The sequence below is a fragment of the Nicotiana attenuata genome, chromosome 12 (assembly GCF_001879085.1).
Source record: "Nicotiana attenuata strain UT chromosome 12, NIATTr2, whole genome shotgun sequence".
In the NCBI taxonomy this organism is placed as follows: domain Eukaryota; kingdom Viridiplantae; phylum Streptophyta; class Magnoliopsida; order Solanales; family Solanaceae; genus Nicotiana; species Nicotiana attenuata.
The window spans coordinates 52,693,398-52,765,486 of record NC_032000.1 but is presented as its reverse complement, the minus strand read 5'-3'; the positions used below and the strand labels follow the sequence as shown (position 1 = coordinate 52,765,486).

The following is a 72,089-nucleotide window of genomic DNA, read 5'->3' as shown; positions in this document are numbered from 1 at the left end:
CAAAGAATCAATACATGCAATGTTTTGTGACTCAACATCTTATTACGACCATGTTCATGAGAACTCTTCAATATGGATGTACATATACAACAAGTAGAAATATTGTGTTGTTCATAATGATGTACTAAGGAGTGACTTACTTGGTGACTTTAGCTTGATAGGGAAATAACTTTATCGATTCCCCTCGACTCCACATCCCTAACGCACGTTGGTAACATACTGATATACTACATGATCTTGTGGTGCAGTGACATCAATAGGGACAAGACACTCCCCTCTTAGCGATAGGTTCTACCAATCCCTCCACAGCTCAATACATTTTCCTAACAAGTCCTTGGGCAATCCCCTCGGACTCAATGGTGGGATTACTCCCCCCTCATGGCTTCAAATTCGCGGATTATGGTATCATAATTACTCATTTTGAGAGTAAGGCTTGGAGAGAAAACTAACTCCCTAACTTGAGCTCTATCGCACGATTGGAGTATCAAGGAAGGGTGAAATTCCTAAATGTCCGAATAGCCTCCAACTTAGAGATATGGTCGACTACACACCGATAAGAAAGACTCTACTAGACACGGCTCCGAGACATCCTAGGACACATTAAAACATTGGACTCTGATACCAAGTTTGTCACGCCCCAAAAACTGAGGAGCACGACCGGCGCTCAACCGGGTAAACCCGACTGAGCAAGCCTGTTAGGTTTCATTCTACCCAAACTAATTCATGAATAAATAGGAGATGGACTCCAATAATCATACTTAGTAAGTATTTCATTAACAACTTCCATTTCATTTCCATTAGCACCTTAAAACATAATTATCAAAATATTACAAGTTTTATAAATCTTTGCCAGACATCAATATTTCTACTTTAATTCCAATACCCGACACTACCCACAAGCTGTCTACGGAGCCTCTAAACACAACTGAAGAGTAATGTAATATGGAAATGCCGGTAACAAGGCCCCGGCTATACCTCAAATACAAAGTACATGATGAACAGATGAAACAGGACCCCGAAACGAAGTGGGCTCACCAAGTCAGCTGAAAGGATGATGTGGCGCTAGCTGCGACCAACACTGCCTGCTATAGAAACACCTACATCCATTTAAAGACATAGCGCCCCCTACAAAAGGGACGTTAGTGCCATCGAATAGCACTAGTATGTATAACTAAACANTTCAATATGGATGTAGACATACAATGAGTAAAAATTTTTTGTTGTTCATAATGATGTACTAGGGAGTGACTTACTTGGTGGCTTTAGGTTGATAGTGCAATAACTCAATCGATGCCCCTCGACTCCACATCCCTAACGTACGTAGGCAACATACCGATATACTACATGATCTGATGGTGCAGAGACATTAATAGGAACAAGGGTACTCTCCTTAGAAACAAGTTCTACCAATCCCTCCATGGCTCGATACATTCTCCTAACAAACGCATGGGCCATCTCCCTCATATTCAATGGCGGGGTAATTCCCTCCTTACTGCTTACTAAATCATGAATTACCCATCTTGAGATTAAGACATAGAATGGAAATTAGCTCCCTATCTTGAGCTCTACTGCACGATCTGGAGTATCAAAGAAGGGTGAAATTCCTAAATGTCCGAATAGCCTCCAACTTATAGATGTGGTCGACTACACACCGATAAGAAGGACTCTACTAGACACGGCTCCGAGACATCCTAGGACACTTTAAAACCTAAGCTCTGATACCAAGTTTGTCACGCCCCAAAATCCGAGGAGCGCGACCAGCGCTCAACCAAGTAAACCCAACTGAGCAAGCCTGTTGGTTTCATTCTACCCAAATTAATTCATGAATAAATAGGAGATGGACTCCATTAACCAAATTCTATAAACATGTCATTAATGATTTCCATTTCATTTTCATTAGCAACTTCATTCACAATTTTTAAGATATTACAAGTTTTATACATCATTGCCAAACATCAATAATTCTATTTTAATTCCAATACCCGACACTACCCACAAGCTGTCTACGGAGCCTCTAAACACAACTGAAGAGTAATGTAATATGGAAATGCCGGTAACAAGGCCCCGGCTATACCTCAAATACAAAGTACATGATGAACAGATGAAACAGGACCCCGAAACGAAGTGGGCTCACCAAGTCAGCTGAAAGGATGATGTGGCGCTAGCTGCGACCAACACTGCCTGCTATAGAAACACCTACATCCATTTAAAGACATAGCGCCCCCTACAAAAGGGACGTTAGTGCCATCGAATAGCACTAGTATGTATAACTAAACACCATCTAGTTAGAAAGGACTTTCATACAAAAATATGGAAATCACAAGTATAACTCAAAAGCTTTAAACGATCAACATTATCAATAATAAAGAATAATACAATTTTCACATCATGTTTCCATAGCCTTTAGTTTGGGGCATTTCACAATATTCATCATTTGTTCACAATACCACCGCTATCTTGAGCGGAGTCCGATCTCGACCCGATCGGCTAGGTTGCCTCATTTGAGACATATACTTCAATCACAATCTCATTTTCCCTTTTTCCGAAATTCATTCACAATACCACCGCTATCTTGGGCGGAGTCCGATCTCGGCCCGATCGGCTACGCCGCTTCACCGAGGCATTGTTCCCTTCTCATTAATCAATTTGTTTCACATATATCATTTCATAGGAACTTGGGCCACAACTTATCACATCATTCTTGGCACTAGGCCGCATTTTACATCGTTACCAATTTCAATATTAGCTTTGCCATTTAGGACAGTAGGTGCACATAAGAGCAATTTAATTTGTAAGAATAGATAAGACTTCACGTAGAGGGCACAACAATGCAACTTCAATCTAAATTTAAGGTCTAAGCATTTCAATACACAATTCATATCTTTTGCTCCTTTCAAGTTGTTAAGATAGCACGTTGATCATGTTGAGACACATCATTCACGCATATAAGGTTACAACACCAATTCATGTATAATAACAAGCAATGCAACAATTCAACTTTAAGCTTACCATATTCACACAAACACCGATGAAGCTCAATTTCTAAAAGACGGGGTTTTATCCATACATACCTTGTTTAAGCTTTCCTTAAGTTACTACGACGTTCCGGAAATTCTAGCAATCCCAATCTCTTAGATGAAGAACATGTGATTGGGTTCTTTGATTCTTGAAGACTTGAGCAAGAGGTGGGTGATTATGAAGCTAGGCTCCTTCTCTCTCTCTTTCTCTCTCTATATGCTCTCAACTCTCTCTAAAATCAGTAGAAAATGACCCCAAATGAAGCCCAAAAGACTATATATTAAAATGGGGTCGGGTTATATAAATAGGAAGAATAAGCCTCCGAAATCGGGTCTGCGATCGCAGAATGGACCGCAAATCAAGAATGTGGGCCGCAGAATGCATCGCAAAATAGGTGCCCAGAACTGGGCAACACTGGCCCAATCTGCGACAGGTCTGCGATCGCAAAGTCAAAAATGCGACATATTTGCGATTGCAGATTCGACACAGGATCGCATTTTTCCAGCCTTTGGTAATTTGATCATAACTTTGTGTAGGAATGTCCAAAAGACGAACGGTTTGAAGCGTTGGAAAATAGACTCGAAGAACATTCATATGATAGGTTGTTCATCACATAAAACCTTATATATATTTATATATGCTAGTTCAAAGTGTGGACTTGTGCAAACTCATTTGGAATCTTAGCCTATTATGAAATTTTCCAATTTGACTTAGGCTTAGGCCTTTCCTTGGGCCCCAAATTACTTACCATAAGACTCTTACACTTATTTACCAAGTCCAATTGATTCCCACCATGTTAATAGCACATAAAGTATTATAATTAGCCTACGTGGCACCACGAAATCCTAAATTACTTAGCGAAATTTTTCGGGGCCTTACATCATGCGTCCGGGGAAGATGGTATTTGGAGGTGTTGACACCGTGGTGGACCGTTGACTGCTTGGACTAGGACCTGGACCTTCACTATATGTACCTTTTTGCTTTTTTACTTCTGTGTAGAGACCCTTCGTGGGCTTTTGTAAACGTATGCCATGACCCCTCGGGGCTTTTGTACATGAATTTTTATGAATATGAATATATCTCTTTGATTTCTGCCTTTGACTTTTGCCTAGTAACTGTATGTTTTCATACTCCTCGAGGACCTTTGAATGCCTCCTTTTACTTCTTGACTGCTGATATTTGACTTGGGTGCGAGCGTCCTTTCCGCCCCTCTACTGATCGACATGGCTCCCTTTTGAGGCCATCGTTGTACCTCGGGGCAATCCTGGATTGGTCGGATAGGACCGGGCTGCCGGGGTCCTTCGAATTGCATGGAGATAATGTGTCGAATTTCGGGGCCTTCGAGGATGTTATCTTGGGTGAAGGCCAGCTTCGGGTCCGGGGGGTCCCCTTTGATTTTCGATGCAGACAGCTTCCTTTAGATACGTACGGGATAGATTTTTTTGCTGAGGGGTTGCCTACACTCAGGCACCTCTTCGAACCTTTGCGGAGCTTTCGCGATTGGAGCTTCTTGCGTTTATTTTTTCTTTTTCAGAAAGGGAATCACGAAATCTGAAAATACCTCGCGTTGAGTGACTGCGTGGAAAGCTTCGCAAGTTCCGATTTCTCTTTGGTGGGGATCCTCGAGGCGGGATGCTATCTCGAGCTTGGAGATAATGCGGACGGTTCCTCGAGTCTTGGGTTCTTATCAAAGGACACTTTCGGGGTCAGGTATCATCCTCTTGAACTATATCGATGTCTTAGGCTCTCCGGGGCTTACTCCGGGTAGGCAAAACGTTGTCGTTTCTTAGTATATAAGTGGGGAAGCTTCGGCTTCTTCGTAGGACTTCACTATTTTGAGGTAGCCGTACTCCCACTTTGGCATAGGGTTCCTCATTTCCTCAAGTGCAAAAAGTGTTGGTGCGCGCCCTTGCTTTGCTCTGTTAGTTTTACCATAGTCATGGCAACCACTTCCGGGACGACATGGCAGAGAGCGGAGAGTGCCGTTCCCGGCGTTCGGGAGACGAGGGATTTCTTTCTAAAGACGGTATCTTTGATAAGGGGGGAGCATTTGGAGATGGTGAGAAAATACTGCGGATGGAGTGAAGGGATAGCGCTGCAGGTGCTTCTTCGGGAGAGAATATTACGGATTCCACTAATGGATTCTTGAGTGTATACCTTTATCCTTTCGCGTTTGGCGCCCTTGACAGGGCCGTACTTTATTTTTCCTTGAAGTATCGGGTTACTTTGGCGTAGATACATCCGTCATTTTGGCGGGTGGTGCTGATGATGAAGTTCTTTGCGGAGAAAGCCGATCTTGAATTCACGCTCGATCACCTCATCCGGTTGCCCTTTCATCACCAGGGCCTGCTAACCCTGAAGTGTCGTTCATCCCCTCCCGTTATTGTCAATGATGAAGAGGAGGGGGATCGAGAATGGGCTGGTTGGTTCGTCCGGGTCCGGACGATCGACATTATCCCCGTGGAGATTTTGCCATTTCCCGAAGGGTGGAATTACGCACGTGAGTGGAGCGTCTGGTGCTTTTTTAGGTTGTACCTATAGCGGAAGTTAGTTAAATAATAGCGCTTTTACCTTGTTTTAGCAACTTCATGGACGCCAGGCGAGGTCTCTGATATGCCCGGCTGGGTCCGGAGGCTGGTGACCCACTCGTCCTGCAACGAGCGTCGGTGGCGAGCTGTGCTTCGCGTTCGGTGTGGAGCAAAATACCAGGGTATGTGCGCATGTTGCCTTGCCTTTGGCCTTTACATACTTGAGGTAATATTTTCCCCTTTTTACTTGCATTGGATTTGCTGCTTGCAGGCATCGGGCAGTTCCTTGGGATGAGACAGTGCTCTTCCGAAGAGGGGAAGGAGTCGTTGACCCCTCTTCTCGCCCCTTGAGGCGATGGAGCTCCTAGTGGTGCTGCTCAGGCCAGTGTCTCCAGGGAGAAAGCATTGTCTGAGTCCGCTGCCCCTGGAGTAGTTGATTCTAGGTCGGTGATGCTTTCGAGCGAATACGCTTTACCCGAGGCTAGTTCTTCCGGGGGCGAAGAGACAGGATCAACAGGAGTATACTCCGACTTCGAGGAAGTCCGCCGGCTTCACTTCGTGGTGAGTTTAGGCACAGTTTCTCTGTATTCCGCATCTTTCATTCGTCCTTGAGTTTTCCTTGTGCAGGCCTGTGACAGGCTGATGTCTGAGCTGATCTGTCAAGGGGCCAAGCTTCAGAAAGTTCAGGGTGAGGGAGAATCTCTTAGAGTGCTTAGCAAGGAGAAGGAGGGCGAGTTGCTGTATTGGCAATGTGAAGCGTACCGGAGCTCGAATTATGAGAGTTATTTCATGGAACAGGTAACATTATGCATCTCAAGCTTTGCTTTCTTCGGCCTCTTTAGGTTAACGCCCTTCTTTGTTATATTAGATGCAGAGAAAGGCGGAGGTTATGGAGTGCCTTAAGGGCGATATCGATCGCACCAGAGCTGCTTGTGGAGAGCTAAGGGCTCAGGTGCATGTTTTAGAGGAGGCAAATGCCTTGGCCAAGGTTCCTGCCTTCGAAGTCCAACTCTGCTTGGCTCGAGACAATGCCAAAATCAAAGCAGATATGATCGAGAAATTCGAGTCCCGAACTTTCGAAGACTAGGACCGAGATAATTGACGCCCGGGCTAAGGCGATGCTAAGTCGAACCAACGCTAATCAGGAGATGGCGATCCGTATGAAGGATGCCGCGGACGCTCAGGCCGAGCTGAAGCGAGCTCTCGACCGGGAGAAAAGGATTGAGGAATATGTCCATTGTAGATCCCGAAGAGAAGTACTCGAGGAGGTTGGCGTGAGGGGCTTCATTCTCTCTGATGAATTGGATCGAGCAAGGGCGGATGAGCGTGACGCGTGGTCATTTCTTGCTGACGGGACGGGGAATGAGCCCGGCGAGCTGTAGCCCTTCGGAATGGATCGTAGATTGTGCCGTTTTGTTGCTTTGTTTTGGATATACGTAGAACATGTCTGTTTATGGACAGCGTGTGATATAAGAAGAGACTTTGAAGCTTTACTTCTTCCGCATCTCTTTCTGTTATTGCCTTCGATCAGGCAGGCCAGTTTTGATGTCTGGTGGAATCCTCGTAGGTCTGGGACCAAGTGGGCTAGCCTGGGGCTCCTAGGTGCAATTCTTGACGCGAGCAAGCGTTGCGGTCCATGCGCTTTGTCCGGCCGTTTAGGTCCAGTCTCCGAGTCGTTTTGCGAGTCGAGATGTAATTGACTTTTAAGCTCTTCCCTATCCGCACGGGCGGGTGATGGTGGCCTTCATTGCCTCGAGTCGAGGTGACCTTATAAGCGGGTGACCCGGAGGCTCACTTGGCTGGCGATCGTGGTATTTATGTCGTGCCCTTAGGCATGCTGCAGTTTTGTGCTTATTGTGGGTCCAGTCTCAGAGTCGTTTTGCGATTCGGGCTGTAATTGAGCTTTAAGAGCCTTCGATTCCCCGAACGGAGGTAGTGCTTTGAACGCTGTTTTGGTCGTTGAGACCTTTCCATATATGGCCCGGGGGCTTGCTTAGTTAACTATTTTTGGATCCTATCTACGAATCGGGTCACGACTCGAGCTCACTTTAATCCTCAAATTGTCAATTTTGGCTGGCGACAATGGCTCTTACGCTTGTTTGGTCGTAGAGACCTTTTGATATGTGGTCCGTAGGCTTGTTTAATTAACTATTTTGGATCCGGTCTCCGAATCGAATTACGATTCGAGCTCACTTTAATCCTCAAGTTGTCAATGTTTGCTGGCGACAATGGCTCTTACGCTTTTTTTTGCCCGTGGGCTTTTTATAGGCTTGCTTTCCGCTCGTTAAGATCTTTTGAAAGATTTTTGCCTGACCCGTTGTCGGTTCTGGAAGAACCTCGATTTCAAGTAGTTATCGGCGATATTTCAAGCACCTCAGAAGGTTCATAGCCCGTTGTTTGCCTGTTTGAGGGAATCTTATTTAAACCGGTTCTTTCCAAAGTATTTTCGAAGTAGTGGCCTGCGATTTTTGTTTAGCGACGGTCGGGCGTCCTCGAGTTGCGTTATTTTGGCTGTATCAGCCGTTGACCGTAGTCATGTGCGTTTGGCTGTAGCCATTTTTTGATCTCGAGTGATAGTTTAGGCGTCTACACTGAGGGTATGCCCTTTCGGGATTCTTACAAATGTGACGTATAGCCTAAACTTTAGGATTTTCATGCATGTTGAGGTCTTACAGTTTGTCATGCCTGTTGAGGTCTTACAGTTTGTCATGCCTATTGAGGTCTTACAATTTTTAGGTGATGTAGAATGGACCAGGTTATGCCGAGTATGCCCGCTAAGGGTCTTACAGTTTCGGATTTTCCAGCGTATGGCGATTATCGTCAGTCTTCGAGTCATCAAGTTGTTTAAGCGTGAAGACCGCTTCTTGTTAACTCGGAGCTGCGTTGTGGAGGCTTTACGAGCCCAGAGTTCCGACCCTGGGGTCGTGCGAGTGCCCAATTATAGGCGTTAAGTCTCCGAGTATTTCGGAATGCATTCGGTGGAGGGGGGCCCCTGCTGGGGATACACTTGAGATTGCTTTGTTCGGAGAATAAAATGCCGAGAAGATATCCTTTTATTACTTGGTATAGATGTACATTGTTTCGTCATTGTGAACTCGACCCGCGCGTGCACGGCTTTTCTGACCGTTTGGCCCAGCATATGATTCCCGATAGGGGTTTAGTCCGCCGTATCTTGGTCCTTCCGAGGGGGGATGCTCTTAGAGGCAAACCATCGTTCGTTGTTGGGCCATCGAAATAAAGCCTACGATATCATCGGACCTTCTTCTGGTACGCTGTTCTGCCGATAATCTTGCTGACAAGGTTCCTTTTGGGGCGGAAGCTCGGTTGAAGGGAGAAAATGCGGAGGTCGCCTATATGAGGCCTAGGAATCTCCGGGTAGAGTCTTGAGAACCTCCGAATATCCTATCTAGCTGTCTGCGTTCAGGTTAGTAAAAAGAAAACGAAGGATCAAGGAAGTTTTTTCTTACCGCGAGGTGTGTAGGCGATGTTCCGAGACCCGGTGTGTCCCTGTCGGCTTATTCTAGTTCTGCCCTTTGCGAGGAATCTCATTCCTTCGGCGAGATGGGACCGTCGGCGCCTTCGAGTAGTGCGCCGGTGGTTGCCTGAATAAGACGTCTATACTTTGCGCTTCATTTGATGGTGTAAGGCCCGACGTCCCGGCTCGAACTCAGGTGGGCTATATTGAGAGAACGGTCTTTTCGGCGATTTGTCATTTGGAATTCACAAACGATTTGGGATGTGGGGGCGATTCGGTCCGTTAATGCAGACCGCCCTGTTGACTTTTGGTCTGATACCGTCGTTGGAGGTGACCGAACTTCCTGAATCTATGAACATATGTTTTATTTAAGATTAAGCGGATGAGGGAGAGGTTTACCAATGTGCTGGCGCGACGCTGGGGTGGAGTCGTGGTGCCCTTTTCCCTGGATGCAAGAGTACCCTTGGAAATATTTCCATGGATCTGTCTTTGTCCCCGTGGCGGGTATTTTTACTTCCCATGTTGTGAGTTCTCGGAGGGCGTCGCCGCTCTTTCATTGTCGCGGTGATACGTCGTGGCTTGTTTGCTTTATCCTTCCCGGTTGTCTTCTTTCCTCGGGGCCAGATTTGGGCCTGACCGCTCGATAGTACTTGGCGGCAATTTTGACTGAGCAACACGGCTGCCATATTTTTGAGACGGGAGTCATTCGTGTCCCTGTTGCCGCTTGTGTTCTGCGGATCCCACGTCGGGTTGTGGTTCTTTCGAAGGGGCCTTGGTCGAGTAGGCCTGAGTCGCTCAGCGTTCCTGGTTTCGCTTATGGTGACTACAATATTTGGCATAACAATGTTGAGCCCGTACTTTGCTGGACGAAGTTTGTTTGCTGGCTGTGCCTCATTGGATCTGGTTCCACCGGAGGTTCCCAGAGGATGTCGCCCTCGAACTACTCCCCTACCGTTGCGAGGTAGGTTGGATCTTGAGGCGTTCCTCCCATTAGCGGCACATAGATGGTATCTCCATCTGTTTGGCATTAGTTTCTTCGTGGAAGGCCTACTTGGGTGTGTTGGGTCTGCAGAGGTTTCTGCATGGTCGCTCATGGCCCCGGTTAGTGGCCGGTGCTGGGTACGGACGCATGGCCAAGTCTCGGCCGGGTATTTGGCTAAGCGTTGTTTGAAACGATCTGGAGTCGGCGGCTATGCTTTGTTTGAACCCCGAGCAAAGGCTAGGGTTATCTGTTCATCCGAAACTGGATGCGGTCTCATTCGTCCTACCAGGGAGTGAGATGCAACTTCTTGTGGTGTTTCATCCTCTCTTTGTTCGGCCTCCGACTTGTCGGTCTCCGCCGCTGCTACTTCGATGGCATCGGCGTATGTTTCTACAGCGGGGTCATCTTGAAAGTCGTTGTCCTTCTTCGTGCATGCGTGAGCGGTGGTGCGCTCGTCGGGGGAAGCTGTCTCCGGTGCTACTACGCTGGGGGTTCTCAGATGGCTTTGCAACTGAGCAATGGCCAGTTGTTGTGCCTGCAACATTTCAAAAATAATGTGAAGACTAACGTCATGTTCTTCCCGGGCCGGGGTATTTTGAACTTCCTGTCGGTCGTTGTGTCGCACGCTTCTGTCGATGTGAGAAGTTTCACTGACTTGCTGTGCGTCCTGTGAGTCCGCGTCTGCTAATACCAGTCCGGGCGCGTTATCGAGATTCTGTAGTGGTGCTCCGGCGGCCGGGATAGTTACACCATTTTCCCCGTGATCTTCGAGGAGGTCGTTCTCAACTCTGTTTACTGAGCCAAACATTTTTTTCCTGAAACCAAAGGATCTTGGACAAGAAAAAGTGTGAAAGATGATATGCGTTTGTGTAATGAAACTAGCAAGAAAATAATCACTATTATTTTTAGCCCCACGGTGGGTGCCATATTGTTTACTGTGAAAATGGTAACGATAATTAAATTTGTAAAATGGGACTCTAAAAATACGTGATCTATTCTCGAGCTAGTTTTTAGAGCAGATGATGCTAGTATTATGAATTTTAACGATGGAGCGCAAACTAAAACGAGGTAAGGGTCGAACCGAAGGGCCTGTTGCCCGGATGTAGGCTTGGCCGATGGGAACTTCGGGGTTGACTTCGAGGTCGAGCTCGAGCTATCGGGGGTAATCGAGGATGATATAACGGTTAGAGATATAATCAAATAAAGATCTTTATAGCCGAAATTAAGTTATACTATGAAGAACACACATAAAGATGAAGAACACATAATAAGGGCGAAGGAAAAGATATCGAGGTATCCTCGGATCAGTGAGAGCCAATAAGTTTTTAGAAAGAAAAGAGAGAGAGAGAGAGAGAGAGAGAGAGAGAGAGAGAGAGAGAGAGAGAGAGAGAGAGAGAGAGAGAGAGAGATTATTGCACTTGTGGAGGAATGGAGCAACATCAGTCCCTTACAAGGTAGGGCGAGTCCCTTTTATATAGGAGGGTAACTCAGTTACGAATACATGTATATTTAATTTACGAAATATGGAGATGTGATGTCTTGATGCAACGCCTCAGCATAGGCTATGGATAGGCCGGCCCTGTCAGACTCAACCGTGTGTCTTGGGGGTTTCCCCTCTTTGTCCTGATCTCGGCCTCGAATCGGGCCTCGACAAGCCCCGAAGGAGAGGGCTAAGTTGTGGCTTCATGTCCTCGGGGTCTCGAGGTACCTCTCCGAGATGGCTTAATGGCAGGAAATCAGGCCCTCTGATTTCACCGCGTACAAACAATAATATCTTACTTGCTTAATCGCCTACATATTGTTCTGTGTAGGATTCGACCCAACTCATAATTGGGTATATTATACTGTATGTGACCCTGTCCGCTTACTATTTAAGGAGTGGATTTGGACAACATCAGCTGCTATATTTGCTTACCCGATGAGTCGTCTTCTTCTTCTTCCATTAAGTTAGAGTTGTTTCACTCGAACTCCTTTGTAGAGTTCATGTCCAGCTTCTAAATTCTCGAATTCTTCATTGAATTCTTGTAATTTAGGTTTAAAAAAATTGAGAACAAATGAAGAAAAAGGAAATTTAAAGACAAAAACTACATAATTCTTCATTAGTAATCCTTGTCAAATGAGTGTTACAGCTCATATAATGGAAAGACAGAGAAGGACAAAAATGTAAATACAGAAACTAGTAACCATAGAATGGCCTCCTTTGTTTTTTTTAAGATTAAGACGTCTAAATCTGAATACATATCTAAATATCAAGATGTGTATTAAGATTAAGATATCTGAATATGAATACATATCTGAATATATTAAGATGTGTATTAAGATCTGTTACTAAATAATTAAGACTATTTGATTTTTAACATCTGAATATATAAATATTATTTTTATTTGAAAATTAACAAACATAAAATTCAAATGAAATACTAACTAATCTAATATTCTATCAATAAAATATATAGTTTTTAAAAATATAATAGTTGGTGGTGGTGATGGCTAACGGGTGAATGCCTACTAGAGGCGGTGGTTGGTGGTAGTTTTGGTTGATGATGGTGGTTCATCTTAGTAGCTAGTGTGATTAGTAGTGGTGACGATTGTTGATACCCAATTTTTTCCTGTATATTTTTTATATGCAAAATACTTTCAAAATAGTATATATATATATATATATANACGGGAAGGTTAGAGTTTGTGTCGACTACCGGGATCTCAACTGGGCCAGTCCAAAAGACGACTTCCCCTTGCCGAACATGCACATCCTGATTGACAATTGCGCCAAGCACGAGTTGCAATCATTTGTAGATAGTTTTGCTGGGTATCATCAGATCTGGATGGATGAAGAAGATGCCGAGAAAACGGATTTCATTACGCCATGGGGAATGTACTGCTACAAGATGATGCCATTCGGGTGAAAGAATGCAGGGGCAACCTACATGAGGGCCATGACCACCATTTTCCATGATATGATACACAAGGAGATTGAAGTATATGTAGATGATGTCATCATCAAGTCCAAGAAAGTCGTTTATCACATGGAAGATTTGAGGAAGTTCTCCAATAGACTGAGAAAGTACAACTTGAAGCTGAATCCCGCGAAATGTGCATTTGGGGATCCTGCCGGAAAACTACTTGGGTTCATTGTGAGTCGCCGAGGGATAGAGCTGGATCCATCAAAAGTCAAAGCTATTCAAGAATTGCCACCGCCAAATAACAAGAAAGAAGTAATGAGTATTTGAACTTCGTCTGACCTGATTCCCGTTTAAGAGGGGATACGTAGGCAGCCTTATGGGTTCGATCACAATTCAATAAAATTTTCATTTCCCCCCGCAATTGGAAACTGGGGCAGAATTTTGAGGAGGACCCTTAAAATTCCGAAGTAACTTCAGCCGATCATCGCAAGCAGCCGTCAGAAGTATCAACCCATTAAACTGGGGCAGAATTTTGAGGAGGACCCTCAAAATTCCAAAGCAAGAGAGGTTGCAATGTCCTGAACCACGTCACAGTCGTCGGTTCATCTAAAAACTATTTCTTGAATATATACATATGTCATATCTTTAACAAACTCATGCATATTTATTATCGAAATCTCTTAGTTCAGCAACGCTACCCCTATGATACATACCGTGTCATCAGATCAAAGCCGAACATGGCAAGCAAAGCCAGCGGGGACACGAACTAACCTTTCCCCTTTACAAAACTCACAATTTTTCTTTGGATGCAGGCACCCAAGTCACCAAATCATATATTATACGCTCACATTGTTCAGGAACACAACCCTCAGAATCGTCGCACCTATTCGCATTCGCCATCCACACACAATATCCCCAACATTCACAATATCATAATCAGCTATCAGCTAAGAATTTCTATTACTATTCATCTTTCATCTCTTGCACAAGGCTACCATTCTGCCTTCCGAGGTTAAGCTCTAACTCCATCTGCATTGCATTGCATAAGGCTACCATTCTGCCTTCCGAGACTAAGCTCTGTCTCCATCTGCATTTCCTGCATTGCATAAGGCTACCATTTTGTCCGAGACTATGCTCTGTCTCCATCTGCATTTCCTGCACTGCATAAGGCTACCATTCTGCCTTCCGAGGTTAAGCTCTACCTCCATCTGCATCTCCTGCATTGCATAAGGCTACCATTCTGCCTTCCGAGACTAAGCTCTGTCTCCATCTGCATCGGCTGAAAAATTGCCATTTCATTTAAATCCTGCATCGGCTGAAAGATCGCCATTTTACTTACATTTTGCTTGGCTGAAAGATCGCCATTGTACTTACATTTTGCATGGCTAAAATATCGCCACCTTTATTTACATCTGCATCGGCTGAAAAATCACCATTTCATATAAATCCTGCATCGGCTGAAAGATCGCCATTTTACTTACATTTTGCATGGTTGAAAGATCGCCATTGTACTTACATTTTGCATGGCTAAAATATCGCCACCTTTATTTACATCTGCATCGGCTGAAAAATTGCCACTTCATTTAAATCCTGCATCGGCTGAAAATTCGCCACTTCATTTAAATCCTGCATCGGCTGAAAGATCGCCATTTTTACTTACATTTTCTACATGACTGGAATATCGCCACTTTATTTACTCTTTCATGGGCTGAAAGATCGCCACCTATTGCATCTCATGGGCTGAAAGATCGCCAAATCATCCAAAGGCGTCATTGTTCGGAGGCACCATTCGCATAGCCCGAGAACGCCATGCCATGGCCTGAAGACCCCTTTTATCTCTTGCATATCATTATTCAAAGGCATCATAGTTCGGAGGCATCATTCTCATAGCCCGAGAGCATCATTTCATGGCCTGCGAATCCTTTATCATACGTTTCATGGCCCAGGACGTCATCCTAACCGTCCGAAGACAACATTCATGGTCCAACGGGAAATTGCATCATGTTTAAATTTATGCACAATATATGCTTGTATTGTTTATTTGCAGGTAAACTGGCAAGTAACGGCCATCTCCGCAGGAGCGATCTCGCTCCGGTTCCCGCAGCCCTATTAGACTTTAACCATCCTAAATATTGCGTCCATTCTTGAAAAATCTCCATCGGCATACTCCGCCAATGGATCTTGAACTACATATGGCCCGATTCCTGTAAGACCTGGGATATGTAGGCAGCTCAGGAACCAGAGCACGGTCAATCTCTTCAAACCACTTCACTCGGTCAAAATTGGCCATCATGTCTTTACCCGACAACTCTTTCATCCTTCCCGGGTAAAAAGGGGCAGCTGTTGATACCCAATTTTTCCCTGTATATTTTTGTATGCAAAATAATTTCAAAATAGTATATATATGCATATATATGTGTGTCTAAATATTTTAGTATTTTTCCTAATTTTTAAATCCGTTTATTGCCCTATTTTAATATTACAAACTAATAACTATTCCCAAAATTATCATTTTTTGTGATTCACTTATTTATCCTCATATTTACACCAATATATAGCTAAGGTAATTTTTTTACACATTTTTATAAATTGATTTGGTATTTTTAAGCTAAATTTGCACTAATTGCAATTTTAGCCTATTTTAAGATTTGAATGACGTTTATAATTATAAAATTTACTCCAGTATTTTTAATTTAATGATTATATATTATTAGTTAATTTAGTACCTTCAATTTGTTTCAAAAATCATTTTACTATTTATTATAAATTAAATAGAGAAAAGTGGCTATTTAACTAATAGCCTTATTTGCATTTCAATTATAGCCAAAATCAACCACCCCAATAACCCAATTCCAATTTCAAATGGACCAGCCCAAGTCCTAATATATAACCCGACCCCTAACCCGTTAATAAAACCCGCCCGGTTTTCTTTTGATCCAGGCCGTCGATCATTTTGATCAACGGCCACGATTCCCCCTTACCATTTTAATTCACCTAAACCCCAACCCTATTTCATTTCCCTCCAGAGACGCTGCCTTGAAACCCCTTCGTCTCTCAAACCCTCTCGAACCTTCCTCAACCCTAATCGTCTCCTATCGTCTTCAATCTCAAAACCCACCAGAAACCATGGCTTCTCCGGCCATGGTAACCTTATACTCACCNGCATGAAAGGGCATACCATTGATGAATGCCGCTCCCTGAAGGATAAGATCCAGGCTTTGATTGACAACAAGATCATCGTGGTAAAGAAGCCTGCTCCGAATGTCCGCAATAACCCTATACCAGACCACAAGGGTGGAGGTGTTCACATGATTGAAATAGAGGATGATTGGGATCCCAAAGGATCAATCGGCTTGATCGCAGAAGGCGACGATCCAAAGAAACCAACAGTCACCCTTAATCCGATTGTAGTCCAGATTCACCCTTCTGGAGATGCCGAGGTGAACATGTCCATACCACTTGAGTTTGAAACACCATCCTCTGCGAAGACGCCAACACCAATCGAGGTCGAGTTTGGGTCCCCAAAGGCGCCTGTACCATTTGAAGTTGCTGTATTACCTTCCAAAGCAAAGGTGCCCATTCTGGTAGCAATGATAGCCGTAACACCATTCCACACAAAAGCCATACCATGGGACTACACAGCCGAGGCAAGAAGGAAAGGAAAAGCCAAGTTCGGGGAAGCAGTTGCGGCACAAGGTATGACAAGAACCGGCAGGGTTTATACCCTAGAACACTTGACTGAGTCGAGTAAGTAGACCTCTGGTAGACAAACCATCACTAAAACTGGGCTCGATGACCTCTGGAGAAAGATACAAGTAAAGGAATACTCAGTCATTGATCAGCTGAACAAAACATCGACACAGATTTCTATCCTTGCTTTGCTACAGAGTTCCGATGCACATAAGAATGCCTTGTTAAGAGTGCTAAGTGAAGCATATGTACCAAGCAACATCACCGGTGGAGAGATGGCTAACATGGTGGGTCAGGTATTGGAAAGTCACAAGATCACTTTTCACGAAGATGAGCTGCCACCAGAAGGGTTGAGTCACAACAAGGCATTGCACATCACCGTGCAGTGCGACGATTATTTTATCAACAGAATCTTGGTCGATGGGGGGTCCGGCCTCAACATTTGTCCGTTGGTAACTCTCAGGACATTGGGAAAAGGGTTGCATGAAATCAAGGATGGGGCCATCAACGTTAAAGCTTTCGACGGTTCTCAAAGGTCTACTATTGTGGAGATTAGCTTATGTTTGCAAATGGGGCCTACTTGGTTTGATGTTGATTTTCAAGTAATAGACGTGCCAGCGTCCTACAACCTGCTATTGGGACGGCCGCGGATTCATGCCGCTGGGGCCGTGGCATCAACACTATATCAGGCAGTGAAGTTTGAGTGGAATCACCAGGAGGTGATCATTCACGGCGACGGTAGCAATCCCATATACAGTCGCCAGACCATCCCAGCGATCGTAGGAAAAAGAAAGATAGGTGGAGAAACTTACCACCACATCGAACGAGTCAAGGCCGTCGATAAGGATAAGTGGTGGGATAACAAAATTGAAAGCATATTGAACTGGAGCGGGTATGAACCTGGCAAGGGACTTGGCAAGAATCTCCAAGGAATCGCTAAGCCCATCAAGCTCAAGAAACACGGCACCACCTTCGGATTGGGGTATGAATATACCTGGAAAGAATTCAATGAATGGTCGCCACCCTGGCGCGGTCCCTACTATCCATTGGAGCAGCCGATACCCCGTTTGGAGCAGACCTTCCAACCGGCCGAGGTCATCTATGGGTCAGAAGCAGAAGAAGCCCTAGCAGCATTGAGGAATTTGTTCCTAGAAGGCGATGATATGGATTGTTGTGTCGTTCTCAAGGAGGAGGGGGAGGAAGGCCCTTCCATACAGGCTGTAAGCAGGGGAGCATGCCTCAACAATTGGACCATCAGAACTACCAGAGCCCGGCGTGCCTCGGGGTAGCAAGGCTGAACAAGCACCATGCACTATTTTATTTTACTAGTTTACTTTCTTTTCGCATTTTATTTTCTGCAAAAAGAGCTCCAATGTTCAAAACACTCATGGAATTTATCAAAGCATTTCAATTGTATTAAATCTTACTCTTATTATTTTCTCTCATTACTTTACTTATACAGCATTACTATTACTTATCTTGATGAACCAATGACTGTGACATGCAACGAGACAATGCAACAAACGAACATAGATTCAGAAGAAGATGACATACCGGAAGAGATCGTTAAGGAAGTCAAGAATTTTGAAAATAGACCTAAGTCCAACTTGGAAGAGACTGAGATTGTTAACTTGGGAGATGCAGAAAACATCAAAGAAACACGGATCAGCGTTCATTTGTCACCATCAGAGAAGGAAGAATATACAGAGTTTCTAAAAGAGTATGAGGACATATTCGCCTGGTCGTACGACGACATGACTGGTCTGAGTACATCTATTATGGCGCACAAACTACCAACCAATACAGCCTGTCCGCCAGTAAAATAGAAGCTCAGAAAGTTCAAGCCAGAATGAGTTTGCCGATGCATTGGCTACCCTGTCATCCGTGATACAGCATCCGGATACAAACTTCATTGATCCCATTCCAGTAAAGATCCATGATCAACCAGCTTATTGTGCCCATGTTGAAGAAGAGGCAGACGGAAAGCCTTGGTTTCATGATATCAAGGAATATTTGACAAAAGGAGAATACCCGGAGGTTGCAAACACTACTCAGAAACGAACGCTTCGAAGGTTGTCCAACAACTTCTTTCACAGCGGAGGAATCCTATATAGGAGGACTCCAGATTTGGGATTACTAAGGTGTGTCGACGCGAAGGAAACATCTAAACTGCTAGAGGAAATTCATGCCGGGACCTGTGGTCCGCATATGAACGGCTTTGTCTTAGCCAAGAAGATGCTCCGTACTGGCTACTTTTGGATGACCATGGAGACTGACTGCATCCAGTACGTCCGAAAATGCCACCGCTGCCAGATACATGCAGATATGATAAAGGTACCTCCAAATGAGCTTAATGCAACTAGCTCACCATGGCCCTTCGCCGCTTGGGGAATGGATGTTATTAGTCCAATCGAGCCGGCCGCTTCCAACAGGCACAGATTCATCCTCGTGGAAATTGACTATTTTACCAAATGGGTTGAAGCAGCATCTTACAAAGCAGTGACTAAGAAAGTCGTGGCGGATTTTGTCTGCGACCGCATTGTTTGCCGATTTGGGATTCCAGAGTCGATCATCACTGATAATGGTTCCAACTTCAACAGTGACTTAATGAAAGCTATGTGTGAGACCTTCAAGATCACACATAAGAATTCCACGGCCTACAGGCCCCAAATGAACGGAGCTGTAGAAGCCGCCAATAAGAATATCAAGAAGATACTAAGGAAAATGATAGAGAAGCATAAGCAATGGCACGAAAAGCTATCATTCGCTCTATTGGGGTATCACACCACAGTCCGCACATCAACTGGGGCAACCCCCTACATGCTGGTTTATGGTACAGAAGCCGTCATTCCCGCCGAAGTAGAAATTCCTTCCTTAAGAATCATACAGGAAGCCGAGCTCGACGATGCAGAGTGGGTAAAAAGTCGTTACAAGCAGTTGGCTCTTATAGATGGAAAGAGAATGAATGCAGTTTGCCATGGTCAGCTTTATCAGAACAGAATGTCCAGAGCTTTCAACAAGAGAGTCAAACCAGGACGATTCACACCGGGGCAGCTGGTGTTAAAGAAGATTTTTCCACATCAAGATGAAGCCAAAAGGGAAATTCTCTCCCAATTGGCAGGGTCCATACATGTTTCATCGGGTTCTGACAGGAGGAGCCCTTATACTTGCAGAAATGGATGGAGAAGTCTGGCCAAAACCAATCAACTCAGACGCAGTCAAGCGATACTATGTGTAACCATTTATGACTTCCTTATGTAATTTGAACAACGTCTGACCTCTGATTCCCGTTTAAGAGTGGATACGTAGACAGCCTTATGGGTTCGGTCACAATTCAATAAAAATTTTATTTCCCCCCGCAATTGGAAACTGGGGCAGAATTTTGAGGAGGACCCTCAAAATTCCGAAGTAACTTCAGCCAATCATCGCAAGCAGCCGTCAGAAGTATCAACCCATTAAACTGGGGCAGAATTTTGAGGAGGACCCTCAAAATTCCAAAGCAAGAGAGGTTGCAATGTCCTGAACCACGTCACAGTCGTCGGTTCATCTAAAAACTATTTCTTAAATATATACATATGTCATATCTTTAACAAACTCATGCATATTTATTATCGAAATCGCTCAGTTCAGCAACGCTACCCCTATGATACATACCATGTCATCAGATCAAAGCCGAACATGGCAAGCAAAGTCAGCGGGGACACGAACTAACCTTTCCCCTTTACAAAACTCACGATTTTTCTTTGGATGCAGGCACCCAAGTTACCAAATCATATATTATACGCTAACACTGTTCAGGAACACAACCCTCAGAACCGTCGCACCTATTCGCATTCGCCATCCACACACAATATCCCCAGCATTCGCAATATCATAATCAGCTACCAGCTATCAGCTAAGAATTTTTATTACTATTCATCTTTCATCTCTTGCATAAGGCTACCATTCTGCCTTCCAAGGTTAAGCTCTACCTCCATCAGCATTTCCTGCATTGCATAAGGCTATCATTCTGCCTTCCGAGGTTAAGCTCTACCTCCATCTGCATTTCCTGCATTGCATAAGGCTACCATTCTGCCTTCCGAGGTTAAGCTCTACCTCCATCTACATTTCCTGCATTGCATAAGGCTACCATTTTGCGTTCGAGACTAAGCTCTGTCTCCATCTGCATTTCCTGCACTGCATAAGGCTACCATTCTGCCTTCCGAGACTAAGCTCTGTCTCCATCTGCATTTCCTGCACTCCATAAGGCTACCATTCTGCCTTCCGAGACTAAGCTCTGTCTCCATCTGCATTGCATAAGGCTACCATTCTGCCTTCCGAGACTAAGCTCTGTCTCCATCTGCATCGGCTGAAAAATCACCACTTCATTTAAATCATGCATCGGCTGAAAGATCGCCATTTTACTTACATTTTGCATGGCTGAAATATCGCCACCTTTATTTACATCTGCATCGGCTGAAAAATCGCCACTTCATTTAAATCCTGCATCGGCTGAAATATCGCCATTTTTTACTTACATCCTGCATGGCTGAAAGATCGCCATTTTTACTTACATTTTGTGCATGGCTGAAATATCGCCATTTTTTACTTACATCCTGCATCGGCTGAAAAATTGCCACTTCATTTAAATCCTGCATCGGCTGAAAGATCGCCATTTTACTTACATTTTGCATGGCTGAAATATTGCCACCTTTATTTACATTTGCATCGACTGAAAAATCGCCACTTCATTTAAATCCTGCATCGGCTGAAAGATCGCCATTTTTACTTACATTTTTGCATGGCTGAAAGATCGCCATTTTTACTTACATTTTTTGCATGGCTGAAATATCGCCATTTTTTACTTACATCCTGCATCGGCTGAAAAATCACCACTTACATCCTGCATCGGCTGAAATATGTATATATATATAAGCATGTCCAAGTATTTTATTATTTTTCTACTTTAAAAAAAAAAAGATTTTAAACCGATTTATTGCCCTATTTTAGCAATACAAAAGCCAATAAGTGTTCTTCAAATTATCATTTTGGTGGTTAATCTATTTTATTCTTATATTTACGCCAATATATAGCTAGGTAATTTTTTACACATTTTTATAGATTGATTTGGTATTTTTAAGCTAAATTTGCACTAATTGTAATTTTAGCCTATTTTAAGATTTGAATGGCGTTTATAATTATAAAATTTACTCCATTATTTTTAATTTAATGATTATATATTATTAATTAATTTAGTGCCTTCAATTTGTTTCAAAAATCATTTTACTATTTTTATAAATTAAAAAGGGAAAAGTGGCTATTTAACTGATAGCCTTATTTGCATTTCAATTATAGCCAAAATCAACAACCCCAATAACCCAATTCCCAAAAGGAAACGAGTTGTCCCCCCAAATGTCATAAACCCGATTTCGCGAGAAAAATGGGGCATCGACAACGATTATGATTGATGGTGGTGGTAGTGGGTGGTGATAGTTAATAATGGCAGGTGGTGATAGTAATTATGATTGAGGAAGGTGGTGGGTGGGTGGTGGTAGGTTATAATGATGGGTGGTGCAGTGTGGTTGTTGATGGTGATGGGGTGGTTAGTTATGGTAGTTAAGGTGGATGGGTGTTGATTGTGGGTGAGAATGAAGATGGTTGGAGTGGTAGGGATGGTGGGTGGTGATGGTCGATAATTGTGGAGAATATGATTGAGGATGATGGTGGTGGTGGTGGCAGTTGATAGTAGGCAGTGGTGGCAGTTAATTATGAATATGTGATAGCATCTTAATAAAATTTCATTTCCCTCCATTTCTCATTCACCCTCTTTTAAACCATATTAATGCTTACCCAACAATCCCCCACATGAATGGGGAATGGCTATATCACAAAAATATGCGAAAAACTATATGATTTGCAAGCAAGGATTAATTGAATCTGGATAAGTAGGTTTTCCTTTAAACTTTCCTTAGTGAACTTATGTTGGATATGCTCGGTCAATCGGTAGATTTGATATCTTTGAACCGTCGAACTTTGGTGTATGCCTAGACAACCATCAGTCACACAACCAACCCTTAACCGTCTTTGGTTCTCATCGTTGTGTTCGTTTCAGCCATGAACACCGCCTGGTTTCATAAGTGCGTAGAGAACTGGCCTTACAAAATTCTCCTTAAAGCGGCTAACACTTCACACTTACATGGGTGATTCCTAAACGTGCCATCCCGTATACACTATTTGATATACCCCGTATCAAATTTAGAAATCATTAAAAATCCTTAATACTGTATACTTAGTACTGAACATTGTCTCATCACGAGAATGGACCAAAATTTTAGTTGACAATGTTGAACCGTCATTAATAACTTTGTTTGATCTCTTTGAACCTAGATCTTGGGATCTCCAGTCTTCTAGGTAGAGTTACCGCCACAATCACTTGTTCTTGGCCGTAGTCCCATTCCCCTTGATTATTTCTCAACTACCTCTATAGTTAGGCCTTTTGTAAGTGGATCCGACACATTATCACTTGACTTTACGTAGTCAATCGTGATAATTCCTCTAGAGAGTAATTGCCTAACAATTTTATGTCTTCGTCGTATATGACGAGATTTACCGTTATACATAACGCTCCTAGCCCTTCCAAATGTTGCTTGACTATCACAATGTATGCATATTGGTGCCAACGGTTTGGGACAAAATGGAATATCTTCCAAGAAATTCCGGAGCCATTCAGCTTCTTCACCTGCTTTATCTAAGGCTATGAATTCAGCCTCCGAATTTTTCAAGTACAGTCTTAATATAATGAGATTATGACAATGCCAGACCTTGAGGAGTCTTATGGATCTTAATCCTCAAAATTAATCAGCAACTCCTAAGTCCTTCATAACAAACTTGCTAGTTAGCATACGCTTAGTAGCATTTATGTTGACAATGTCATTACTCATTATCAGCAATCGTCCATATATAAGCAAACAATGACTATGTGATTTGGAACATTTTTAATGTACACACATTTATCACATTCATTTATCTTAAAACCATTTGACAACATTGTTTGGTCAAATTTCGCATGCCATCGTTTGGGTGCTTAGTTTAGTCCGTAAAGGGACTTAACAAGTCTACATACCTTCTTTTCTTTACCTAGAACCACAAACCCTTCAGGTTGCTCCATGTAGATTTCTTCCTCCAAATCTCCATTCAAGAAGGTCGTCTTAACATCCATTTGATGAATTTCAAGACCATACACTGTAGCTAAAAGCTACCAATATCCGTATGGACATAATTCTTGTAACTGGAGAGTATGTATGAAAGTAGTCAAGACATTCTCGTTGTATATACCCTTTGACTACAAGTCTTGCCTTAAATTTACCAATAGTGCCATCATCTTTTATTTTTCTCTTAAAAATCCATTTCGAACCCAAAGGTTTATTTCCAGGAGGAAGATCAACAAATTCCCATGTATGGTTGTTCAATATGGATTCTATTTCACTATTGACTGCCTCTTTCCAAAATAATGATTCCGAAGAAGACATAGCTTCTTTAAATGTTCGAGGCTCATTTTCCAATAAGAAAGTCACAAAATCTGGTCCAAATAAAGTACACGTTCTTTTACGTTTACTACGTCTTGGATCCTCCTGATTAAATGTACTTTCTTTTGTTTCTTCCCGAGGTCGTTTAGATCCTTCACCAATCGATTCACATTCCTTTTTATACGGATATATATTTTCAAAGAACTCAATATTATCTAATTCTATAACCGTATTATTATGAATGTCGGGATTTTTTGATTTATGAACCAGAAATCGATATGCTTTACTATTGGTCGCATATCCTATGAAAACACAATCAACGGTTTTGGTCCTATTTTTACCCTTTTGGATTTAGGAACTTGTACTTTTGCCAAAAACCCCCACACTTTAAAATAATTCAAGTTGGGCTTCCTTCCTTTCCATTTTACATTTGGAATGGATTGTGTTTTGCTATGGGGTACTCGATTTAGTACCAAAGCAACCCCCGCAAAACATCCCAAAGCAACCCGCTCCTCACCACCACTGCAATACTTTTCACACTCCCAACAATACTCCACTACTCATCCCGAAATCTTTGAACTCCACAAATGACCACTGCCACACCTAGCACAACACCCCCATCTATGTGGAGACTGTGCCGCACTCCACCCAGCCCATCTCAGATATTGACTTCATGTCACAAATATCTGTGTGAATTAAGTCTAAAGGAGTTGAATTCCTTTCAACTGACTTATAAGGATGTTTAACATACTTAGATTCCACACATATTTGACATTATGATTTGTCGCATTCAAACTTAGGCAATACTTCCAAGTTAATAATTTTCCACAAGGTTTTATAATTGACATGACCAAACATATATGCCATAATTCATTTGACTCAAGTAAGTAAGACGAAGCTGAAATTTTATTATTATTCTCAACAACCGTTACATTCAGCTTGAAAAGTCCCTCAGTGAGGTAACCTTTTCCTACAAATATTTCATTCTTACTTATTACAACCTTATCGGATACAAAAATTCACTTAAAACCATTCTTAACAAGAAGTCCAGCAGAGACTAAATTCTTCCTAACTCGGGAACATGAAGGGCTTTGTTCAAAGTCACCACCTTGCCAGAGTCATTTTCAGAAAGATCTTCCAACATCCTTCAATCTTGGTCGTTGCAGCATTTCCCATAGAAAGCGTCTCTTTGGGTCCAACAGGAGCATATGTAGTAAAAGCTTCCCTAACAGCACAAATATGGCGAGTGGATCCAGAATCAGTCCACCACTTCTTAGGATTTCCCACCATGTTGCATTCAGAAAGCATAGCACACAAGTCATCAACATCTTCATGCTTTTCAACCATGTTTGCTTGACCCTTCTTCTTGTCTTTCTTCGGAGCACGGCACTCTGTATATTTGTGTCCAGCTTTCCCACAGTTGTGGCAATTTCCGTTGAACCGCTTCTTGCTTGGGTTGCTTTTCGATCCAGAAGCTTGCTTCCTCTTTCTCTTATTTTGAGAAGTATCCTCAATTATGTTTGCTCCCATTATTGTTGATTTTCCACGGCCTCTCTTTTCAGCACATTTGTTGTTCTCTTCGATTCTCAACCGAGCAATGAGATCTTCAAGAGACATCTCCTTGCATTTGTGTTTTAAGTAGTTTTTGAAGTCCTTCCACAAAGGAGGCAACTTCTCAATTATTGCTGCTACTTGGAATGCTTCATTGATGACAAGACCTTCAATGAAAATTCTGTTAGTAAAATACTAAAATTACTACTTTTGAACATCAGTATTAATTCGATTTATACCTTCAGCAAGGAGATCGTGAATAATCACTTGCAATTCCTAGACTTGGGTAATAACAGACTTGATATCTACCGTTTTGTAGTCTAAAACTTAGCGGCAACGAATTTCTTCAACCCGGCATCTTCAGTTTTGTATTTCTTTTCAAGTGCAGACCACAATTCTTTTGACGTCTCCACGCCACTATAGACGTTATACAGATCGTCCTCCAGTCCGCTTAGAACATAATTGTTGCACATAAAATCAGAATGTTTTCCCTCAATCACATTCATTCTCTGGAGTTTCATCGGGCAGAATAGGAACATCTTCCTTAATGAACTTCTGCAGACTTAAAGTAGTCAGGTAGAAGAACATCTTCTGCTGCCACCGCTTGAAATCAAACCCGGAATTTTTTTTGAATTTTTCTACCGGTGCCAATACCGGTGTTTGGCTTGTCGACGCATTGGTAGTCACAATCGAAAAAGCTTGGTTTCCGTTATCATTAGTCATTTCTGTAAAATAATGACACAAGCAAACGTTAAAATCACATAGATTTTAATCTCCAACGGAGTAGAAAACCACAAAGGTTTTAATCTCCAGAACAGTGAATATAACACAAATACAAAAAATAATTAAATTCCTTAAGCTTGTTAGTAAACTGTATTTGTAAACTAATTCTGGAAAAGATAGAATAATATATAAACCAAACAAAAGTTAATCCGAGCTCACTGAATTCACAATGTTTCCTTAAGGAATTTAATCCCCTCCTAGTACCCAAGGTTATGGATTATTTCCTCCCAGGATAGAACGAATTACACACTGGTGTAGTGGTACTTCAAACCCCAGTGTTTCAACGAACACAAAGTTCGGTAGCAAATCACACTTACTGTTGTTTTCTTTGAAGTTAAAAGTATGCAGAAGAAAGGAGGAGAACTCAGAAAATCGTACGAAAATTTTAAGAGAATGGACTTGTATTTATAGGCAATGTTGGGCTGAAAACTGAAGAGGTGCAAAACGGCCATAGCATAAATGCCATAACATAAATGGCTAATTCATGCAATAATAAACCGGGAATTAAACAGGGAGGTTAATATTCAGTAACACAATCGAAAAACTGAAAACGAATAACGGAAAAATATTTAATATTCTGTTGGGTTTAATATTAATATTAGTAGTAATATTCTGTTATTAAACCGGATATTAAATAACATTTCTGTTAATATTTACTATTAACAAATAAATTAGGTCCAAAAAATTAATCAATCAATTGACCAAATCCGAAGCCGAGCCAAGCGAGCGACAACGACGGCGCAAGGCTTGCCTTCTTCTCAACTCTTTAAGAGCTAGATGAAGAGTAATTGCTTATATACCCATCAAAAACCTCTTACTCTTCCAATAAGGGACAATGTCCCTTTGTCGGAGGGGGGGGGGGGGAACTTAAAATTTCACTAAAAATTTCATTTCCCTCCATTTCNTTTTATTTTCCTCCATTTTCCATTCACCCTCTTTTAAGCCATATTAATGCTTAAATACCCCAACAGGAATTTCCAGCGTATTATGCTGAACCTGTATATTATTCTACAATTCCAGTATATTATGTTGAAACTCCAGCATATTATGCTGGAAATTTACATGTAAAAAATTCAAACTCCGGTATATTATGCTGGAATGTTTTCCGAATTTTGAATAGTATTTTCGTTCAAATTTATATTTACATGAAAATTGACTAAATTCGATTATTTTGAAATTATGGCTATATTTTCAGTTTCACCCTGAAAAAGGTTTGTGCATTTTGATCATGGTATAGGACCAAACACTCTTTTACTTCACATGTAATTTAGTACATCTTGTTTTCAGAAAAAGACTTGAAACAACAACTCGTAAGTGATTCCTTTCGAAAATCAACTTTCCACTTGTGCATCAAATCTTTTCGTTTGAACTTGAAACTTAAATACATATTGTTATGAATGAGTATTCAGGATATTGCACACCAGACATCATAAATGTTTATGTAAAATGAGAGTCGGAGAAGTGGAGAACTGCCTTTTAATGATGAAAGAAAAATTTAAGTCTAATCAACCGGAGACAATATTTATTGTTTGACCAAAAAAGTATAAGACCTTTTTGTTAAATTAATTAAATAAGAAGATAGAGGGTAAATTTTAATTAAAGATAATTAATTCTAGATTTGAGATGAATAACATGAATAGGAAAATATAATTAAGTATAAATGTTGGCGGTGATTATGGCCATATTTAATAATATGAAAAAAGATGCTTTAAGCAACAACAAATGGCAATAAAATGTAAATAAAGAAAAAGACTCACCCAATCTTGAGTGACCCGGGTCCTCTTTCATTTGATAAAGATGAATGATTGACAAATACAAGAATCTAAGGACCCTTTTCGTATCTGATGGAGGGTATGTGATAACAGATAATCTAATCTCTTTAGAGAGATTGGTTATACATTTTCTAGAAAGAGAGTCTGCCCCCTTTTGAGAAGTCCTCTTTTCCTATTTATAAGGGATATCCCTAGAAAATCCTAAAAAAGTACAATTAGAGGGAATATCCAGTAGAATATTCCCTTTGAATTTCCAAAGCAAAACTAGCTGTTACATCTATCCGCACTGCTCGGCCTTATTGATCACTACTCGACCTCGGCCTCGGCCTTATAGATCGCTGCTCGGCCTCGGCCTTATAGATCGATTCTTGACCTCGGCCTTATAGATCGTTGCTCGGCCGCGACCTTATAGATCGCTGCTCGTCATCGGCCTTATAGATCACTGCTCGACCTTGGCCTTATAGATCGATGCTCGGCCTCGACCTTATTGATCAGTGCTCGACCTCGGCCTTATTGATCACTTCGATTCGCAGGTTACTCATGACAAGTGTCTCCGCATGCCGAATTTCTCCGATTTAATTTTGACCCATACATTTATGACTCGGAATATAGATATATATGTTAATAACTTTTAAATTTTAATAAATATTACATTCTGAATCATAACTTCAAAATATCCAAAGTTGCAGCCAAACGTTTGGGTAGAACGAAGAGGTGCGACTCAAAAGTTGCAGCCTTTAAGGTGACCTTTCTCAAAAATGGCCATTACATAAACGACTATTCTCGTAAAATAAAATAGAAAATAAAACGAGCGAAAAAATTAAATTACCGTTGTAGAAACGGTTGATTTGGATTCAAAATATTAATATAATTTTAATATTTAATAAATAAATTTGGTCCAAAAAATTAATCAATCAAATCATCATTTGACTAAATACGAAGCTGATGCCAGGGACGGCCACAATGTTAGGTTTGAACTTACTCTCAACTCTTTAAGAGTCAGAAGAAGTGTATTTGTGTATATATCCAACAAATATTTTATCTTCCTCTAATATGGGACAATATTTGAGAATATTAAATTTTTTATTTCCTTCATTTTCCATTCACACTATTTTAAGCTAAAAAACCAACATAACTTTTAACTGATCAATATGTTTTGCCGTCAATGATATATCCGGAGTTGAGTAAATTCCTGAATAAGACGGCGCGAAAAACAGAAGAGAAAAAGGAACTATTTACGGTATGGATTTAAGTTATATACAACAATAATAGTCATTATTAATGAATTTATCCTATGATAGCAGGTTAAGTGTCATTTTTATTAGATTATCAAATAATATTTCAGTATATAAAATTTAAACTCAATATTGTGGTTGGAAAAGAAAGATAGCAGGTGGTGAAAAGGTCTATGCATTTTGATCATGGTAGAGTACTAAATACTCTTTTACTTCACATGTAATTCAGTAGATCTTGTTTTCAGGAAAAGACTTGAAACAACAATTCGTGAGTTAGATTCAAATCAACCTTCCATTGTACTTCAAATCTTTTCGTGTAAACTTGAAACTTTAATATATTGTTATGAATGAGAGCAATCAGGATCGATTTGCACACCAGAGATCATAAAGTTTATGTGAAATGAGAGTAGGAGAAGTGGAGAACTTCCTGTTAAAAAAATTTATGCAACAGAGCAAATATATACATTATATTTATTATTCGTACACATACTTTTCAAAAAATTACCATTTGTAGCTATATTTGAATTTTGTAGCAAATTCAGCTATAGTACTGAAATAAAAAATCAATTGTTTTGAATTGAAATTGTAGCTCAAATGGTTAGAACATCCGCTTAGTAAGCAAAGGTTCTGAGTTTGACTCTCAACAAGAGCACATTATATTTCGTATTTTTGTATTTTATATTGGTTGTATTTGTTGCGCGAATGAATACGGGTTGTATCCTGTACATACACCTCCGTATTTCACCATATTTGTTGTGCAAAAGAATATGATTGATACGGGTTATATTCGTTGTGCGAAAGAATACGGTTGACACTCGATGTATTCGTTGCGCGTCTGAATATAAATGATACAAGCTGGTAACAATTTAGACTCTAAACTGCAGTGCTTTATAAAAATTCCTTTGAAACGAAAATTTAAGCCTAATCAACTTAATTATGCTAGTTGTTAGTAGAGTAAAGCTCACTAATCTCATTGATTACTCTTTATGGTAAATGGTGCTAATTAATTAGTATAAATCTGTATACTTTAAAATTTATGAACCATATATTTATGATTTGAAGAATGGCGGAGTGTAACCATTATTTATCTCTAAGATGTCAGAACTGCACATGCTTAATGGTTCTATATAAAGATGGTTAGATACAAATCTCAGTTGCTGTTCTTTTTTTCTTTTTGCTGAAAAAGATCTCAGTTGTTGATAAATTTGTTTATCTACCTCACTAATTGCAAATTACAATAGTAGGAATTAGTATATTTCAAATGCTGAACTAGTTTGTTTACCCTGGAATCCGGATAACAATTGAATTTATATGGGGTTTTAAGGATCCGTGAACTAAAAGATACAAAAGGTTTGGATTGAGGAAAATAAAAGATAAAGACTCAACAATTGCTGCTAAAGTAAATAATCGCAGAATATAATATTGCTTAGAACAATTGTGCTTGATAGCGTACAAGAATTGAGAGAGATGGTACCGTAGTGTAATGGTTTCCGATGCCCTCTTTATGGGGTCTTCTCCCCTTTTATACATTCTGATTAAGGGTAAAAATAAGGTAGGTAAATTAATTACATCGTGGATCCCTGTAATTACGCCTTAATGGCCTGAAGTGGTTGAGAAAATCACGTTAGGGCGAGATATCCGGCGACGCTTGGTTATCCGTTACGAGTCCGGCTTCCGACCTTGTGTGTTTCTCCATCCGGTGGTGACTCATATCGAGCTCTGCAACGGTCTCGAAATGACTCGACCTCGGTTGTTGACGTGGCCGTCGTTCTACCTTGCATCCAGGTCGGGTTCGATGGCCCCGACTTGCCCCGGACCGGACCCAACCCGGTCGGGCTCAAGCAAAAAGGGTATCACCCAATACATAGTTATTTGTAATTAGTATTTTGATTAGAAAGTTTAAGTTTGACGAAATATTATTGGAACATCAAGTAAAATATTGAAATATTGGTTTGACCGTGTATCTCAAGTAAAATGTGCTGGCTCAATTAATATAAATTGGCATCGTGAACATTAATTAGTCTTTTCCCAATTAATATCCAACATCTACACAAGAACGATTTTGATAAAATAGTTTAGATTATATTAACTACTCTAGGTGACGGGTTCAATTTCGTCGTGCAATCCGGACGTTGATCTTTTAATAATCTAAGAATAGTTTGTCCATGTTTGGAAGTTACATATGAATACCTATAGTAAGTGAAGATGTACATTTTCGCTATTCAAATATTATTCACTCTCTAATACTCTCAATTAATTAATATGAAATACTATGGTTTATTATTTTGAGTTAGTCTCAATCTTCATATTTTTGTAGATGAATAAAACTTTAATCACTCATTTGTTAAAGAATTTTGAGTGTCAACAGTGCTAATTAAGAAATTTGATATATAATTTTCGATAGGAACTATTAGGCGGGCAAAGGCTAACGCTTTAGGCGTGTTTCAGGTGGACAGTCAGGCGCCTGAGGTGTAAGTGTTAAAGAACTAAATCCCACAAGTGAGCCTCAGAGCGTTTTGATAGTGCCCCATTAGGTCATGTCGTGTTAGATTGGGTGCATAAAAAAAAGTCTATCTTCGCATAATTAATACAGTGTTTTGGTGGGCTATATTAAGCAATAATGGTATTTAAAGACAAAAAATAATTTTTTAAAGCAACTTTATAGTATATAAAAAATCTCCTCGTTATTAATCACTGCCCAATCCTTTTGATATAATCTACACAAAAAGTTCTTATTATAATCCTAGTTATATAGTATGTGTAAGTACCAAATTATCCCTTACTAACATCTGAAGATTAGTCAAGCTGATGAGAGAATCAATTCGAGATTGTCTTAGGCCAAAATACAGGGCAAACAGTACGGCGTCATTTATCACATGCATTGTTCATGACCTAAACAATCGCATAAAGTATCGACAGAGACATTTCCACCCACTCTGAATTTTCAATTACTTTACGCGGGTGCGAGCTACCACAGCATACGCTCAATGGTTCTATATATATATATATATATATATATATTAATCAGCTCAAGTGATGCCAAAAATTCTGAAGAAGAAAAGGAAGACGACGAAGATTTAATCAGAGAAATTAAGGGAAATGGGAGAGAACAGAGAGCCATTGTTGCAGAAGCGAGAAGAAGAAGAAAAATATGAGTATTTTGAGGATTGTCCTGGTTGTAAAGTTGATCTGCTTAAACGCTTCGATTCCAGCATTCCTGTTAAGGCCGTCTTCTACATCTCCATCGTCACTTTATGCGCTGGTCAACTCTCTCTCTCTCTCTAGAATTTATGATTTTTTTTTTCTTTTTAAATTTGAAGGAATTTTTTATGTTTGTCTGGTCATTTTCTTGCTAAAAATTGATGACTTGAAAATTCTTATCATGAAAAGCGCTTAGTAAGGAGACATTTGTTGAGAATTTGGGGGAATTGGATTTCAAGGGTTGAAACGTCAATTTCCTTTTCTCTTAATTTATGAATTATGAAAATGACCACCATAGTCAAAGACGACTGTTTCAGCCTTTTAAAGTCATAGTGCGATACGAACAGTCTCCAATAATTTATACTATCACACCAGAGATTAAACTTGTGAGCTAGAGTAAAATTTGAACCTGATTTGCCGTTGCACTAAATCTTTCCTTATATTAAGATTTACGCAGTATAATATTTTTTGCTTCTGTTAATATTTGATTTTCGTTGTTATATCGAAAGTTACTCTTTACACGTTTGATGTAAGGCGATAACACGAAAGAGGGAATCAAAGCTTTTAAATAATAAGGACATAAATTACTAAATTCACAGAACAATTAGTCAGAACATAAATTATTGGAGCTTCCGTGCTGTGAATTGTGATTAAAGAAAAATATTAAAATTCTACGACGTACTTATCAATATGCACTATTCATCAGTCATTGTTTTTATATTTAAAGTAACGTGTACCCAACTACAGTACATATTGCTTTCTTAAGATTTTGGTGTCCCACGTTTCTCTTAAAAAAGTCTTTATCCCCGTTTTGTCGTTACTTTTTAAAACTTAACCTGCTTTTGGATTCGTCAGACGTCCACATGGGCACATCGTTTTCTCCAATTTTTGGCCTTTGTTGCTCTTTTATCTTTCTTTATTATATTTAACACTATCATTCTTTCATGTGCTTGGGGGATGGATTCTAAACGCTATCATCAAAGGCACTGGTCTAAAGATAGTTACACGCACTGACTAACAAAATATTTTATGCTAGCTGCGCGCTTAAAAGATATTTACAGCCTTACAGGCAAAGGTTTTATGATAGATATTAGTAGGTAATCTTGTGAAAATAGTAACTAACCTGCTACGAGATGTTAATGTTAATACTCATCATTACATGCAAAGGGATTTCCTTTGATCCGCAGAGTGATCCGACTCGTAATTCACTTCTGACCCATGTTCAATAGCCCGATCGATAATGTAAACTTTTTACACTGTCACGTTTGCTTTTGTTAAACTAGCTACATACTCTATTTAGTTCAGCAGAGGTTCCCTGAAGAGAATTAAAAAGGTCCATCCTGGAAAACGTAAGCTGAGAACCATCAATGACAAAAAGCTGTATCTACTTTTAGTAGTTGTAAATTGAAACTTCTTTTTATAATGAATGTGTATAAATGAACTGACCAATTTCCGAAATGAAAGACGGTCCTTAACCNNCCCCCAAAACATAAACTGAGTTTAGCACAAAACCAATTGATTAGATATTAGGGTCAGAAATATGCAATACAGCGTGCCTGGCTATAATATAAGCTTGAAATGAAAAGGTTAGGTGATTTCTTCCAATATATTTAAGTGTTGGTGGATAGAGTTACCTGGTACCTCTGCTAGCGATGAAAGTAACAGTGATCAGACGAAATAATTGAGGTGCGCGCAAGCTAGCTTCGAATATCATTATTATACAGGTGGTAGAATGTTACATAAAGAAGTATATCATCTTGTTTATAAGACGTACAAAGATGAAATATAATAACTCATGGAATAACATGCATATTTGTACATCCCTTAGTGCATAATCTGTTAAAATTTGTTGATCATCTTCGTCCTCAATTGGTAGAGATTTTGGACTAAGATGAAATGTTTTGGAGCTTCTGAAGGGATACATGTACCAATTTTAAACATGTTCTGCTTATACTAGTGACATTTTATTATCCTAGCATTAGCTTTGTCTCGCATAAACATATTGTCAGTTGAAAGAAATTGTGAAGCTTAAATTTTTCCCAGGCTACTTCTATTCTTTAGGAGTTTTTCACTAACCTACTTTGTTTCTAATACCTTTTGCAGCTTTGCCAATATCATCTCTGTTCCCTTTCCTCTATTTTATGGTAAATACTAAGTTGAAGACTTGCTCTTACATTTCTTGGTTCTTTTTATATGATACGCCATATAATATTTGTTTTCATTCATGTACTAAAAGTAGTTTGGTCAATCATTTCCCATGTTGGGTTGTGTCATCAACCTTAAGGTTTATAAATCATCAACCATAAAGTTTGTCTCTTTTTGTGTCAAATAGCCAAATTCATGTGCGTAACTGATGCAGAAGTTTGTGTTGGAGAGATAAATGTGTGATTTCCCATAAAACCCTCCAACTTCTTTGAGCCACTGCAATATTGTTTGTTCAATTTTTGTGACAGTGCCTATAATTTAAACTTGCACTATGGATAAATCTTTACATATGATATCTCATTTCAGTATTTACCGAGATTCAGTTGTCACTCATGCCCTTCAACTCTGGTGATGGCCTCTAGTGAAACCATTTATATCTTAATTGAGACTCTCTCTCTTCTTATCCATAAGAAAGCTCCGTTCTTCTTGGTTACTTTTCTATTTTCCACCTACTTGGCATCTAGATTATGGTTATGCCAATATCAACATTTGATTCCTGTAGGTCAGAGATTTTCACATTGCGGATAGGGAGGAAGATATCAGTTACTACGCTGGATTTGTAGGTTAGCTTCATTTCCTCGGTGCTTCTGACTACATGAGTTTTCAGAATTCATATCTTATATTTCTAGATTTCTTGAAGGTTCTTCATTCATGTTGGGAAGAGCTTTGACATCTATTCTTTGGGGAGTGATTGCTGATCGTTATGGTCGAAAGCCAGTTGTCATTATCGGGACAATTACAGTGTTAGTAGTGCTGTTTTACTACTGTCATGGTGTATAAGGTTTTCTTCAGTAAATATTAGCTCAATTCAATTTATTTTCATTTCACTCAAATTTTCTTTAATAAATCAACTGCAGGGTTATCTTCAATGCACTCTTTGGCCTTAGTACGAACTTTTGGATGGCTATTATTTTGAGGTTTCTCATGGGTAGCATGTGTGGAATAATTGGCACTATGAGGGTAGGCCTTCATTTCTACTTGATAAAAAAAGTTTGTATAAGTTATAAGCGCTATATTTTTTCTGGGATTGACATCTTGGTTTGCATGTTTAAAATACAAGTCTCTTTTAACTTACAGGAGAATTTGATGAAAATACAGATATTCTTTTCTATCTTATTTAATCCTGGAGAGGGGTTCATGTTCTTCTCAGTTGATAGTCCTCTTTGGTAAAATATAATGTCGTAATCTAGTTGATTTCCTAGTATCCATCTCTTCCTCTTTGTGCCACAAAACTACTTAAGATGGTTTCTTATACAAGTCAGGATGTTTTGTAGAGTTTATTACTATGCATTATCACAATATAAAAAATTAAAAATGTACTATAGGTTTAACTACAGACTATTGGTTTAGTTACCTATCTTTTCATGAAGTTAATAATTTATTGATGAATCCCCAGCAGAGAAGATGTATATAAAAAGTCGAGAATCTCATATAAGAACATGATTCTCTATAAAGAGCAGTGAGTGTTTTCTTGTAATTTGTTTTTTCTCTTGTTCTCTGCTGTTCGTATAATTAAAGATTCGTGCATGTATATCAGGAGTTTTTCGGTTAGCTAGTTGTTTAATTTATAGTATTCTTCACTTTCAAATTTCCAGGCATATGCTTCTGAAATTTGCCGAAAAGAATACCATGCTTTGGGGATATCTGCTGTGAGTTGCTTCTCTCCCTATCTTGTATCCATTTTTTCTTGAGGACAGTTTTCATTGTGTAATCTCGAAAGCCTAGACAACAATGATTATCCATCTATTTTAGGTAAGCACATCATGGGGCATTGGCTTGGTTATTGGTCCTGCTATTGGAGGTTATCTTGCACAGGTACACATAGTTCCCCTACTATAATTCTTTGTCTAATTTACTCTAGTGACGACTGAAAAACCATATTCCTTAGAGAAGTTTCTATTACTTCCATTTGAATTTTGTCACAATAATAAGGTTTTGGTCAGTAAAAACAATCATTTACATCTCTCATTGGAAACTACTTTTAAACTCGGTCTTCCATGAAACCGGATATCAGTCTGTGGTTTTCCAAAGAAAAATTGCTAAGCTAATATATCTGTATGTGGCTTTAACTTAACAGTTGGTTAAGTGCCACGAATCAGCTGAATTATGTCCAAACTGTAGATCAGGAAAATAATAAGCTGGCTTCATTCTATCTCATGTCCAGAACTGGAAACTGAAGTTCATAGAAGCTTTAAGTTTCTGCTTTTCCGTCCTTGTAGAATAATCTTTATTATTTTGCAAATATAATTTGCGACTTACACTTTGTATTCTAGCCTGCAGAAAAGTACCCTGGCGTATTCTCGAAAGAATCCTTATTCGGGAGGTATGCGATGCCTTGCCTGTTCTGTACCTTTGTTACTCTCAACTGACCATATATCTAAAGTTTTGTGTTTGGTGCAATCTGTTTTCTCCAATTTCTTTCCTCTCTTGGTGAATTAGAAATTGATGTGTGGTTTCTACCATTGCAGATTCCCATATTTGTTACCTTGTCTTATGATATCACTATTTGCATTAGTTGCGACAGTAGTCTCCTTTTGGCTTCCGGTATGACTTATGTTCTGGATACTTTATCATCTGATTTTAAGTGCCACCTATATCTGTTTCATATTCTTTTTTAAAGTTATTTTGTGACAGTAAGTATATGCTGATGCTTGATATAATCTATTTCAATCAACAGAATGAACTAAAGTTTCTAACATAGCTAGCTAACTTGACCTAAAACATTGGAGGAAAATAATATACCTGGACTATTTTCTGCGATTGACAACTTATAACACATTACAGGAGACACTGCACAAGCATAACAAAACAAACGAACATCAAAGTCATCTCCATGATGTTGCAGAAGGAACTACAAATGGTTTATATTTGTCTGACAGCATGAAGCACTCTGAACGCAGAATCCCAAATTCCCAGAAAAGCCTTCTTAAGAATTGGCCCTTAGTGTCAGCTATTATTGTCTATTGTGTTTTCCAGCTTCATGATATTGCCTATTTAGAGGTATTTTTGCCTTTCCTTCTGAATTTATGTTGATTAGAATTTGATATGTCAACCTTATTATCACATTCCAAATCATGTTCTAATGTGAAAGAAGAAGTTCTCATGTACAAAGAATCTTGATCTACGACTACATTTAATTAAAATGTAAAAGGTTGCAAGTATTATATACTTGTGCTTAAAGTTCTCACCTATGAAAACCTTTAAAAACATATGTGACATGGATCTTTTATTGGTGTTGACGTATCCATGTCAAATGAGTGATATGAGTGTAAGTACTTTGTGGAAAATCTTAGAAACATACCAAAAATTGGAAAAAATCGCACAGTACTATGTTTTGATATGTACCAGTAAATGAGTCCACTGTTCAGATATGCACCTGTAAATGTGTCCACATAACATAGTTAAAATCTTTGGAGTTACATTTGACTAATTTCTCTCAACATCTGGAATTAGCGGACAGACACATAAGATTAGTTACGAATTCAAAATTGTGCATCTGATCATCTTCAATATTTCTTGCTCATCTTCTTGTTTTTCTGCAATTGAAGTCATATGGATACTGTAATAGTTTGGTTTATCTAGCATTCTAGGGAGCTTAATAATTTATGGTCGATAGACTTAATCAATGAATTGGTTTTATATGCTTCTTGACGGTCAACTACAAATTTGTGAGTTCATCAGAAGATAAAGTGTTTGTGATTGAAGCAGTCTAAGGTCATTCAATGCCTCACGTTCTACAATTAATGAAGTATAACTTTATAAAGATTGTCAATTTGAACTTAGCTGTCATGCCTTGGTCTTAACATGGTATCCCGCTCATCAAATTTGATTATTTCCATATAAATTTGTGTGTGGGCATAACTTATAATCGTTCTATTTTTTCAGATTTTTTCATTGTGGGCTGTCAGTCCAAGGACCCTTGGGGGTTTAAGCTTTACAACTACTGATGTTGGACAAGTTCTTGCCATCACAGGTATATAGACAGTTTGAATCTCTGCAGAAAAAGAATTATGTGCCATATGTGGTTAGTCAGGTTATTCGGATGATTAAGCATTTTCTCCTTCAAGAAATCTCGAAGATGTCAATTGAACCATTATATTAGCCTTAAGGTGCTAGAATCAATTACTAAATCCCATGCTTATTTTCTCGAAATTCTTTTAAATCTAATAGTAATATGGTTTCCATCGCAAGAATTCACTTCTTGGATTTTGGATATTGGATAGTGTGGAGTGCATTTAATAAAGAGCATTAATCTCTTTCATGATCTACCAGGTGTTGGTTTGTTACTCTTCCAGCTATTTGCTTACCCATTGGTGGAAAGGATTGTGGGGCCTGTCATGATTTCTCGCGTTGGCGCAGTATGCCCCTAATAGAACTGTGATCTCCCTTTTATTTCCTCTTCTGTTTACTTCATTTATTTGTCTTGGTTTTGAATTGAACTTATTCATCTTTCAGGTATTAAGCATACCATTGCTGGCAAGCTATCCGTGTATAGCTTTGTTATCTGGTTTCTGCCTATCCATAGCTCTTAACTGCGCATCTATGTTAAAAAATGTGCTCTCGGTAAGCCTTTTCCTCAAATCATTGTGTTCTTCAGTTTCTAATATTATTATTGATTGAAAATTTAATAATGCGACCTACGAAAAATTTAGGCATAATGTTACTTTTATTAGTTTCTTTTAGGATTTAACATGTTTTTGTTCGACAGTTAGTCCCCATCAAGCACTACGAATATTCACCATTACCAATAATGCAGGATATATAGGAAAGAGAGAGAAGCTATTACTTTATTTTTGCCTTGTTAGACTCTTAGTTGGATTTGTGATAGAGAATTTTAAAATTGAGAATCAAAGGTGTTATGGTAATTCTGTAGCAAGTCTCAAGCAGAGATGATTAAAATGTGACTTTTCAAGCCAAAATCCTGCTTCATAGAGGTTAATGGATAACTGTCTGTCTCTTCAGTGGTTGATATAAAAGAACTTTTGCCTATTTCTCTTGATGACTAAGGTTCCCTGTAGGCCTGTACAAAGTTCTTCCCATTTGGTCAACAATATCCTTTAAGAAAAAACCGCCATCAACGAAGATTTAGTTCTATACACCAACCGAGCAGCTCTGTTTAAGAAGCCAACCCTCAAGTGAACCATACTCGGGGAAATTCTGAAACCACAAGTGTATTAACATCAGTTGTTTACAGCCGAGACGCTTAAGATCTGTCAAATGGAATTTAGCTAATCAATGGACCTTGGAATGCTGTAGGTTTTCACTGACTCCTGATGTACATGACTGAAAATAGGGTTATTTAACTAACTAATGGGAGCTAAGTGGAATGTGTTAGGTTGCTGTATACCAACTCTCGACGTCCATGACGAAATGTGAGGGTTATTTAGTTTAACTGAAATACCGATGTTATTCTCTCTGTTAGAGCGATCTAATGGCTTTGACTGTACATCTGAACAGCTAAAAAGTTGAAATAATCTCATTATGTCCTCATTTTACTTTTTTTTCATGAGTGAACCTCATGATTTTTACAAAATATTTTATTTTCTTGGAAACATAAATTTTTTGTATTGACCTAGATATTTTTTTTTGTTATAGTTCCTTTCTGAGAGGAGTGAGAGGCTAGCCATAATGTCAGTTTGTGTTTGTTCAACTACCTTTGGATTACTTTTGCAAATCCACGGGGTTCATAGATTTTTGCATGGACTATTTTGGTCTAAGTGGTTACTTTCATGCATAATCAGGTATCGATCACCACTGGATTGCTAATTATGCAGAACAGGGCTGTGGTAGGTTCATTTTCTCATATCTACCTTCTTGCTCATTGTGTGAAGTTTGTTGAGTGTGACAAAAGTTGTTAATCTCAGGCCCAGGAGCAAAGAGGAGCTGCAAATGGCATTTCTATGTGTTCAATGTCTTTTTTCAAGACAATCGGCCCAGCAGCTGGGGGTTCGTTGTAAGTTTCCAACTTTTTTCTACAATCTCTTCTCTTTACCTTCATCGATATTTGATCCTTCAGTCATACGTTTGCAGTTTTAGCTCTAATTTCAGTTTGCTAAATAAGCCAATTCAAATTAGAAAGTTGCAATGTGTGCTTGAGTAGATTTTCATATCTAATATTCTCTGATGTTCTATGTTATGATGTTATCAGCAGTTGTGAATGCTTACGTGCTATACTTAAATGCACTTCTGTTTCTGGTTGTTTGCTCGACTTAGACCTTGTATAAATTGTTTTTGTTTTGCACTTATGATCTGCTGTCCACTAATCTAGATGTCTATTCAAGATCATTTCTCATTATCACATCATGTTCTACAATATATGCAGATTGTCCTGGGCACAACGGCGTCAAGATGCTGATATTTTGCCAGGTAAGAAGACAAGTTAAATTGGATTTAAGCTTGTAATGTGAAACCGTAATTCAAGAGTTTGCTATTCAAGTGCCAAAAGAAATTCATGATATAAATCAATCTGAACAAGCATCTATGTAACATATAAATAGATGGAATATGGCTTAATGATCAAAAAAGTAACACAGGACTTTCAAGATAAAGCAGTGATTAGCTGATTACATGAGATGAGTTGCCAATGGTAAAGATTCTGATGGATGGTAGTGGTTCCAGTTACTTATAGATGTCTATTGTGAGTAAATGCTAAAGAGGAAATTAGCATCATATTGTTTTTATTTCTTAGAATTTCTAAATATTTGGCTACAAATAAGAGTTCTATGCTACATACATCACAAACTCCTAGATTGAATATGTTTGGTTCGTCCATTATATAAGTTCATATCTAACCGAAATCAATAGCCCCGAAAAGTGTCGAAAAAGTTATATAATATACCTTGATATCAAAGCCATTAGTCTCCTAATCTTTGTTTTTAACTAACCAAATGTTGGAAATGTGATGTTATAATGCAGGTGACCAGCTGGTTTTCTTCGTCCTCAATGTGATTGAGTTGTTGGGCTTGCTTTTGACCTTCAGACCATTTCTACAAGAGCCTGAAGACAACATTTCTAAGTCCAAAAATGACAGCGCAGATCAATCAGAAAATGGCATACAAGAGACGCTCTCACTAACAGAGTTGCCTTGAGTTACCAAAATAAGCAACTATATCACAAGTCAAATATACGGACAAAATCTTCTTTTGCTTAGAATAATTTACAATCAATTTCTATTATATTATTTTGATTGTTTCTTCACCAAAAGATGTCTGAAATCACGCTACTGCTAAATACAGTTAACCATGCACTTAACCAAGATAAATCAACTGAAATTGAAAGGTAAACGATAAAGCTAACTGTATATTTGGATCATTATTCATTAATAGAATGACATTCTTTTTAAAAGAAAAATTGCAAATTAGTTAAATCTCTCTTCGTTCCTCTCTCCCTTGCTTCCTCTCACTCTCTGGGGATGAGTAAATGGTCAATAGTTCTCTACAAATGTAGTCCCCTCACTCTCTGTGAATGAGTAAATGGCCGACCTCTATAAATGACATTTGTAACTTGATCTCTATATTGTTGTTGAATAATTTCCTCTGTCTTAAATTATCTGTCATGTTTCTCTTTTATACGGTCCTTAAGAAACATTAATTAGAAGGGATTTTTGACTATTTTATCTTTATTCATATTTAAGATACTATTTTTAGTGTACGTGCGTTGCACATAAACTTTACGTCTAATAATATGAATTATTGTGTAATACTGATGTCAATATATGAATATAAAATAATATGACTACGTTAGTATTTAGATATTTTCTCAAACGTAAATCATCTTTTAAACCAAAGTATTAACCAACATAATCTTCTATCCTAAAAAAATAAATTGGATGGTAAAAAGAATAAGACTTAAGCGGAAAATAATTATTCCAAAATCCTACAAAAACATCAAAAACAAAAGTAACAACAAACTAAACCAAGAAAAAACTGCCAAATATTACATAATATTCTATAAAACAAAAAAATATAAAAGATTAAGAGACTCACATGCTAAGGCGTAATTCATATCTCGTTTGGCGAGGAACAAAATAAATAGTAAGCTACCTCGATATACTTTGTTGTGTTAGTTTTACAAGATCCAAAAGCTTCTAAGATATAGAATTGACAACCTAAAACTTGGATAAAGAAAACACAAAGGTTAGACAATACCAAGTTAAGAACATAAAAGAAGATGATAAATAAAAGCAAAAGCACTAATAAGCAATAAAAGAGTTTGAATCACAATCAACTATTAAGACTTAATGAAAATATCAAGCTTGTCATATGGCAAACTAAAAAGAACATAAAAGAGAATTCAAAGCAAGACTCTTTTCAAGTTAAAGCAACAATCAACAATGGAAGACAAACAAGGTAAAAGGCACAAAAAAATCACTCTTAAAACAATAATGAAATCTTTAACCGAGAGTGACTAAACCTTGGTGTCATTTAAAATTGGTAACGTTTATAATGCCCTTTAATAGGGATATTCCTGCGTATTCTTTTAATTTTTTTTTCCTTTTGAGCCCAATAATTCGATGTTACTTTTAATTTTGCCAAATACTATGAGTATTATACTTTTGTGTCATATATAACTTATGTTTACCTATTTTTAGTAGCTTTAAAGTAGTGCTAATCTACGGAAAAAATGTAGTACAAATATAAGTACTTAATTTCTAAGTTTTAATAATAAAAAAATTATAATTTACTACAACTTTAATATTAATGTGATTTAAATAAGGAAACCTATATAAAATAAAATTTAATTGCTTTTAGAATCCTAAATATGAAGGTTCTCTACATAATTCAACTATGGAAAATTTTAATAATCAGAATTATAGTTGATTTCAATGTTCCAGATATTAGGAAAATAATTAAATGATCATTATTACATATTAGGAAAATATTTAAATTACTATTTTATCCAATGTGAACTCTAATTTTAAAGGGTAAAAAAGGCGAACGACATTGCGCTAAGGGCCTTCATGCTTTTAATATAGTTTAGATAGATATAGATATAGATAATCTCTCTTCATTGAATATTTTTTTTTTATGTACCATCTCCATCTTCAAGAACAATTACTGCTAAGAGTAAATTGAGAAGAAAATAATTAATTTTGCCTTGAACTTCTAAAATGATATAATTTGAGACAACTATTTTTAAAAATTACGACAAATAATTTGAGACAAATAGGAAAAAGTAAAAGTGGAAAAACCTGCTATAATATTCGTATGTGATGTGCCATAGTGATGAGGTGGAGGCCGAACGCAAAACTGAGTTTAAAGACTATCATGAATAAAAGAGAAGCTTGTCTCTTGAAAACTAGTTAGAACAAAACTAAACTACTACTGCAATATCCATAAGAAGTGAGACAAACTACCAGCTTCAAAAAGTCTGGTCAACTCTAATTGAGTGTCATTTCAGCACAAGAGTCAAAAGAAGTAGATTTTTCAGCTAGTCTTTGTCTTCTAACAGAAATATTCTAGCTTCACTCCAATTCAAGTTATCCCTATACAAGTATAAGGATCTAGTTCAAGCACACGAACAAAGACAAGGACACATTAGCCTCTCCCTTTATTTTGAAACAACTGCATCTCGATGTTCCCTACTCAAATCTTACAAGAAAATCATTTCGATTGACAAAAAAGTAAAGATTTAGTTCAACAATACGAACAAAGACAAGTATGTGTTTGCCTCTCCCTTTACATTGACACGAACAAAGACAAAACATTTTTGCGGACTCCCTTTCATTGAAATAACTGTATCCAGGTGTTCAGTATTCATATCTTAAAAGAAGCAGTAAGTCATCGTCTTTCAACTGAAATGTCTGATTCTCCAATGCTCTTAAGGATTTTTCTTGCTTCTCCGTCATCATTATCATCCTCAGTTAGGCATTTTCTTTTCATCACATAAGTGTTGCCTCAGTACAGGACCTACCAGAAACAGAGAGCACATGTGCATTAAAATATAAAGAAATCAAGTTAGGGAGTTTGAGGATGGTTTGGGATAAAATATCATCACTAGATAAGATATGGCATGCAACAGGCAACACAAGCATTTTATCGACTTAATAAGCCATTGACATTCAAATTCTAAGTTCTTATACCCAAGAAATTATGGATCACAGTAAGAAGTGAAGAATTTACATCCTTTTTTGTATACACTATTTAATTTTCAAAGCTAATCACTTTGCCACTGTAACCTCTAAGCAACACCAACCTTTCCCAAGATAAATACCAGGTGTTTTCAACTTAGCACACTCCACCATCCAGTCTCAAAAGAACAATAACATACGTGATGATAAAAGAGAAGGTTTAATCTTGAAAACCAGAACAAAAATAAAATACTATACCATCACAATATCAGCCAAAAGTGAAACAACCACCAGCTTCAAAAGGTTTGGTCAACAACTCTAGTTGAGTGTCATTTCAGAACATAACCTAGAAGGAACACCACAACATTCTCTCTGAATTTCTTAGTAAAGTAAAACATATGTTAGTATACCAAACTTCTAATAAACTGGAAGCATAACACCACAAGATTCTCTATCCAGTTCTTGCTAGAAACAGTAGAACATATGTTAACATTCCTAATAGTAGCTATGAATACAGAAGATCGAAACGAGCCCAATAGCTCAAAAATTAGCTGTAAGGTTCATTGTGCAGCTTCCGCATCAACGCTGGAGTGAGAAGGTACCCCATCACCTGCCAAAAGGAAATAATCAAGATAAGACGGAAAGGTAAAGCACATTGGCTTATAAACAACTTAAATGCATCATTTTTCTCATTATCACTTGCCTATATAGAATATTCTAGCGATTCCAACCTCACAAGGTGAAAACCTTGAACAGGAAAATATACGCATTATTTTGGCACAAGATACAAGTTGCAACGACGATGTAATAAGATAATTTATATGCAGCTCAAATAGTGGAAACTTGCTGAAGAAGCTACATAAGCACAGGTGCATCTACAAGTCCACATGCACCTAGACCTAAATTAAAAAATCTCAAACCCATAGAGCAAAAGCTCACCAAGTGTTAAAACTAAAAGTTGTGTAATAGATCAAAAAGGTCAAAATGCCTTGGCCTTCACTATACTAACCCACAACAAACCAACAACAACAACAGACCTAGTGTAATCCCACATAGTGGGGTCTGGGGAGGGTAGTGTAGACCTTACCCCTATCTCATGGAGATAGAGATGTTGTTTCCAATAGACAGACCCAAAACAAACCACCTAACAAAAATCAAACAGAGAGTATGGTCGATGGTTACTATCTCATGATTTCGAACCAAACACATCTGGGACATGTGCATCAAAACTAGGACGTTTGTATTTATGTTGGTAAGTCTTCAAGGACGTCTTCTGCTAGCCCTCCCAATACTTTTGGATCCAGTTATAATCAAGGGTTTCAAACCCTCCATCAAGCAGGAGACAATAGCCAAAGGCATCAGCAAACTCTTAGTAAAACTAGCAATTGTATGGAAGCAAAGACGTAATATCTTTGCCTCTCTGGTAAGAACATTTGGATATTTGGAACTCCGCAACATATCCTAGCCAAGCCAACAAGTTGATAGCTACTTCACAAGTGGATACTGAACAGTGGTAAATCCTAAGGCGATGCATTTGTCAACCTCTGAACAATGTCCCATTATAAGTCAGTGACACTAATGAATGGGAGGAGAGCTGGCAGTGGAAACTAGAGAGAAGAAAATTTTATAAACACTAATGGATGGGAAGAGTAGATTTTGAAATTTGCCCATCATGATTTTGTTAGGGATAATTAAGTTTAATGACTCAGATCATCCTTATATTATGAGGGAGAAGTGGGATGGACGATGACTTAAGTTGAGAGCTCTACCATAAACGGGCTGAAATTACCTGAACCATATTCCAGTTACAAAGAAACAGTAGAAGGGTTGGAACTTGACGCTAGTATGTTATATGGTTTATGTTTAAAGGAAAAGGTAAAGTTTTGAACTTTGAAGTAATATGATATTCTTCTCTCTGCCCATGTGTCAGATATATGCAAACTGAACAACAAATACAAATCAATCGCTCAATGAATTAACTGCTCTTAGCTGTGTAATACAATAAGAAGTCCTCTTTGTCAGGAAACGACTTGTTTGAAAATATGAAACTTAAAAGAAAGAACTTCAATGTAAGATTAGCAAAAAATCAGAAACCATAAGTTTGTATACACCCTGATAGAAGATGCAGAGTCTACAAAGTTAACCTTTCTTAAGCCTGCAAAATTCCACACTTGGGGTTCCACCAATTTCGTCCCACACCAATGCTTGAAAGATCTTTGTTGTATCATCAGTATCCCTGGCTTGAAAGGTGAAATAAAACCACATCCCACCAGCAAATGATGCGTTTACCGTCACAATTTCCATGAACTCATACTTTTTAGCCTACAAAAGAAGACAGCCAGAAAAAAATCAATTACAATCAATATTAGCGTTCATACATAATCACATTAAACCAGAAAAAGAATAAGATAAGAACTTACGCTCTGTGAATTGAAATCTTCAATTGCCAAGCTGCACAGATTAGTGTGTTTCTGTTTTTTCTTGGGATCGGTCAGGTAACTCTTTAGTGGCACAATTGAGGAGTTAAACGAAGCACCGGGATAAACAGAGATATCGAAACCCTATTGAAGAAAAATTAAACGTAATGTCAATGAATATTAACAAAGTAAAGCATGCAATAATAATAGTAGCTAACCTCGCTCTCATCCAATTCTCTGTAATACTGATCCCAGACCTTGGGGTCCAACTTGGTACCGTCAATAAGCTCAAAATCAGAATCATCGGAGTCGTAGGCGTAGTGACTTTCCTTGGAATCATATGAATCATCAACTTCTTCTTCATCCAAACCCTCCTCTTCCTCTACCAATTCTCGTTTCCTCCCACGACAAGACAATTCACATCGCCTCTGCTTCTCGTCCATCGCAGTAAGCTCCCTGAACTGATTTTAGCCCTAATCCCTTTTTCTTCCAATTTAGGAATGTCTGTTCGTCTATGTGAATATTTAGCATTTTTTTTTTATGTCGCGTCGTTTGGCGGAAAAAAAAAATCAGAAATTGCTAGATTAGCCATAATTTCAAAAGTAATCAAAATTTAATCATTTTTCATAAAATATGGAAAAAAAAAATTCCTTTAAAAATCCGAAAAAAAATCTATATAATATGCTAGAGTTCGAGCATAATGTGCTGGAGTTGCAGCATAATGTGATGAAATTTCATAATGTGCTGGAAGTTTATACACAGGGATTCCATGATCCAACTTATTATGCTGGAACTTTCCGTGTGCTTGAATTCCAACATAATGTGCTAGAAGTTTCTATTCAGGAACTCCATAATTTAGTATTATGTTGGAACTTTTTGCGTTTCAGTAAAATAATGACTATTTTTCAATGACTTTGCAAACATTTGAGTATTTTTCAATTACTAGTCCGAAAACTAGCTAGCATGTGCTTTCACTTGTTTGGCTGACCAAAAAGCCTTCTTGTAATCTGATTAGGAGAAAAGATCCTAACTTGTTTGTGTTTAAACTCATTGTCATCCCTATTGTCTGACATGTTGCACTAATAGTCCTCTTTTTTCTTTTGGCCAAATTAGTGCACCTTTAGTCCCTCCTCTAACATCTAGTATTATTTTTGTAACTGCGTAGAGCTAAATTTTCCTTCTCTCCCCTTTTTCTTGTTCTTTAGCTCTTATCTTTCATACCAATTGAAGTCGCAGACACTTTCAAATCAATATTCGCTTTAGTAGTTATAACTAGTTTAGTTTAGTTTAGTTTCAATTCTAGTGACCTAAAGTGTCATTTAGTTTATTTGTTATTTTTATCATTTTTGTTGGTGTGCGAATTGGGAGTGAGTGAAGCATCTTTGATGGTTCTTATATCCCTTGGTTATAGTAAAAATACTAACATGTGCTCCATTAAGGGGAAAGGGTCAAATATAATCCTCTATTTTCGAATATTGTCTATATTTAACCTCTGTTATACTATCCGGCCAAATTTACTCCTACCGTTATACTATCCAGCTAAATTTATCCCTACCATCAGTAAACTTCTAAAAATTACCTCTTGATCTGTTAGGTAATCTAGAATCTCCCAATTTCCTTTTATTTAAATTACTTGTTGTTCTTCCTGCTCCACTATTTTCAGAAGTTACTATGGATATGAATACTAAAGATACTAGACTATATAAATTATTCATGAATATTTTTAGTTATCATTGCATCCACTTCTCTTCTTGTGATAATGTGTTTGAAATTATTTTAAAATTTTATTTATTTTTCAATCACATACACACTATAGAATTCAAGAGGCCTATTTATTATGTATTATATGCAGTTGTTCATCATGTATATAAATGTATATCTGAATATATTTTGTTATTGTCTGGTTAGTATAGAGTTCAATTGACTAACTTACTAGTGCACAATGCGTAGGCATTTGATTAAAGCAAAGTTGAATTCGATGATGTAAAGTCTCCAAGGAACTTCAACTTCTATCACTAATACTTGCAAATTCTCAATACCTTTGGTGCAATGAAGTCATTAAAGTTAGGGTGTTGTAAATACTTTTAGAATTTAGACAAGCTACTTAATTTAGATTCTTCAATTTACTATACTTTGTTTACTAACCATTATATTATTTTAATATTTCTGTCTCTTATTTTGTTTTCAATTAAGAAAGCAGATAAATGCCAACTATTTCGAAAATAGTGTATCAAGAATAAGAATAAGTGACTTAGTTAAAATCATTTGGGAGATTATGGGTCACCCGACGGACTGAGAGGTAATTTTTAAAAGTTTGCTGATGGTAGAGATAAATTTAACCGGATAGTATAACATTAGGGGTAAATTTGTGGCCAATTACGATGGTAATTTTTTCGTTTTATACTTTTGTTTGATAAATATTGGAGTAGTTTAAATAATCCTTTTTCATTAGGCAAATCGTTGTAAGAAAAGAACCTACATTGTTTCGTTTCATGTAAGTAGGGGTGTTCATAAAAACCCAAAAAATCGAACCAAACCGACCAAAAAAATCGATACTTTTTGGTTTGGTTTGGTTTTGAATTTTAAAAACCAATCAAATTTGATTTGGTTTTGGTTTTAATCAGAAAAAAACCGAAAAATAACCGAACCAACCGACTATAAGAGTAGCTATTTCAAATTTATTATTACACCTATATATATGTATACTTTTATACAAAGTTTCAAAAATTTAATGGAATGTTAATAGTTTGCACTTTTAGTATAGTGTTTTACCTTTACATTCTAGTTTGATTGGTAGTTTTCTTTTATTAAGTGTAAGAATCTATTTCGTGTCAAAAATAATATATTTTTAATTGAGTCCTTAAATTATTCATCACTATTTCTTGGTAAATAATAGATTTCTCAAAGGGCAATTGATTTGATAGTGTTACGTTGAAAATATGATCTCCGGAATATGTGTTTGGTAGTGTATGTCTTATATTTAAGAAAAAACCGACAATAACCGAAAACCGAAAACCCGACATAAACCGAATCAAGAAAAAACCAACTTAATTGGTTTGTTTTGGTTCTAATATTTGAAAAACCGACCTACTTGGTTTGATCTTTTTAGGGAAAAATCGATCCAAAACGAACCATGAACACCCCTACATGTAAGTAAGCATACTTAAATCTTGGCAACTTTATGATCACATCTAAATTGTGGTTACTGAAATCTGTTTTGCATTTCAATACATTGTGCTAAACACTATATGCGCAATATGTATAACTTTATAGGCAAATCTGCATTGAAGATAATACCAGTTAGAAGCAGAAAATGACAAATTTAAAGCACTGAAAATCAAACCAAAAATAAAAAGAACCTAACAAGACATAGTATGGTTACGATATGATGCGTTTTTTTCTTGTTCCAAAAATGAGACTGAAAGATCGAATCAAAATAACATAATACCAAACCAAATTATAAACCTAATGCACATTCTCATTTTTTATGTAGCTTTCAAATAAGTAAATTTTATATATTTAAAAATAGAAGCATCATTCTTGAGCTCCAACATTTTAGTATAAGGTTTGTGACATCTACTTTTTATCCTTTTTCACATAATTTTTCTAATTAAATAAAAATGAAAACCCAAATGCTTATAGGCATATACTTCTCTAACAAATGTAAAATAATCTAAAGTTTCAAATCTTTTCTCAGCTTTGTGCAAATTAAAATTAAAAGGCTGGATGTCGAATGGAGGAAGCATTAGTTAATTGTACTTCTAGAAGTTCTGTGATCGACAAAGAATAATTGTTGGAGCAATATGAAGAATTTATAGACATGACGTGAGATGAACAAAATACTCATGAAATAATGTCGTTCTACTATGAATAAGTTTCAATTTCTCTATGAACATAAATCGCATTTTATACATTTAATTCCGAACTTGTTGATTTAATCCTAAATTATCGTGGTCAAGTGCTAACTTAAAGTGAAATTATGTATAAATTTACTACTATGATTCAATGAAAACCATGTTTGCAAAAATGTCTTGTGTATTATTTGAATTTGTGTAGACACCGGATGCGCATAAATTACCCTATGTGGATAAGTAAATGACCAATAGTTCACGAATTACAATCGTAGCTTGTTATCTCAATATTGTTGCTAAATATTAGGAGATATTGGGCCGAGGAGCAGATCAGGAATATTACAAAAAAGGCCTAATTAATAGGAAGACCATATCAAGGAAGTCAAAGGAGTCAAAGCTATTTAATGAGAAAATAATCTAGAGGGTAGCTAGGCTTAAACCCGACCCAAATGCTTTAAAATTAAAAGAACTGGCAGCTGAACCCTCATTCTCGAAGGAACAAAACACGGCAAAATCTTGCCCTATGGCTTTGGCAAACCAGAGCTCAGACAATTCCCCTTCAGACGCAGTTGATGAAGGGATCCCACGAGAGAGAGTCCACATGCCACTTTGCATGCACTCGCCAACACTGGATTTGGTTCCAGCAACTAGCTCAGACACTGACTTTTCTTCTCAGGCAGTATGTGAAGCCCTTCCACCGACATGGTATGTAAGGCTGTATTCTGGGCCGGGCCCGGGCCTAAATGGGCCGGGCTAAACAGGCCTGGGCTTAGCGGTCCCGGGCTTCACAGTCCCGAGCTTCATGGGCTCAACGGGTGGAACCAGCCCATGACGGGCCTAAGCCCACATGGTCCTGGGCTAAATGGGCTGGGCTCGCGGACCCATACGGGCCTAACGGGCTTTTTTTATTTTCAGGCTATTTTTTTTTAACTTTTTTGTTTAAGGCAATTTCTTGTAAACCATATATGTATATACTAATATAAATTGCTCTTATACATGGCTATATAAATATATGTGGTATATATAATATAGAAACCTAATTATTAAAGTGCTTGAAGAAAAAGTAAAATAACAAAACAATAGTAAAACTAAATTATCATGCATAATAAATTAATAACAAAGTAAACATTAAACATAAATACGTCTAATAATTTTAAAATAACACAAATTGTCGAAAAATCTTAAAGACGAATTTCCGGATAAATACGCTCAAGACAATACTTTATATGCCTCCTTAAAATGTCTGCGGTACACCCTGAACGAAAATTTAAAACTCTTCCACAGTTCTTGCACTTTAATATTTGGCCTTCTTCATTTTCTTCAAGCACTTCAAAGTGGTGCGAAACAAATAAGCGCACTCTTTCCGAAAGGTATGATTTAACTTGAAATTTGAGATTGAGACTTGAAAATTGGAGATTGAGTGATTGAGAGAAATTTAGATTGAGAAATGAGTATTGAGTATTGAAATGAAGAAGAGGGAGGGGGGTATTTATAGTTTTAGAGAAGGTTAGTTTTGTAAATTGAAAAAAATAAAAAAATAGACTATTTGTGCAATATGACCGTTGGCAATGGTCATTGGGGGTGGGGCCCTCCTTTTGAAAAATCTTGTAATGTTTTGTAGTATATATAGTATGTTAGTATATATATCTATATATATATATATAGTATATAGTATACTATACTATATATAGTATGTTATGTATATATATTTCCAAATATAATTTCTTGTAATGTTTTGTAGTATATATAGTATGTTAGTATATATATATATATATATATATATATATATATATATATATATATATATATATATATATATATATATANNNNATATATAGTATATATATATATATATATAGTATATATTATATATATTTCTTTATATAATTTCTTGTAGTATATATAGTGTATTATGTATATATATTATAGCTTATAAAGAATTGCAAGTTAAAGACAAAAAAATATTGCAAAGAGATATTCAAGGGAATGTCTTATAATTTTTATTACCAAAAATGACATATTTTTCTTAGTCTTCTTCCCGCCAATGGAATGAGCACAACAAGATGCTAATACCACCATTAAAAGGAAAAAAACTAAAGAAGATGTGCCAAAGTACAAGTTACACCATAATCTACATTGTATCTCTAACAAATCTCATAAATCCTTCAAGGTTCGGAGGAGGTTCCGTTGGTGGTGGCGGAAAAGAAGCTTGTTCATCACCGCTTCCGGGCGAAGCAGCATCCTCCGCAAGTTCCGCTATCATTTCTTCATAAGCTTCGTCTATCTGCGGTTGTGATTCTGCAAGTCCAAAGTTTCTTCTTTCCGAGCGGATCCAATCTCTGAATAGTACTGATTTTTCCAAGCTCTCCCTCATAGACGCTCTATGATCACCTATTTGAAGTCTTGCTTGACTGAAAGCGCTCTCTGATGCAACTGTTGAAGCTTGAATAGATAAAATATCCCGAGCCATCCTTGCAAGAACCGGAAAATGTTTTTCCCTTGTCTTCCACCATTCCAAAAGATCAAAGGTGCCGTCTGGATTCTCCTATTCAAGGCCCTGCGACAAATAAACTTGAAGCTCATTTAGATGTGAAGTCTCATCAAAATTATCACCTTGAGAACCCCTAAACTCCGTCCAAGATTTAAGTGCTTTTAGGCCCGCAGCTCTTTTAGATGATTGTGAACTAGACGAAGTAGGGGTTGGAACATTTGGCCTAGCATGATCTGAGGCTTGTTGATAAGCATTATAAATTGTTTGAGCATTTATTTTAATTGAGGCTTTTGCCTCTGCAAGTGTAGAAAATTCCTCAACTGAAAGATCTAAAGCCTTATAAATATTTGAGTACCAAAAGTGAGGACCTCCTAATTTCATTGTAGGATTTAACAATGCAGCAACACCATAAATGGGGGATAGGGAAAAAATATTTTTTAAACTTTTCTTTCATTGCATTTATAGCAAGTTTATAAATTTCCCCACCCTCCGAAAATTCAACAAACAAATCACATAGTGCTGCAATATAAACTAAATAGTTTGAAATAGTAGGATAATATTGCCCAGAAAATGCATTTGTAGCAATTTGAAAATGTTCTAAAAAATCTATAAGAATTTTAACATTCGTCCAATCTTGATTTGTAAGGATTTCATCATCATCCTCACCACCAACACGAGCATTAAACGTTGCATTAATTGGGTTTCTATATTCATATGCAACTACTAAACTTTCGTACATATAATTCCATCTAGTTGGACAAGGTTTAGGAACCTTTCTTTCTCTAAGGCCAAATTCATCACATTTTTTAAAATACTCTCTAAGTCTACTTCTACGGTTTGAATAAAAAAGCCAATTAAGAGCCATTCTAACCTTTTCAATTTCTAAATTTAAAATTCTCATACCATCACCGACGATTAAATGGTAAATATGACAAATACATCTCACATGGAAACAATTACTAAATGCAGGATTTAGTGTTGTTGTAAGTATGCCTATAGCACTAGTGTTACTAGAAGCATTATCCATAGAAATTGCCATTATTTTATCTCTAATGCAAAAATATCTACAAATATCTGCAACAGTGTTAGCAATAAACTTACCTGTGTGACGTGAATTAATTATTCTATAAGCAATAATGCGTTTTTGCATTATCCACTCCTCATCTATCCAATGACTTGTAACAGTTAGATAATCACAGTCATTATTACTTCTACCAATATCAGTAGTAATAGAAATCCGATTAGTTATATGAGTAAATAAATACCGCAAATATTGTTCATATTCATGTTTATATTTATAAATATCGCTCTTAACTGTTGCGCGAGGCCAACCTTTATAAGTAGGATTAAAAACTTTTCTAATATAATGCACAAAATTAGGGTTAGAAGGAAAAGTATAGGGTAAGCACATAACGGTAACCATCTTTGCTAATTCTTCACGATCTTTATTAGGATCGTAATATAAAATACCACCGGTCACAGTGTTAATTCCTGGTTGAACTAGATTTGAACCTGTACTAGGGTTAACCGCAGTATCTACACTTGTCCCCTCTTGCTGCGCTTTCATTTGTAAATATTTAACTTTATCTCTAGGGTGTGTTTGTATGTGCCTAGCCAAACTACCCGTACCGCTACGGTCTCTAGTACATTTATGCGCCAGCATTTCCCACAAGTTTTACACTTAGCCTTATTTTGTTCTCTTACTTGAGTAAAAAAATTCCAAACTATTGATGTTTCTAGGTGTTTAGAATGTTGTCTATTAAAAGTATAGGTTTTTACAGGTGGGTCGGGCAGGGCATCAGTTGGGTTATTAACAGGACTAGTAGGTGTATCATCTAAATCCGGTTGGGTTTCATCTACATCCTCATTTTCCTCATCATTTTCTAAGATAATTTGATTAGGATAAAGAGCATTCATAACTTCTTCATTTAATTGTTCACTTGGTGCAACATTATGGCAAAATTCACTATCAGAAAATTGAAAACAAGGGTTATCACTATCAAAAATAATAGGAGCAGCAGGACAGGTAACAGGTCTGGGTCGGGGAGCCGGGGGAAGGGTAGTAGGTTGACGACTATTTTCACCAATTTTAGCTTTTCCCTTACCACCAAATATTTTTTTCAAAGAAAATGTCATATTAATTACAATTATGCAAACTAAAACACACAAAAATATATTCTTAAGAGTTGGAACGAGTTTACCGAATTGCTGAACAACTTCTTGAAAATTGAAAATCGTTGAAGACTTGAAGACTTGAATACTTCAATTAAACAACTTCACATTTTTTCACGAAATTGCAATAATAAAATAAGCAATTATAGAAGAGAAATTAGATATAGATTGAGAGAGATCGATGAATTGGTGAGTAAAAATGAAAGAATGAGGGGGTATTTATAGTTGAGAATTGGATAAAAGTATAATTATATAAAGTTTGGGGTTAAAATAAAGTTTGGGGGCCAAATGGCTATTTTTTAAAGTGGCCAACGGATAAATTTTGAAGGCCAACGGCTAGATTTTAAAAATCTGACCGTTGGTCTTTTTTTTTAAATTTTTTTTTTAAAAAAATAGCCGTTGGAGCCCGTTAGGCCCGGTTGAACCGGCCCAGGCCCGCCTGCCGGTCCCGGGCTCGTGGGCTCCTTGAATTGGACCGGCCCGCCACAGGCCTTGTGCACCATTTGGGACCGGCCCACCGAGACCGGCCCACCAGGCCCGTTTAGCCCATTTGGACCGCGGTCCCAGTCCGGTCCCGGGCCCAGCCCGACCCACAGTGCAGCATTAATGGTATGTGGGAGGTCCCAACGCACAGTTAATTGATACTCCATCCCTAATAGTGACCTCAAAATGGACTAAACTCACTATGGTCAAGAGATGCAAGGCCTTTGGGGTCAATGTGATGGGCTAATTGGGTGGAGTTAAAAGCAAGTGGTACCAGGGGAGGGATTGTGGTGATTTGGGACAAAAGAAAGTCTGTCAAATAAGATGCACTCCGTAGGTCCTGTTCCATCTCTTGTATGTTAGAAAGCACCACAAAAGTGTTCAGATGGTGCTTCACAGGAATCTATGGACCACGCAACAATCCAGAGAGAGAAGTAATGTAGAGTCAGATTGTAGGAATAAGGGGACTTTGGGAAGATCACTGGGTAGTGGGAGGTGACTTAAATGTTGTTATGTTTGAGAGTGAGAGGCTGAATTGTACTAGAAGATCAAAGGCATATTATTCAGGACCTAAATGTTATTGATTTACCTTTACAAGGGGCTTAATATACCTGGTCTAAAGGAGACAATTGTTTGCAGGCTTCGAGAATTGATAGGTTCCTTATCTCCAATGATTGGAATGACTTTTAATGTTGTGAGACAGATTGCCTTGCCTAAGGTGATTTCAGAACATAGACCAATTATTTTGGAGAGTTGCGACTGGATTCAATTCCTTCCTTCAAGTTTGAAAACATGTGGCTTCAATTAGAAGGATTTCTTGGCAAACAGAAGAGATGGTGGCAGAATTACACATTCAATGGTAGTGCTGATTTTATCCTTATGCAAAAGGTAAAAAGCCTAAAGAAGGATATCACTACCTGGAACAGGGAAGAGTTTGGGAAGGTGAAAACCAGGAAAAACAGGGCACTAGAGGAACTCATGGCACTAGAACAGGCTGCAGAAGACAGGCAGTTGACTTTTTCATCTGAGGCTAACCAAATGGTGAGTATAAAAATAGAATTGCAACTGTTAGCCACAGCAGAAGAGATTTCATGGAGGCAGAAATCCAGGCGTCTTTGGCTTAAGGAAGGGGACAGAAACACCAAGTATTTCCAGAAGATTGCCAACTCTCATAGAAGAAGCAATTGCATAGACAAACTCATGGTCGGGGATGAGATCATAGAAAGTAAGGAGCAGATAACGCTTGTACACTGAGCAGGAAAGTTGGAGGCCATCTGCTAATTTTGAAGAAATTGGAACCATTACAGAAGAAGTAAAGGAGGGGCTGGAGGCATCTTTCAATGAGAGGGAGGCAGAAACTCACAACCATCTTTTTCTTCAATGTCTTGTTGCAGCAGATTTATGGAGTATGTTTATATCAATCTTTAGACTTAGTTGGGTCATGCCACATAATATCATGGATGCTTTTGAGTCTTGGAGTTACTGGAAAGTTGATAGCACCATCAGGAAAGTATGGAAGATGATACCTGCAGCTATTTTTTGGAGCATTTGGAATGAGAGAAACAACAGGTGTTTTAATGGAGTATCAACTTCTCCCCACAAACTCAAGGCTAGATGCCTCGTGTATTTGTATAGCTGGGCTTATCTATCCCCTATAGACTCCCCGGATAGTTTTTTAAATTTTGTTAGCTCCCTAGTACTTGTATAAACATTTGTAAGGAGCTAACAATTGCTACACTCTTTTGTAACTTCTGCATCTTCTTGATGCCATCAATAAAACCAATTACTTCATCCAAAAAAAAAAAAAAAATTGATGAAGTATTGAAAGTGCCCAAGAAGATTATCACTTGCCTATATAGAATATTATCTAGCAATTCAAAAACACAAGGAACGAGATACAAGTTGCAAAGACGACCAAGTTAGATATTTTATATGTAACTCAGATTGTAAGAACATGCTGAAGACACTTAAGCAAAAGTGCATCGACAACCCACACGAACCTAGACCTAAATGTAGGAAACCTCAGGTTCATATTGCGAAAACTCGCCAAAGCGTTAAAGCTAAAAATTGTGCAAAAGATCAAAAAGGTCAGAATGTCTTTGGGCCTTCCCAATAGTGATCCACACAAATAAACCTTCGAGCAAAATCAAATGGAGAATATGGTCAATGGTTACAATTACATTTTCAAACCAAACACATCAAGAAACAGTTAGTATCCAAACTAGGCCAACTTATACTTATGCTGGAAACAATGGTAAGTATCTGGCAGGAATAATAGCCAAAAGGCATCAGCAAGCTCTTAGTAAAATTCATAATAGCATGAAAGCAAACATAAAATATGTTTTTCTCTCCAATAAAACATTTGGGTATTTTGAGCTTCGCGACATATACTAGCCCAGCCAACAAGTTGTAGCCTGTTAAGTGAGGTATGCAAACAGTGGCAAATCCCAACTCCTTTAAATGTCATGCAATTGTCAACATCTGAACGGTGTTCCATTTACAGGTCAGTAACACTAACGGGGTGGGGGGAGAGAGCTGACAGTGGAAACTTGAGTGAAAAAAAATTTCAACTTAAAAATTTCCGAAGTTGTATCAACGACAGGAAATGTAGATTTTGAAATTTGTCCATCATATTTGGTAATGAATGACTGAGCTTAATGGCCTCGGCTCTTCCTTCCATTATGAGGGAGAAGGGGGAGGGAAAAATCTGATTGGATTGTGTATATCTAATATTTTCATGATGTCCTCAAGACCTTGTGAAGACTTGATTAAAGCAATGTTTGCTAGTGCAATTTCCGGTTGCTCTTCTTTGGTTTGTCTGGTTACCCTTAAATGGACCTAAAAGAGGAAAGATAAAGAAGCATATGCAACTTGTGGCTACAAAGTACTATTAATAAGTTAATCTATGTTTCCATCAGCTTTCCACTGAGTTATGGAATTTACTATATCTATCAGAGGTCATCCATTGAACCTTAACATGTACAACAATATTCAAAGTATATAATTACGAAGGGCTCAGTAATTTACTAGTGTGTATTTGGTTGTGTTTAAAAGAAAAGGTAATACTTTCAAAATTTGAAGTAAAATTGATATTCTTCTCTCTGCCCACACGTGTCAGAGATAATCTAAACTAAACAATCAGCACAATCAGCTGCTCAACGAATTAACTGCTCTTAGTACTGTGTAATGCAGAAAGAAGCCTAAACTTCACCTTATCCAAAAAAAACATATATTACAGCACGAAGCCTCTTCATCAGGAATAAATGTGACTGAAAAGACTGGACTGAAAATATAAAACTTAAAGAAAGAACTTTCTTTGGTAAGAAAGAAAACAGAATTTAGTCCACCCCGCTATGAAGAAGAGTAACAATTCAAGAAGTTTAACATTATTCACATGTTTTTATTTTTCTGATAAATTCTAGGCTTTTATTGTAGGTTATGCCTCTTCTAAGTCCTCAATATGGTTATTAAGCTTCATACATATATTAAATAATGGTTTACATGGAATAAAAAGGCTTATTTCTTACATTATTATAGCTGGCATCGTCATTGGCCTAGTATTGACCAAAATTGCTTCTTAGGAAAGCCAGTCTTGCTAAGCTGCTAAAGAGGTGGTTACATCAGATGCTAATCATTTGTACCAGAGGCTACGCTACTGCAAAAGAACAATCTTGGGAAAATTTCAATAAATATTTCTATAGGTCATGAAAAGTGAAAACTGCTGGATTTTGCATAGGACTTGTGAGTTAGAGAACTAAACGGGGGATGAAAGAGCTTATATTTGTGCATTATTCTCCACGGCGTTGGGAAAATATAACTGGAGTTTATTGGTGCTTATATGTGAAATTTCTGTTATGCATTCACTAAAGGAGATCAAAGTAATTCAGATCTAATCCAGCTGTTTAAGAAAATGAGAAACAAATACTTCAGTGCAGAATGTTCATACATGTTCCATGCACGTTATGTTGTCAAAGTCAACGTGTTCCTTGAGAAAAAAATAGGTGCTTCTCATGAGCCCATATCTGGACTATCTCAAGTTGGCCGAATACTTCTTATGATCCTAACCAATTAATTAGCTGAACTTGCTACGAAAATGCTACTTGAGTGCATATGTAATTAAATGTCCTTCCTTTTCAGTTTGAGTAATGGGCAATTTGTATCAACTTAAAAATAAATGTTACACTATATAATTCTGCACTCAATCTACATTCAGCAACTTATATGTGGTTTTTTGATAAGGATCACCAACTTATATGTCTAATCAAGGTTATTTGTCATCGTAATATCATGATCAGCATATATGCAGATTATCCTGGGCACAAAGGCGTCAAGATGCCAATATTTTGGCAGGTAGCATACATAGTTAAATAGGATTTAAGCCTATACCCAGAAAGAAACTCGACACTTTTAATTCGTGTCAAAACATAAAAGTTTATCACAGTTGAATAGTATAACACTTCACTATCCATTACAGGGAAAAAACAGAGATTAATGGAGTTGGCAATGTTGGTGAGAAGGGGTTAAAACATTCCGAAAAAGATCTAAGTTCTGTATAAGTATCCGGTATGGGCACGTGTAGCTTTTTGTCAAATTTTTTTGTACTTCGTAGAATCTACACGTACTCATACTCGTGTCACGCCTGTTTGATATTGATATTCATCAAAGCAAAAAAATGATTGACATATAAATAGATTTATGGCTTAATAAATAGTGAATGACCACATGACTTTCAAGATAAAATTAGTGAATGCAGTGACTATGTGGGAGATAAGTTGATAAAACTGAAGATTGTGATGGAATTTAGTGACTTATAGATGTCTCTCGTGAGTGACAAAAGAAGGCATGTGTACTAATATAAGGTGATTTACGGTTGGAGATTAGTGCTAAAGAAGAAATTATGCATCATATTACTTTGATTTGTTTTTACATATATATTTACCTTATAGAACTGAGTTAAGTCTTTCGGGATCAAATGAGATCTGATTTTTATCTGTGAAAGGTCTAGTGTTTATTTGGGAAAACAATGAAGTGATAAAACTCATTCCACATCATGATGCTGATTTCTAACCAAATTAATTGAAGGCGAGAAGGCTTAACGGTTAGACCTTTTTTCAGAGTTACTGGCTCAGTGAGAGGAAAAGGAATATAAATCCCAGCGGAGACAGGCCCCGTGATTCCCCAAACCAGCTCCTGGCCTTACCCGGCGGAACCGGCCGAAAAATACAAAAAAAAAAAACAAAAAATTTCCATCTGCCTACGCCTTGGTGGGAAAAGTTATCCAACGCTGTGGGAGCAAGCCGGTATCTGGTGAAATAGTCGGCGTGCGTCCAAGCTGGCTCGGACACCACCGTCATAACACACACACACACACACATATATATATATATATATATGGCACAATAACAGAATAGCCTGGGAGACCATTGTACTTATTCCGGTTTGTCATCCCGGTCCTTGTAATCCACAAAGTTTCATCTGGACACTTATATTTATCAAAATATACTACTTAAAACTCCTCTGACCGTTGACTGAACATACGTGGCAACTTGATGGCTGAGGTGGACAAAATGTGTGTATTTCACGCATATAACATGCGTGAGTATGAATATTAAAACGAAAAATAATTAAAACATTAAGAAAGAACGTTTTAAAATAAAAGAAAAAGACAAGACAAATTAGAAAAGAAAATTAGACAAAACCCAAAAATGAAAAACTCCAGTTCGCTGAATCCCTGTCGTTCTCCTCCTCATCGCCTGCCTCCCTCTCTCAAAAAGTAAATAAAGGATAAAGATCACTTAGATCTAAAAAACACAGATATTCTGTTCTCAGAAGAAAAAAAGTTTGGTCTTTCATAAACTAAATACCGAAATTCATTCACAACTGTTTCTCCCAACACCATATCCAAATATACATGCATGTTTTCCATTAATTAAACCAAAATGTAAAAGCAACCCGTTCCAATCTGAATGCTTTTAGCATCTGGAACTTCGTTTTGGCAATGTATGAATATTCAACAATTTTTGTATATTACACCATATCAATGTTCAAACTTAGTTTCACCCAGCTCCTTTGACTAAAAAATGAAGCCTTAAATATCAATTGCTTTGAGCCTTAAAATAGAGTTTCTTGTGTCTAAATCATAAATTGTTTGAGTTTTAGTAATCCTCAAGCTAAACCTACCGATTCTTGAAAGAGAAACCATTGGTGGAGGATGGGGGGTGGCGGCGATGGGGGTTGGGTGGAAAAGAAAGAAATGAAAAAGATGAAGAGGGAGGAGGAAAGAGAAAATGGAGTGAATATCAGTTTTTTTTAAAAGTAGTTTCTGTCGGAAAAAAAAATTGTAATAATAAAAATTATGTGGCATATTTTATATGATGTGGATATAAATCTCAGCGTGATTAAGCAACACGTAGGGTCAAAAGGGCTTAAAATTGTATATTTTAATAATTATAAGTGTNATATATATATATATATATATATATATATATATATATATATATTAACAATCAAAGAGGAACATGTAGTATAGAAAGTGAAACAAATTTGATGAGCAGAGGAAAGCTTTGCCCTTCGTTTTCCTTCCCTATGTGCCACTTTTGAAGATTTTAAAGGTGCATGTTATTTAATTAGGGGTACAGCATCAGTTCAGTTGCATGCTTCAGGAGAGAAGGAACAAATGGCATAAGATTTCCTTGTTTACTGCAAGATTAAATTACTCCGCCTGTACTTTCTATCTGAAAGTTACTATCAATTTTTTGAAACCCAAATAATAAATTTCATGAAATTTTCAAGAATCAATTTCATGTAGATATTAAAACACAACAGTTTTGCTTGTTAAAGAATGCATAAACTCCTAAAACCAGTTCTTCGATTTTACAAGTTTCTTTCTATCTAAAATCCATTTGCCACTGAAAGTGCGTTAAGAGGTTAAATAGTACTTGATACACCAAGTCTTTAGGCTCCATTTGTGTAACCCAAGAGAAAATGATTATTTTCACTATGAATTTAAAAGTAACCATTTTGGCTGACATGAACATTAAAGGAAAAATGAGAAAGACAAGTAGAATTACTCTGGCTGATTCCCCTAAGAGGTTATGGAATCATATAAAAATGATAATTGTATTCGATTATGGAAGATGTATGGTGCAGGCAATAAATTCTGAAATATGAGTTCTCTCCATTAAGCCCGATCACCAAGGGTAGGACGGTTACAATAACTGATTTCCTTGGAGGAGACAATTGACAAACGTCTTAGAGCTAATGATGGAATTTTCACAGTCAAACCACATCAGGGTTAGTCTTAAACATTAATCATACCGAGGAGTATGGTTTCCTGGTCTTTCTCTCTTCTTTTGTTTTCTCCTTTTTGGGAGAATAAGTCATCGTGGGTTGACCCATGATGCCGGTTGGAAGCAAATAATAGGGTTTTATAGGTCATAACACAATCAACATTTAGGTGTGATTTCTCGTCGATGTGCTAATAAATGGTGTAGCTCTTGCATGCAGTAGCAGCGACATATCTTGTACATCATCAGCTGTTTAAATTTGCTTTTGTCTACAACTGATAGGCTTACCTTACCACAACATCCCCACCCAAAAGAAGGCCCACAAAGTGCGCAGTTTTCAAAAGAGGGCATAATATTGATACAAGAAATTATTCTATTCCAAATAACAAACTAGAAAGTGCAGAGTACAAAGTTTACCTTCACTACTTAAGGATTTCTTAAGCCTGCAAAATTCCACCTTGCTGGTTTCATCAATTCCATTCCACACCAATGCTTGAAATGTCTTAACAGCATCAGCATCATCAGTGTCAGTATCACTGGCTTTAAAGGTGAAATAATACCATGCCCCCGCAGCATATGATACGTTTACCCTCACAATATCCACGAACTCATACTTTTTAGCCTAGAAAGAAGACAGCCAAAAAAAAATCAATTGCAGTCAATATTAGCTTCGATATAACCATTTCAAACCAAAAGAACAAAGCAAAGCATTTACATTCAATGAATTGAACAATCCAATAGCCATGTTGCAGAGGTCAGTGTATCTCTTTTTTTTCTCTGGATTCTTCAGGTAACTCCGTAGCTGTGAAATTGGAGCATGAAAAGATGTACCCGGGTGGACAGAGAAATCAAAACCCTATTGCACAATCAACACGGAACAATTAAAAGTAACTCATCAATGAACAATAACAGGGTAAAGCATACAATAATTAATAGCATAATAGTAGCTACCAACCTCGCTCTCATCCAGCTCCTTGTAATACTGGTCCCAGACATGGCGATTCGTATCATCGACTTCAGAATCATCGGAGTAGTAGATCACAGCGTCGTCGCTTTCCTCAGAATCATTTGAATCTACTCCTCCATCATCAACTTCTTCTTCACTTATACTCTCTTCTCCCTCTGTCAACGTCCGCTTCCTCCCACGAGAAGAAAATTCATGCGGTATCTCCTGCTCCGCCATCGCAATAGAATTGATTTTAGCCCTAATCCACAAAAACCTTTTTCCCTAATTTCGACCTGTCTGCAAAGTTCCTTTTTTTTCCCGCTAAAAGCAATAATGCGCACGTCCACACTCTTTATCCCAAACTGTTTGGCTGGCCTTCCTATTATATGGAGTCAAAAATCTTTTTTATTTCTATTTCTTTGCAAATTTACATCTCTTTTTTTTTTTTTTTGGTTGAGGAAATGGAAATATATTAATGCTAAAGTTGGTTAATAGTTAATACCATTATCCCACAGAAATGCCACTTAGGAGTCATTTGATAGAGTGTATAAGAATAATACTAAATATGGTGTATTATTAATGCAGAGATTAGTAACAAAAATTAATTATGCTAGATTACCTTTAATCGACCGTTTGATTTGGTGTATTAAAAATTTTGAAAGGGTAGTTCTGTTTTTGTACATGTTTATCCATGTATTAAATATCATGGTGTTATTAATACTATAGTTTGCTATGTATAAGAATAATACTGAATAAGGTGTATAACTATTGAAAAACAATACCAAACAAGGGATTAAAACTACCAAAGCTAATACATGTATTATTTTTCCTAATATATCCTACCAAACAACCCCTTAATTGCCAAGTGCAGCCAACATAATGCAAATATTATTTGAAATAAGTCTAACAAAATGTGTTCGTTTTTTATCCGCCAAATATTGGGCTTCAACGAATGGAGTTGGAGCTGCAAACTACATATGTCGATGTAGATTGGACTGTTGGGATATATACTATTATCAATGAGAATGGTTTAGATATAGTATTTATTATGGAATAATTGTTTATACAACTTTAATAAAGTTTTAAATAGATCATATATTAGTTTGTGTCCTTTGCTTATATAGTAGATGATTTAGTGTATAGAGTTTAGCTTATACACGGATCGATTCTTATAAGTATAAAGTTTGAGTTCACAATCTAATGATGGAATTGGACAAACCATCATGAATGATTGCAGCACAAGACTAAATATAATTTATCTTGATTATGGGAATGGTTTAATTCCAACTTCTTGTGCTAGTATATTTTGTATGTATTGAACGGACCAAGTAGAGATAAGTATTTTATACTGACTTAATAAAATAAACTCTCTAGCCATTAAATGTACTTATACTCTTAATCTTGACATAATTATTATTAGTTGTGTATATTATTATTGTTTTAATTTATTAAAAGGCGAGATTCTTTCGTGGGTCAATATGTCTGGTAAATTGGATAATAATAATAATGTACATTGGCGAAGTAATAGTTAGTTGATGGAATCCATGTCTCGGTTTAGAGATTGATGATACACCTTTATGAAAGCTTATAAATTTTTATACGTAAACCCGGTCGGTGGATTTTGTATCCGACACATGAACTAAGTTAAGCGAAAGTCTAAAGGAAATTATCAATAAATTAAATTGTCAGCAATTTAATTTAATTGATTAGTATCTGAGTCTTAACATGTGGAGTTAAATAAGATTTAATGGATGAATTTTGAAATTGAATAAGGTGCAATTACGAATTTTTAGTGGAATAATTCATAATTAATTATGGTAGATATTAATTTCCAAAATTAGAAATTAATTCCATAATTGGAGCCTTGTTAATTAAATTCTGTAGTCCCTACTGTGCCAAAATAATAGGAAATAAAGGAATCCTTCTTCTGGTGGAAAAGAAAACCCAACAGGTTTTGGAAAAGGGTTTTAACCCTTAAAACTTGTGCTATAAATACATAAAGTTTTCCACCTAGAGGAGAGAGCACAAGGGGGCCGAAATTTTAGCCTATTTTCCTAGAAAATTTCGCCCACACGAAATTACTATTTCCGGATATTATTTAGGTAACACAATAAAAGATCGTGATCGTGTGGGCGGTGGAGATTTCAACGAGACGATGTGAAATTGAAGGTTCACATGACTAAAGAGCCGTGTTCACGCTTCAAGAGGTAACTCGTGAAATCCCGTTTATACTAGTTGTTTAGATTACATCTGATTCTGATACTGGGATTGCTTCCGCTTCTTATAATAATCCATCAATTGGTATCAGAGCCTACTCACATCTAATTAGATAACTAAGTTTTTCATGAAACAAGAATATCGTATTTATGTACGTTTTTGAATTACATGTATATGTGATTTTCTGAAAAACTGCACTGTTGTTTTGTGAATTAATAGTGCAAAAAATTTGGATTATTCTTGTAATCATGAGATAATTGTTTTTTGTTGATATTTGATTGGGATGATCTGGATATTTTTTGGTATAGAAAAACGCAAAACCTGATTTTGACCGAATTGCGAGTATCTTCGGAGGTCAGCGAACTTGACGGACTCCGATTGAGCTGAAATTTGGTGCGTCCATCGGAAACGACATGGTGAGAAAAACTCACTTTAGTAGTGAATCATGGTATTTTTCGCCGTTTTGAGGCCGTTTGGACTGTATTTTGGACATTTTTCTATTTTCTGGATATTATTTTTTAATAATTATAATTCGTTTTTAATTCAATGGTGGTAGGGGTGACTCCCCATGGTCTCCATGATTAAATAATGGTGATATAATAGGTTTACACATTGGCTATTAGTAAAGAGACGTGTTGTTGTATTAAATTCAATAATAGAGGTGTAGGATTTTATTAACTAGGTCTTACAAGGTATAATTGATATTGTGTGATGATATAATTATTTTGTAAGAAAGTAAAATCCTCTGTTTATATTCTGGATGACTAATGATTGGAGCGTTTGGCATATTTGTGCATAAAAAATTTCTCAATTTTTAGTTTATGTTTTCATGCCCTACGTGATGACTAGTCTTGGATTTTTGATGAAAAATTTTGTTCTCTGGTTGGATGTTTGTAACGACCCGGCCGGTCGTTTCATGAGTCACAACCCCGTTTCCCCCATTTTTGCTTCTTTATGTGTTGTTCAGCTGTATTTTATCATATCGTGTTGGTTGTTCTGTGTTCGGATTGGTCTTGGAGTGGAATGAGACACTTAGTCTCTTATTTAGAAGTTTAAGTTGGAAAAAAAGTCAACCGGATGTTGACTTATGAGTAGAAGGTCCCGGATGTGAATTCTGATGGTCCGGATAGCTTCATTAGGTGATTTTGGACTTGGGAGCGTGTTCGAAATGTAATTTTGAGGTCCATGGTAGATTTAGGTTTCAATTGGCAAAAATGGTTGGTATTTTCCGGTCGGAAATGGAAATCTTGATATCGGGGTTGGAATGGAATTCCGGAAGTTGGAGTAGGTCCGTTGTGTCATTTGTGACGTGTATGCAAAATTTCAGGTCATTCGGATGTGGTTTGATAGGTTTTTACAACTGATTTTGGTTCTAATTGGTTCTGAGTTCCATAATTACAATAGAATTGTAATTCTTGCCTTATTTTACATGGTTTCGAACAACTATGTATACATACTCTCTCATTAACACAAACACACGAACACTTTTAGTTCTGAACTCACACTTACACTCAAAACACTCTCTCTTGCTTTACTACTTGTGTTGTGGCCCGTTTAGCTGGCTGAAAGTCAAAGCTATATTTCGAAGTCATGCTACCTTTCTTTACTGCATTTTGCTTCTTTGACTGGTAAAATCTAATTAAGTTTTCAGCATCAACAACAACATGGTTACTTAATGTTCTTGCATTCTTATCTGCTTACTGCTTGTATCTAATTCAGTACCTTCATTTAGCATGTTGTAATTTCTTTTCTCCTGTTCTAAATCAATGTATTATGAGTCCTAAATCCCTACCCCCAATGTGTTTGATACTTATGGTTTGTTTGGGGCATGACAACATCGAATCTTGCTGAACATGACTCAAACTTGGTCCTCCTAGGATCATAACCTCCATGTTACCCTTATATGTTGTGTATTCTGGTTGATTTACAAGCATGACAGCACTCCCTATTACTGTGCATGCCCAGAAATAACTCATGCCTAAGTATATAGGCTCCTTGCAATGGATTCCCAACCCCCTGTCCCCTTGGTGTGAAATTATCAATTCTTTGAAGTGTTAATGGTTGTCTCCCATCACCCTTTCCCTCTCCTTTATTCCCTCAGTTCTTAGAACTCAGTTTCTGCAAATGCTCCGCGTGCTCCTCTTGACTATGCGAGTTTACCAGAATATCATCAATGAAAACAATCACGAACGAGTCGATATAAGGCCGAAACATGTTGTTCATCAAATGCATGAACGCTGCTGGGGCATTGGTCAGCCCAAATGACATCACAAGGAACTCATAATGACCATATCGGGACCTGAAAGCTGTTTTAAGAATATCCGAGTCCCTGATCTTCAACTGGTGATACCCTGAATGGAGGTCAATCTTGGAGAACATTCTTGCTCCCTTAAGTTGGTCAAATAAGTCATCAATGCGAGGAAAAGGATACTTGTTCTTGATTGAAACTTTGTTCAAGTGTTTGTAATCAATGCACATCCCCATCATGCCATCCTTCTTCTTCACAAATAGAACAGGCGCACCCAATGGCGACACACTAGGCCGAATAAACCCCTTATCAAGGAGTTCCTAAAGTTGCTCCTTTAATTCTTTCAACTCTGCCGGTGCCATGCGATACGGTGGAATAGAAATGGGCTGAGTGCCCGGCACCAAATCAATACCAAAGTTAATAGCCCTATCCGTCGGCATGCCCGACAGGTCTGCAGGAAACACATCGGGAAAAGCCCTCACTACAGGAACAGAATCAATACTAGGAGTCTCTGCACTGACATCCCTCACGAAGGCTAAGTATGAAAGACAACCTTTCCCAACCATCCGTTGGCCTTCAAGAACGAAATCACCCTACTGGGGACAAAATCAGTCGAACCTCGCCACTTAATCCGTGGCACACCCGGCATAGCCATTGTCACTGTCTTAGCATGACTGTTTACCATAAAAATGGTAACAACAGTTAAATTTGTAAATGGGACTCTAAAAATACGTGATCTATTATTATGCTAGTTCATAGAGCAGTTGATGCTAGGAGTATGAAGTTTAACGATGAGATGCAAGCTAAAACGGGGCAGTAGTCAAACCGAGGGGCTTGCTGCCGGAGCTTCGGACTGGTCTATGAAGGGCCTCAGGGTCGATATCCGGCTCGAGCTTGAGCTATCGGGAGTAACTGGGTAAGGGATAACAGTTAGAATATAATTAAAGAAGGCTCTTTATGGCCAATACCAAGCAATAAATGAAGAACAAGTATGAAAGCAATAAATGCTTAAGAGTGGCCTCGAGCGAATAAGAGCGAGTAAGTAAGAAGAAGAAAGAGAGAGAGATATTATTGATCTGGTGTAGAATAGTTGGAGCAACAGCAGCCCCTTACAAAGTAGTGTGGGTTCCCTTTATATAGGAGGGGAATCCGGTTATAGTACAACATACATTAATTGTAAAAGCATGGAGATGGGACGGCTAGACATGACGCCTCGACACAGGATCTGGGTAGGACGGCTCTGTCAGAATTAGCCGCGTGCCTTGGGAATTCCCCTTTTTGTTCCAGCCTCGATCTTCGTCTTCTTCGAGTCGGGCCTCGATGAGCCCCGAGGGAGGGGACTCGGTCGCAACTCCACGTCCTCGGGTCTCGAGATATTCTTTCGAAGTTGCTTGATAGCAAGAAATTAAGCCCTCTGATTTCGCCGCACACAGATAGTCTCCGTGTTTCCCAGCACGAAGCGATGGGAAATGATTGAGACACCTGAACCTACGAGCTTCTCGCGGTGATGTCATACCAATGATGCAACCTGTGGCACGAGTTTTTACCACAACCGGGATGTCCCATGGACTTGTGTATTTGACATAATTCAATGCACTGTCGATTCCCATTCTCCAAGCTGAAAGTACCGCCGTCGATTCGGTTCTTCAAGAATGCAGTAATTGCGTCCGCCGGTCAGTCTTCTAAAGCCTCGATGACCGTGTCGTTACCCCTTATAAATGGGGGTGCTATGGCATTGTTTTTCTATCCAAGTACCTTTATCTGCTCATTCGCCCATTCATCCCTATCATCTTCCTCTATTGTTGATCACCATGTTCGGAGTCTACGGCCTCAAGGTCGTTTGGCATCATTTCGATAGGCCGTGTCGTGGCCTTTTGACGGAGCTCGACTATGCTGTTCTGTTGCTGCTGCGGTTGTTATTGTGTTTGCTGCCGCCGTCCCCATTGGCCCGAGACGATGATAGACGGGGAATCGATTCTCCGTTTTTGTAGACAGTAATTCGGACTATGCACCGCTGCTCACTCTCCTACCCAGGCCTGGTGTGGCACTTCATCCCTTGGGTTTTTCCTTTCCCAAGGGATAAAATGGAACCACCGGTCGTTGAGGCTGGGTCCCGTCGAATCTTCAACCTTTGGCTTCGGCGGGCTATGTCTCTCTTCTCTTCCTCCTCTGCATCCCCTCCTTTTCCTCTTCTTCATCTTTTCCCTCGGCAAGGACCTTCCGCGGGATTGAGCTGGGAGCCTAGAGAAGGTGGCGCTCGAGGGAGCTGCCTTCGAGGATGCGGGCTCGAGGAGGCGGCGCCCGGAGATGCTGCCACCAGAGATGAACATTCAAGGACGGATTGGGTTCTTAGGTTTTCATCATATGTACATCCTTCTGTTTCTTCATTTTGTGTAGAGATTCCTCCGTAGGATTTTGTAATCATATGAAAGGGCTCCTCGAGGGCCGTTGTAAACGAATATTCATGAATATAAAGATACTTTCTTGCTTTATGTCTTTGATGCTTGCCTTATTATTGTATATTCTAGTGCGTTTGCGTAGATTTGAATGTATGCTTTGGTTGGGGATCATCAATATTCTTTCTGGCCTTTGGTCAGCAGAAATGGCTCCTTTCCGAGCTCATCGTTGTTCCCGGGATCAAGCCTGAAACGGTCCGGTAATTTTGGATCGTCGGGGCCCTCGAGCCTCGTGGAGATAGAGCACCAAAGTGAAAATCAATTTCGGGCACATGGAGCTTTACTTTTGAGTTTTGACGTAGATAACCTTTTAAGGTGTTTGTAGGTAGGTTTTTGAGGAAGGGCCGTTCATACTTAGGTGACTTTCTGACGTCTAGCTCTCGTAGGCGGAGCTTGAAGTGCTTATTTTTATTTTTAGAAAGGAAAACCACGAGATCGGGTGCCGCCTCGAGCTCTATGATGGCGCTTAAGGCTTTCCAAAGCCTGACTTCTTTTTTATGGAGGTCCTCGAGGTCGGGCACTACCTCGGGACTGGAGATGATGCAGTTGGCTGCTTGAAGCATAACTTCTTGTCGATGGAGGTCTCTGGGGTCGGGTACCACCCC

The 72,089-nt window shown here is 38.1% G+C and overlaps 3 protein-coding genes across 5 annotated transcripts; 1 reads left to right on the top strand and 2 right to left on the bottom strand.

Annotated features, from left to right (window-relative positions):
- LOC109235788 (protein ZINC INDUCED FACILITATOR-LIKE 1-like) lies at positions 32,383–42,051 on the top strand. The gene is made up of 17 exons (XM_019402040.1): positions 32,383–32,704; positions 34,747–34,787; positions 35,351–35,411; positions 35,489–35,591; positions 35,706–35,808; positions 36,444–36,497; positions 36,601–36,663; positions 37,122–37,171; positions 37,317–37,392; positions 37,633–37,848; positions 38,734–38,821; positions 39,121–39,206; positions 39,304–39,411; positions 40,590–40,634; positions 40,713–40,801; positions 41,171–41,214; positions 41,764–42,051. Exons 1-17 carry the CDS (start codon positions 32,542–32,544, stop codon positions 41,934–41,936), a joined length of 1,563 nt encoding a protein of 520 aa, XP_019257585.1. The 5' UTR covers positions 32,383–32,541; the 3' UTR covers positions 41,937–42,051.
- LOC109235787 lies at positions 44,379–47,852 on the bottom strand. Its single transcript, XM_019402038.1, has 5 exons — positions 47,553–47,852; positions 47,338–47,478; positions 47,062–47,239; positions 45,176–45,527; positions 44,379–44,756 (listed from the first exon to the last, which is right to left on the bottom strand). The coding sequence occupies exons 1-4, from the start codon at positions 47,775–47,777 to the stop codon at positions 45,478–45,480; spliced, it is 594 nt and encodes a 197-aa protein (XP_019257583.1). The 5' UTR covers positions 47,778–47,852; the 3' UTR covers positions 44,379–44,756; positions 45,176–45,477.
- Positions 58,450–64,914, bottom strand: LOC109235785. Of its 3 annotated transcripts, none has more exons than XM_019402035.1 (4): positions 64,573–64,914; positions 64,333–64,473; positions 64,035–64,239; positions 58,450–58,812 (listed from the first exon to the last, which is right to left on the bottom strand). In XM_019402035.1, the coding sequence occupies exons 1-4, from the start codon at positions 64,798–64,800 to the stop codon at positions 58,631–58,633; spliced, it is 756 nt and encodes a 251-aa protein (XP_019257580.1). In that variant the 5' UTR covers positions 64,801–64,914; the 3' UTR covers positions 58,450–58,630. The 3 variants fall into 3 exon arrangements, with proteins under 3 accessions (XP_019257580.1, XP_019257581.1, XP_019257582.1); XM_019402036.1 differs by having other exon boundaries at positions 58,730–59,169; XM_019402037.1 differs by lacking the exon at positions 58,450–58,812 and adding an exon at positions 59,177–59,931.

What these genes read in the sequence shown, in the direction of transcription:
- LOC109235787 (XM_019402038.1), bottom strand. Translation starts at nt 47,777, where the DNA reads ATGGACGAGAAGCAGAGGCGATGTGAATTGTCTTGTCGTGGGAGGAAA. An exon ending in GAGAATTGGATGAGAGCGAG is followed by an intron (nt 47,479 to 47,552) that starts GTTAGCTACTAT and finishes TTTCTTCAATAG; the next exon opens with GGTTTCGATATCTCTGTTTA. An exon ending in AAGATTTCAATTCACAGAGC is followed by an intron (nt 47,240 to 47,337) that starts GTAAGTTCTTAT and finishes CTTCTTTTGTAG; the next exon opens with GCTAAAAAGTATGAGTTCAT.
- LOC109235785 (XM_019402035.1), bottom strand. Translation starts at nt 64,800, where the DNA reads ATGGCGGAGCAGGAGATACCGCATGAATTTTCTTCTCGTGGGAGGAAG. An exon ending in AGGAGCTGGATGAGAGCGAG is followed by an intron (nt 64,474 to 64,572) that starts GTTGGTAGCTAC and finishes ATTGTGCAATAG; the next exon opens with GGTTTTGATTTCTCTGTCCA. An exon ending in GATTGTTCAATTCATTGAAT is followed by an intron (nt 64,240 to 64,332) that starts GTAAATGCTTTG and finishes TCTTCTTTCTAG; the next exon opens with GCTAAAAAGTATGAGTTCGT.
- LOC109235788 (XM_019402040.1), top strand. Translation starts at nt 32,542, where the DNA reads ATGGGAGAGAACAGAGAGCCATTGTTGCAGAAGCGAGAAGAAGAAGAA. An exon ending in CATCGTCACTTTATGCGCTG is followed by an intron (nt 32,705 to 34,746) that starts GTCAACTCTCTC and finishes TACCTTTTGCAG; the next exon opens with CTTTGCCAATATCATCTCTG. An exon ending in TGATTTCTCGCGTTGGCGCA is followed by an intron (nt 39,207 to 39,303) that starts GTATGCCCCTAA and finishes TTCATCTTTCAG; the next exon opens with GTATTAAGCATACCATTGCT.